Here is a 72,089-nt window from a genome sequence, read left to right as displayed (position 1 = left end):
CGCAGAGGACTCTGGACCGAATGCCTCAGCAAACCTACGCTGCATGGTCTCCCTGATCCTGCAAAGCCTGCGGAAGGATCCTCATATTCGTGGTATCAAGGAGAGGGATCAATACTGGCTGGCAACCCTCCTTGATCCACATTACAAGGGTAAGGTTGCGGACCTTATCTTGCCGTCGCAGAGGGAGCAGAGGATGAAACATCCTCGGGAGGCCTTGCAGAAAGGTCTGTGCAACGCATTCCCAGAGATTGGGAGGTTACAAACTCCTGTTCCTGGACAACGTGTTGCTGAGGCTTCGGTCAGTCAAAGAAGGAGCGGTGGAGAAGGTGGCCGTCTGACCGATGCATTCAGACAATTTTTTGGTCCACAGCCCCAAGGTATGATCGGTTCCAGCAACCAACTCCAGCGTCTGTTTTACATGGTGTAGGAATACCTAGGGGCAAGATCTGGCTTGGACACCTTTCCCACCGAAAATCCTCTGGGTTACTGGGTCTTAAGGATGGATCACTGGCCAGAGCTTGCACAGTATGCAATTGAGCTACTGGCCTGTCCTGCATCCAGCGTTCTTTCGGAATGCACATTCAGTGCTGCTGGAGGTTTTGTAACCGATCACAGGGTGCGCCTGTCCACCGACTCAGTCGATCGACTGACCTTCATAAAAATGAATCAGTCTTGGATCACCACCAGATACCAAGCACCTGATGCTGATATAACCGAATAATTTTTTTTGAAATGTCAGATCCCTTCAAGACTGCCTATGCTGATGCTGAGTGACTATCCTGTTATGCTGAGTGACTATCCTCTTCCTCCTCAATGATCATGCTGATAGCTTGTAAGAATATTTTTGGTTCTAGGCGCCGCCACCAGTGTCTAAGGCCCAATTTTTCAGCCCCTGTTTAACAGGGGCGTTGTCATGAACAGGTGTGACCAGAACCGTGTGATCTGCGACAGAGAACACCAAAACGTATATAAGTGAAAATATAATAATTTATTAAAATAAGTGAATAATATAGTACAACCACCTCCAATATGGCAATAACCAACCAACAGACAGAGACCCACAAATAACAACAGACAGATAAGTACAATAAATTGCAAATACCAGGATCATAAACAATAGCCAGGCCAGGGTCATACACAGCAGATCAGCAGATGGACAGGGGATGTTCCAGAGACATAAACGTAAGCCAGGCCAAGGTCATACACAGGGAGATCAGCAGATGGGGTCAGGAACACAGGACAGGGAGAGGATGGATGGATGGATCAGACTGCAGGCAGGGATGCAAGGTAACAGGTGGGACAGGATAGGGATCGGGACAGGCAGACAGGATCAGATACATGGGTCACAGGTAGGGATGAGCTTCGAGTTCGAGTCGAACTCATGTTCGACTCGAACATTGGCTGTTCGCAAGTTCACCGAACAGCGAACAATTTGGGGTGTTCGCGGCAAATTCGAATGCCGCGGAACACCCTTTAAAAGTCTATGGGAGAAATCAAAAGTGCTAATTTTAAAGGCTAATATGCAAGTTATTGTCATAAAAAGTGTTTGGGGACCTGGGTCCTGCCCCAGGGGACATGGATCAATGCAAAAAAAAGTTTTAAAAACGGCCGTTTTTTCAGGAGCAGTGATTTTAATAATACTTAAAGTCAATCAATAAAAGTGTAATATCCCTTTAAATTTCGTACCTGGGGGGTGTCTATAGTGTGCCTGTAAAGGGGCGCATGTTTCCTGTGTTTAGAACAGTCTGACAGCAAAATGACATTTTGAAGGAAAAAACTCATTTAAAACTACCCGCGGCTATTGCATTGCCGACAATACACATAGAAGTTCATTGATAAAAACGGCATGGGAATTCCCCAAAGGGGAACCCCGAGCCAAAATTAAAAAAGAAAAATGACGTGGGGGTCCCCCTAAATTCCATACCAGGCCCTTCAGGTCTGGTATGGATATTAAGGGGAACCCCGGCCAAAATTAAAAAAAAAAAACGACGTGGGGTTCCCCCTAAATTCCATACCAGACCCTTATCCGAGCACGCAACCTGGCAGGCCGCAGGAAAAGAGGGGGGGACGAGAGTGCGGCCCCCCCTCCCTCCTGAACCGTACCAGGCCACATGCCCTCAACATTGGGAGGGTGCTTTGGGGTAGCCCCCCAAAACACCTTGTCCCCATGTTGATGAGGACAAGGGCCTCATCCCCACAACCCTGGCCGGTGGTTGTGGGGGTCTGCGGGCGGGGGGCTTATCGGAATCTGGAAGCCCCCTTTAACAAGGTGACCCCCAGATCCCGGCCCCCCCCCTGTGTGAAATGGTAAGGGGGTACATAAGTACCCCTACCATTTCACGAAAAAAGTGTCAAAAATGTTAAAAATGACAAGAGACAGTTTTTGACAATTCCTTTATTTAAATGCTTCTTCTTTCTTCCTTCATCTTCTGGTTCTTCTGGCTCTTCTGGTTCTTCTGGTTCTTCCTCCGGCGTTCTCGTCCAGCATCTCCTCCGCAGCGTCTTCTGTCTTCTTCTCCTCGGGCCGCTCCGCACCCATGGCATGGGGGGGAGGCTCCCGCTCTTCTCTTCTTCTCTTCTTCTTTTCTTCTTTTCTTCTTTTCTTCTCTTCTTCTCTTCTTCTTCATTTTCTTCTCCGGGCCGCTCCGCAATCCATGCTGGCATGGAGGGAGGCTCCCGCTGTGTGACGGCGCTCCTCGTCTGACAGTTCTTAAATAACGGGGGGGACGGGGCCACCCGGTGACCCCGCCCCCTCTGACGCACGGTGACTTGACGAGACTTCCCTGTGGCATTCCCCGTGACGTCACAGGGAAGTCCCGTCAAGTCACCGTGCGTCAGAGGGGGGCGGGGTCACCGGGTGGCCCCGCCCCCCCGTTATTTAAGAACTGTCAGACGAGGAGCGCCGTCACACAGCGGGAGCCTCCCTCCATGCCAGCATGGATTGCGGAGCGGCCCGGAGAAGAAAATGAAGAAGAAGAGAAGAAGAGAAGAAAAGAAGAAAAGAAGAAAAGAAGAAGAGAAGAAGAGAAGAGCGGGAGCCTCCCCCCCATGCCATGGGTGCGGAGCGGCCCGAGGAGAAGAAGACAGAAGACGCCGCGGAGGAGATGCTGGACGAGAACGCCGGAGGAAGAACCAGAAGAACCAGAAGAGCCAGAAGAACCAGAAGATGAAGGAAGATAGAAGAAAGAAGAAGCATTTAAATAAAGGAATTGTCAAAAACTGTCTCTTGTCATTTTTAACATTTTTGACACTTTTTTCGTGAAATGGTAGGGGTACTTATGTACCCCCTTACCATTTCACACAGGGGGGGGCCGGGATCTGGGGGTCACCTTGTTAAAGGGGGCTTCCAGATTCCGATAAGCCCCCCGCCCGCAGACCCCCACAACCACCGGCCAGGGTTGTGGGGATGAGGCCCTTGTCCTCATCAACATGGGGACAAGGTGTTTTGGGGGGCTACCCCAAAGCACCCTCCCAATGTTGAGGGCATGTGGCCTGGTACGGTTCAGGAGGGAGGGGGGGCCGCACTCTCGCCCCCCCTCTTTTCCTGCGGCCTGCCAGGTTGCGTGCTCGGATAAGGGTCTGGTATGGATTTTTGGGGGGACCCCACGCCGTTTTTTTTTTTTTTTTTGGCGCGGGGTTCCCCTTAAAATCCATACCAGACCTGAAGGGTCTGGTATGGAATTTAGGGGGAACCCCACGTCATTTTTTTTTTTTAATTTTGGCCGGGGTTCCCCTTAATATCCATACCAGACCTGAAGGGCCTGGTATGGAATTTAGGGGGACCCCCACGTCATTTTTTTTTTTTAATTTTGGTTCGGGGTTCCCCTTTGGGGAATTCCCATGCCGTTTTTATCAATGAACTTCTATGTGTATTGTCGGCAATGCAATAGCCGCGGGTAGTTTTAAATGAGTTTTTTCCTTCAAAATGTCATTTTGCTGTCAGACTGTTCTAAACACAGGAAACATGCGCCCCTTTACAGGCACACTATAGACACCCCCCAGGTACGAAATTTAAAGGGATATTACACTTTTATTGTTTGACTTTAAGCATTATTAAAATCACTGCTCCTGAAAAAACGGCCGTTTTTAAAACTTTTTTTTGCATTGATCCATGTCCCCTGGGGCAGGACCCAGGTCCCCAAACACTTTTTATGACAATAACTTGCATATAAGCCTTGAAAATTAGCACTTTTGATTATTCATGTTCGTGTCCCATAGACTTTAACGGTGTTCGCATGTTCGAACGAACTTTTTTCCTGTTCGCATGTTCTGGTGCGAACCGAACAGGGGGGTGTTCGGCTCATCCCTAGTCACAGGTTCAGGGCACAGGAACAGGTTCAGAATCAGGATCAGATCACAAGCTAGCAGGTCAGGGCACAAGGAAGAAACCAAGGCAAACATGTGATTGCTTGTCGGGTATTTATAGGCCTGTGATTGGCCTCAAGTGACACCTGATTGTAGGAGGTACTGTCTGCTCCATACTGCCAGGATCCATCCGCTGGTGGAGGCCAGTACTGCGGCCCAAAGATGACATAACTTCAGCAGGGTAAAGCTCTCCTGACAGTTCCAAACTGCCAGGAGACACCTGCTGGTGGACCTCAGTACTGCATGCCAAATGACAGATGTTACTAGCGGATGGAACATTTCCTGACAGTACCCCCCCTCAAAGGAGCAGCCTCTGGACGCTCCAACTGGTTGTAACTGTCCATGGCATCAAGCAGAACAACAGATGGTGGTACGTCAGGCTAGGCAACAGGCACTTCAGGCTGGGCATCAGGCACATCAGGACAGACAGCGGGCACATCAGAGCAGACAGCGGGCACATCAGAGCAGACAGTGGGCTCTGGGTCGTCGAGCTGGGCAGCAGGCTCCAGGTCGTCGAGCTGGGCAGCAGGCTCTGGGTTGTCAAGCTGGGCAGCAGGCTCTGGAACATTAGGTCGAAAAGCAAGCACCGTAAGGGCAGGCTGGATCACAGGCACCGGCTCAGCAAGCTGGGTAACGGGCCCCGGCCCAGTGGGCTGGGTAACGGGCCCCTGCTCAGTGAACTGGACACCGGGCACTGGTCCGGCAAGCCGAGTAACGGGTACTGGCTTAACAGGCCGAGTGATGGACTCCGGTTTAGCAGACTGGATAATGGGCACCGGTTCAGCAGACAGGGTAATGGGCACCAGTTAAGCAGACAGGGAAACGGGCACTGGTTCAACAGACTGGGTAATGGGCACCGGTTCAACAGACTGGGTAATGGGCACCGAAACTTCAGGCTGAGACACGGCACCGAAACTTCAGGCTGAGACACGGGCACCAAAACTTCAGGCTGAGACACGGGCACCGAAACTTCAGGCTGAGACATGGGCGCCGAAACTTCAGGCTGAGACATGGGCACCGAAACTTCAGGCTGAGATACTAATTTCAAGACATCAGGCTGAAAGGCAGGCAAAGAGACACCAGGCTGGAAAGCAAGCACCAAGACATCAGGCTGGAAGGTGGGCACATTAGAACGGGAAGTGGGCACATCAGGCTGAACAGCAGGTACTGGCACAACAGGCTGAACAACAGGTACATCGGACTGGGCAGTAGTCACTGAAGCGTCAGACTGGAACATGGACACTGGGATGTCAGGCTGAGCAGCAGGCACTGGGACCTCAAACTGGAGAGCGGGCACAGGCATTGGTACAACAGGCTGAGTAGCAGACACTGGCACATCAGGCTGGGCAGCAGACAGGAGCACATCAGGCTGGGCAGCGGACGGTGGCACATCAGGCTGGGCAGCAGACGGTGGCACATCAGGCTGGGCAGCAAACAGGAACACATCAGGCTGGGCAGCAGACAGGAACACATCAGGCTGGGACACTGGCTGGATAGCAGGCATAGATTTGGCAGAATCAGATGGATTATCAGGTTCAGCTGGCATGCAAGCAGACTGGAGCAGGTTGGTTGGTGTGGAGCCAGGTTGGGTTACTGGCAGGTTCGTGTGGGTTGGAAAGAACTTCAGTTTCTTCTTTGGCTTAACTGCTGGAGATCTGTAGGTGACTGCAGGACTGTAGGTAGGAGGTGAGGCATACTGAAGAGAAGGTCTGGGATATGGCAAGGAAGAGGGAACAGCGGCCAGAGGAAGTTCTTGTGGGGAAGTTGTAGGTAGCAGAGAAGAGGCAGGCGAGTTAAAGGCAGGATAAGTGCAGCGGGTAGAGACAAGGTATTGAAATTTGGTGGGAAGCAGGGTATATTGGGCTGAAATGGAGGTTGCCATGGGTGAAGGGGAAAAAGACTCTTGGGCAGGCAGGTGTCTAATAGCAGGTCCGGGTTGTGAAGAGCTGACCGAGGCTGGAAATAATAAGTCTGACCATGCCTGTTGTACAGGTTGAACAAACGTGGGTTCACATACTGCCTGTCTAACCAGGGACTACACTGAATCTATACAATCCACTAGCACCTGTTTAGGACAAGCTGAATAATGCTCCAGAAAGTATACAGCATCATCCTCCAACAGCCATACCAGAGACTCCACCTGATCACTACTGAAGGGGGGAGAAATATCGTCACTTCCCTTAGGACTGCTAGACAATGGGCCAGACGGATACACTCCAGGAGCTGATCCTTGGTCCACTCTTTCAATACCAGACCACAGTAATTGTTATCCTCAAACACCAGTGATGCAAGGAGAACAGCTGTTTCTGATTTCATTTTAGTAGCAGTAACAGCACTACAATGGTTCCTCTGAGCAGTCACTTCTGGTCACAGATGGTCTTGGTTTACTGTCATGAACAGGTGTGACCAGAACCGTGTGATCTGCGACAGAGGACACCAAAACGTATATAAGTGAAAATATAATAATTTATTAAAGTAAGAGAATAATATAGTATAACCACCTCCAATATGACACAGTGCAATAACCAACCAACAGACAGAGACCCACAAATAACAACAGACAGATAAGTACAATAAATTGCAAATACCAGGATCATAAACAATAGCCAGGCCAGGGTCATACACAGCAGATCAGCAGATGTTCCAGAGACATAAAAGTAAGCCAGGCCAAGGTCATACACAGGGAGATCAGCAGATGGGGTTAGGAACACAGGACAGGGAGAGGATGGATGGATCAGACTGCAGGCAAAGATGCAAGGTAACAGGTGGGACAGGATTGGGATCGGGACAGGGAGACAGGATCAGATACACGGGTCACAGGTTCAGGAACAGGTTCAGAATCAGAATCAGATCACAAGCTAGCAGGTCAGGGCACAAGGAAGAAACCAAGGCAAACATGTGATTGCTTGTCGGGTATTTATAGGCCTGTGATTGGCCTCAAGTGACACCTGATTGTAGGAGGTACTGTCTGCTCCATACTGCCAGGATCCATCCGCTGGTGGAGGCCAGTACTGCGGCCCAAAGATGACATAACTTCAACAGGGAAAAGCTCTCCTGACAGTTCCAAACTGCCAGGAGACACCTGCTGGTGGACCTCAGTACTGCATGCCAAATGACAGATATTACCAGCGGATGGAACATTTCCTGACAGGCGTGTAATACAATTTTTGATGCAATACTTTGCAGCAGGGCTCGTTCCTGCGCTCCAACTAGAGTATCTGTGAGGGGTTGCAGTGTTGTGGCACCAGTGCCTAAGGCCCAATTTTTCTGCCCCTGTTCAACAGGGACATGTAATTACAATTCTTGATCTAATACTTCACAGCAGGGCTTGTTTCTGTGCCCACCAAGAGTAACTGTGAAGACTTACAGTGTTGTGGCACCACCATCACCAAAGGCCCAATTTTTCTGCCCCTGTTCAACAGGTGCATGTAATTATAATTCTTCATCTAATATTTCACAGCAGGGCCCGTTTCTGCGCCCACAAAGAGTAACTGTGAGGACTTACAGTGTTGTGGCACCACCACCACCAAAGGCCCAATTTTTCTGCCCCTGTTCAACAGGTGCATGTAATTACAATTCTTGATTTAATATTTCACAGCAGGGCCCGTTTCTTCGCCCACCAAGAGTAACTGTGAGGACTTACAGTGTTGTGGCACCAGCACCACCACCACCAAAGGCCCACTTTTTCTGACCCTGTTCAACAGGGGAATGTAATTACAATTCTTGATCTAATATTTCACAGCAGAGCCCGTTCCTGCGGCAACCAAGAGTAAATGTGAGGGCTTACAGTGTTGTGGCAACACCAACACCTAAGGCCCCAATTTCTGTAGAGTATATAGGGCAGGCCCCTACTTTCAAACATCCAACTTACAAACGACTCCTACTTGAAAACAGAAGGAGACAACAGGAAGTGAGATTAAATCTACCCCTAGGAAGGGAAATTCTCTCCTGTAAGAGTTAATATGGGAAAAATGTGTCTCCTTTCCACTGATGCTTTATCACCAATCCTTGTTTCACTAAAAACCCCAAATTGTCAAAAAAAATTGTCATTGGGACAGAAAGTGAGGTAAAATCTTCTGAAGAGGTGAACAGACAGCAAAACAAATGTCACAGGGGTGATAACCCTTCCCTATGTTTTCCAAAAAGCTTAAAAATAGATTTTTTGGCTGGAGCTACACTTTAAAAATGTACCAGTTCAAAATTACAAACAGATTCTACTTAACAACAAACCTACAGTCCCATTCTTGTTTGCACTGCCTGTATACTGCTGTTCAGAGGGCCTGGGGCCCCACGCCTTTCCTTTTTTAATTTGGGTTGCGGGGTTACCCTTAATATCCATACAAAATCCAAAGGGCCTGGTAATGGACTGGGGGGTACCCATGCCATTTGTCTCACTGATTTTCATCCATATTACCGGGACCGGACATAACATTAAAGCCGTAAGCAGTTTTAAATGACTTTTATTACTGTATTTATCGGCGTATAACACGCACCGGCGTATAACACGCACCTCAAGTTTAGGAGGGAATTTTAAGGAAAAAAACTTTTAGGAGGGAAGTTTAAAGGAAAAAAACTTACATTTAAATGCCCATCAATGCAGCCTTGTCAGTGTCATTGAAGCCTTGTCAGTGCAGCCTTGTCAGTGCAGCCTTGCCCCAGTGCAGCCTTGCAGCCATGTCAGTGCAGCCTTGTTAGTGCAGCCTTCCCCAGTGTCCATTGCAGCCTTGCCCCAGTGCAGCCTTGCAGCCATGTCAGTGCAGCCTTGTTAGTGCAGCCTTCCCCAGTGTCCATTGCAGCCTTGCCCCAGTGCAGCCTTGCAGCCATGTCAGTGCAACCTTGTTAGTGTAGCCTTCCCCAGTGTCCATTGCAGCCTTGCCCCAGTGCAGCCTTGCAGCCATGTCAGTGCAGCCTTGTTAGTGCAGCCTTCCCCAGTGTCCATTGCATCCTTGTCCCAGTGCAGCCTTGCAGCCTTGTCCCAGTGCAGCCTTGCAGCCTTGTCCCAGTGCAGCCTTGAAGCCTTGTCCCAGTGCAGCCTTGTTAGTGCAGCCTTGCAATCCCCGCCGATCTCCGCTGATTGTTTGCGATCGCGCCGACATACACATCCGAGTGTACAGATTTAAATATGGCGCCACGGAGGGACTCGGTGGAGCAGAGATACACATAGCCGAATGCACTCGGCTCTTTTCGGCTCAGTTCACAGTCACGCCCAGTGGCAGGACTGGGCGGGACGGTGAGCGGAGCTGAAAAGAGCTGAGTACACTCAGCTTTGCGTATCTTGGCTCCGCACTTCACCGAGTCCGCCGGCGCAATATTTAAATCTGTACACTCGGATGTGTATGTCGGCGCGATCGCAAAAAATCAGCGGAGATTGGCGGGGATCGGCGTATAACACGCACCCATGATTTTCCCCTGATTTTAGGGGGAAAAAAGTGCGTGTTATATGCCGATAAATACGGTACTTTAAAAATGTCATTTTGTGCAGGGACTGTTCTAAGCACGGGAAACACGTGCCACTTTACAGGCATATTATAGACACCCCCCAGGTACGATATTTAAAGGAATATTTCACTTTTTTTTTCACTTTAAGCATCATTAAAATCACTGCTCCCGAAAAAACGTCCGTTTTTAAAACCTTTTTTTTGCATTGATACATGTCCCCTGGGGCAGGACCCGGGTCCCCAAACCCTTTTTAGGTCAATACCATGCAAATTAGCCTTTAAAATTAGCACTTTTGATCTCAAACGTTCGAGTCCCATAGACTTCAATGGGGTTCTAACGTTTGTGCAAATTTTCTGTCCGTTCGCAGGTTCTGCTCCCTAGTATTGATTATAGGGGTCTCAATCGTTTCACAATTAAGAATACCTATCCAATTCCGTTGATTACAGAGTTATTTGACCGCCTCAAGGGAGCAACGGTTTTCACGAAGCTTGATTTGAGAGGGGCATGCAATCTCGTGAGGATAAAGGAGGGCAACGAGTGGAAAACTGCGTTTAATACCAGAACAGGCCATTATGAGTACCTCGTAATGCCTTTTGGCCTTTGTAGCGCCCCGGCAGTTTTCCAGGAATTCATTAACGATGTCCTCCGAGATTTGATGCAGTTATGTGTGGTGGTATATCTCGATGATATCCTCATATTTTCCAAGTCCCTGGAGAGCCACCACACAGATGTCTGTCATGTGCTTCAGAAAACAACAGAGAACAATCTCTATTGTAAATTAAAGAAGTGCGAGTTCCGTCATGAACAGGTTAAATTCCTGGGTTATGTCATTTCCACTGCTGGTTTTTCGATGGACCCAGAGAAACTTTCGGCGGTCCTACTGTGGCCTCGACCCATGGTTTATTTCCTCTGCAGTGTTTCCTGGGCTTTGCCAACTATTATCGGAAGTTTATTCGTAACTTCTCATTTCTGGTCAAGCCCCTGACTGATATGACCGGAGTCCGTTAAGGCCTTTGAGAGTCTCAAGGCTGCCTTTGTTTCTGCTCCTTTATTGGCACATCCTTCCTGATCCTACGTTACCTTTTATCCTTGAGATTGATGCTTCTGAGACTGGTGTTGGCGCCCTTCTGTCTCAACATCCTACCTCTGAGAGCACCTTGCATCCTTGTGGCTACTTTTCCAAGAAATTTTCACCTGTGCAATTACAAGATTGGTGACATAGAGCTGTTGGCGATCATTTTATCCCTGAAATAATGCAGACATCTCTTTGAAGGTACCACTGTGCCGGTTCTCATTCTTACTGACCATAAGAATCTCACGTTCTAAATGCCTCTCTCCCAGAAGGGCACGATGGCCTCTTTTCTTGTCAAGCTTCAATTACATTGTCTTATTCTTACCCGGTACTAAGAATGTAAGGGCTGATACCTTGTCACGACAGTTTTCCTCCACTTCCAAGTTGGGGTCGGTTTCGGTTCCTGTGATTCCTCCTGATCGTATTCTGGTTACGGTTTGCACCAGTCTCACTTCTCCTTTGGGTGACAAGATTATTGCTGCTTGGGTCCATGCTCCTCCTAAGAAACCTTGTGATCGCTGCTTTGTCCCAGAGAGTCTCCGTACTGCCGTGCTCCAGACTTACCATTCTCCCTAGGCTGCTGGCCACCCTGGGAAGAATGAATTCTTTTGGGCCATTTCCCAAAAATTCTAGTGGCCTCGTCTACGTGCTGATATAACCTTCTTCATAGCTGCCTGTTCCGTGTGTGCTCAGAGTAAGACTCCATGACACCTGGTTGACAACCATGAGGAGTATGAAGTACAGTCCATTCTTGACTCCCATAGGTTCCGTGGGGGCATACAATACCTGGTGCATTGGAAAGGGAACGCTTTTGGGTCTCATGCCCCTGTCCTCCTCTGTGATTTCCATAGACGTTTTCCCATCAAGCCTGGTAGTCCTCTGAGGGGGAGAGGTCATTGAGGAGGGGTACTGTCAGGGCTGGGCTCAGCCCTTCCTTCTCTGAGCTGGCTGCTCAGCTGTTGGCTAATTGTCAGCTCCTATCTCTCCACAGTTACTCAGCTGTTGATGATATCCTGCTCGTCAGTCCTGCTTACTTAAGCCATCCAGCCCAGGGGATCTCTGCCTTCTCCTTAGTCATTATCACAGAGACACTCTCCTGCATTCCTGTTAAAAGACTTGCTTGGCTGACATCCCTTCTGGCTCCAGATCCTGCTTGCTGTTTTACTACGCTCATCTCCGGCTCCCTGACGTTTGGCTTATCTGACTATCTGTTCCAGTTCCTGAACTCTGACTACGTTTTGACTACATTTGTTCTATTTATTTTATTATTAAAGAAGTGTGATTTAACTGTACTCCTGTCTTGGTCTGATTTCATGGTTTCTGACAGTAAGCCTTCATTTTTATGTATGGAGTGCAGTTACATTTTTTCCCCACTGGGTGGCAGCACCATAAAGGCACATAAAAAGGCTGTTTACAGCCTATTCTCATTAGCTTGACAAAGGCGCACGCACTGCTAACATCTCCCCAGTGCGCACACTTCGAAACGCGTTGCGATGACGTCCGTGATGCCATCCCGCCATACGCTGCATTCCCACAATCTTCTGTGATCCACCAGCTGCGTTCCAGACCTCGTTCTGGATCCCACCTGAGCGGCGAGAGACTTCTGCTGGCCAGGACGCCGACCCCACACAGATCAACAGGAAGAGATCACTGCAGACAGCTGAGATGGAGATTGTGCGGTTTAACTTGACTCTACTGTGCCTGTTTAAAGATACTACAATGTGAGTTTTTTAATAAGTTTTGTCTATTAAACACTACAGTCATACTCAGAGGCGCCTGTTTCCTGTTTTCTCGTCACATGTTTGGAGTGTGCTTCAACTCTTCCTGCAAGGCTGCCCTGATACTACAGACTGTCTTCTCACACAGAGCTAGAGAGCTCAAAGGACTCTTGTATGGACTCATCAGAGGCAGCCAGGGAGAGATGCCGACTGCCATGCAAAGTATAGCTCATGGCGTGCGGGAACCATGACACCTTTCACACTCCGCGGCCATTCTGGGACTCAGCCCAAATTTGCCGGGACCCTGAGACTCGGTTCAAATTCTGGGACGGTCCCGGTGAATCAGGGACGGTTGGGAGGTATGATATGGGGGTTATAGAAAAAAAGTTGGCGACTACTAGATCACTTTTTCAGCCTTTGCTTGTTCTGTCAATGGGAGGTCTTGGAATTTGCATCAAGGCCACAAGATTTATACCTCTAGAAAAGATCAGTTCATGCAGAAAGACTGGTGAGTTACCGAGGACAGACAGGAAATGTACAAAAAGTTCTGGACAGCCGCACACCAGGAGAAATTTCATGTGTCTTTATTAAAGGAACTGGATCATGAAGTACACAGGACACCACAGCGAGAAAGTACAGGAAAACAGCTGACGCGTTTCACACTTATGCTAAGTGCTTACTTGTAGCTCTTACCGAGGACAGAGTGGGTAAATAGAAATTAGGGTTAAAAGTAAATTTCTGCACTGCTGCCCCTCCCTTACCAGGCAGACATCCACTTTCCACAGAACTGCTCCCTATTAGTGCACTGACTATACTGACAGCTCTCCTGTTACCTTTCTATTTCATATTGTGAAGATCAGTGACTGTGTCACTGCCAGATGCCACTTTGTTTTTATTTGGGGTACCATCAAAATTGGTCTGTGAGCCTTGTGTTCTGTAGTTCCACTCAACAACCAGCTCAATCTGCATGTAATCAATTTTGTTCAATTTTGTTTAAAGGTCAAGGCAAAGATGTAAAGACCATTTGTGGCAATTCTGTTCCTTTGGTCAAACCCTAATGTTTGCAAAACCTACTTTGAGCTCCTGTTTCAAAATCCAGAACTCCTAGCCTCCTTACAAAGGGCAACGGTCTAAAAACAAATCAACAACATTATTGATTGAACTAGATGGACTTCTTTTATCAGCCTGACTAACTAATCATTTTATGTAACTTGATAATTCAAATAAAAGACTTTTCCCTACAGTATTATCACCCAGACTAATTTCTTCATGTGCGTTAACTACTTCCCGCCCGCACACGTCACATGACGTCCTGGGCTTTGGGCAGGTATATCTGAATGATGCCTGTAGTTACAAACATCATTCAGATATTGCCGGTTTCAGCCGGCGAATCTCTACACCATAGGAATGATCATAGCGGCCGTTCCACCGCTTGATCGTTCCTATGGGAGGCGAGAGGGGACACCCCACCCCCTCCCGCCGCCCTCCGGTGCTTGCTCCGACTCACCGTTACGATCGGTGAGGCAGAGAGCGGATGCTCCGGTGCCGGATGTAGATCATAGAGATTTCCGGTGGACCAGATGGTCGCCGGAGTCTCTATGATCATTGGAGGCCGAGCGCAATGTTATGACGTCACGCCCGGCCTCTCCGTTCAAAAAAACGGTGCCGCTTTGGCTGGGAAGCGGTGATCTTTTATTTTATTTTTTTTTATTTCAGGCTTCCCAGCCTAGTGGTGAGATATGGGGTCTTATTGACCCCATATCTCACTATTAAGAGGACCTGCCATGTTATATTCCTATTACAAGGGATGTTTACATTCCTTGTAATAGGAATAAAAGTGATCAAAAATGTTTTTTTTTCAAAAAAGTGTCAAAATAAAAAAAACAAAATATAATTATCAATAAAATAAATAAATAAATAAAGCGCCGCTGTCCCCGTGTGCTCGCACGCAGAAGCGAATGCATATGTAAGTCCCGCCCACATATGAAAACGGTGTTCAAACCATACATGTGAGGTATCGCCACGAACGTTGGAGCGAGAGCAATCATTTTGTCACTAGGCCTCCTCTGTAACTCAAAACATGTAACCAGTAAAAAAATTTCAAGCTTCGCCTATGGGGATTTTTAAGTACCGAACATTGGTGCCATTCTACGAGCGTGTGCAATTTTGAAGCGTGACATGTTAGATATCTATTTACTCGGCGTAACTTCATCTTTCACAATATGCAAAAACATTGGGCTAACTTTACTGTTTTGTTTTTTTTTTAAACACAAAACTGTTTTTTTCCCCAAAAAAAAACGCGTTCGAAAAATTCCTGCGCAAATACCGTGTGAGATAAAAAGTTGTAACAACCGCCATTGTATTTTATAGGGTCTTTGCTAAAAAAAATATATATTGTTTGGGGGTTCTATGTAATTTTCTAGCAAAAAAATTATGATTTTTACATGTAGGAGAGAAATGTCAGAATTGGCCTGGTAAGGAAGTGGTTAAAGTAAATAAAGGTGTATTGGTAGGAATTTCATTTTATCAAAATGTTTTGAGGCTTTGATTACCTGTCAACACACACTGCCTAAAGCACACATTTGGGCAAACAAAAGCAACTTATTATGCGTTAGACTGAAATCATATTTGGTCTTAAGAAAGGGTATGACTTCTGATACAAATAATAGGTGAGAATAATAAACCACTTGGTGTAATTTTAAAACCAACCTGTGCTACGAAATATGGGGTCTTTTGTTGCTGACCTATTTCTGAAAGTGTTGGTGGACTGGCTGCCTGAAACAAGCAAAATGACTAGAATTTTCCTTAAGAACGTTCAACTTACACAATTATCTCATTCCACATTTTCAGTAATCAATGCTACTAATCACATGACCTGGATGACCTACCATTTCCACCTTTTAGATTGGCTCACAGCAATCTCTTCGATCTTATCCCTGCTGCTCTTTAGGATTCCTAAAATCCCGGGGCCATCTGGCATTCCAAAAAGAACCACAGCTTTTATAACTCTGGCCTACTTCTTCTGGCTTTCTGATTTGTTATATTAGACACAAGCTGGCTTTACTGGCCAAGAGGAGACATACCAAAGCCTAACCATGAAAACTGTGCTCATGATTTGTTCCCCTGAGATTAAAGCCATATCAAACTCCAATGGAAAATTTAAGAAAAATTCTCATCAGTGCTTGCTGTAGTGAGAGTGCTCTGCTATAGGATAAAAGTGTGGTAATAGTCCACTCCAACAACAGATAAAGTATGCAGCCCACTTCCGACTGGGGATGTTAATAACAAAAAACAATAAAAAGGGTTCCAAGCATTGTTCATTATGTTTAAAAAAGTTTGTGAAAATATGTAAATATAAAAAAAAGGCAATAGACCTCAAGGGGTGTAGAGACTCCAAAAGTGTCAATAGATACAAAATTTGAGTGCTCCACGATGACCTGGACCTCTCACACTAGCAAACAGACTAGCTAATGAACTTTGATGGCAAACCCCTCTTGCCCAGAGCTTAGTTTGCATGCCTGTATGTTTCATGCATAAATAGACATATTTTTTGCTTTGAGTCTACAAACTATGATATATATATTTGAAAATTGATCAGTCCTGATGTACTGACAACCTATTTCATTTATTGAGGTCCTAAAATGCCAGGACAGTACAAATACCCCACAATTGACTGCTTTTTGGAAAGTAGACAGTCCAAAGTCTTTAGTAAGAGGTATGGCAAGTTTTTTTTTTTATTTAAATTTTTTTTAAATTGTTAAAGTTAAATCAAATATGGGATTTTTTCTTACATACTGTCACCAGTGCAGTACAGTGTCATCATGTGACTGGTGTGGCAGTGATCAGGGACACTGACTGGTGACTGGTGTAAGGAAAAAAAAAAAAAAAAAAAGCAAATAATATTTTATTACATTTTTTGTACAATGTTATTGCTTATAATATTGATAATTACAGTTAAAAGCAATAGTTAACTGTCATGAATGACCTTCCATTTATGACAGCTTGCTTACTGTTGACATGCTGTAATTAGCTACAGCTAATCACTCGGTACAGGGTGCCAGGTATCCTGTAATAGCTGTGGGGCAATCACAGCATCACAGCAGTACGCAAGCTGTTCATGAATCAAAGCCATTCATGATAGTTTGCTTTATAATATCATGTAATCGCTATGATTAGTCGTAGTAATCACATGATACCCTGGCTGGGTACTGAGCCCTGTGATGCGCTGTGTTCACCCATTTGCACATGTGCAATAGCACTCAGTCCCATGACTGCTGAGCTAAGGGATCATTCTGATGCGCATGTGTACTGCTGTGTCTGCAGGAAATGTACTGTGTGCAGGTGGCAAGCAGTTAATGTACTTTACTGGACAAAAATGTTGTACATACAAACTACTAACATTAGTAGGAACACAATACAAGACATGAAGTGAATGCGCATGTACAATATGAATACAATAAAAGTCACTAAGCTCAGGTTATAGCAGCTTCACAAACTTTATAGGCAACAAGGGTTTCCAGCTATATGAGCAATTGCAGAAATGAATCTCTCTCACTGGGTACTGTAGCTTTAGTGTCATTCCCAGGTGCAGTTCCTTCTTTGGTCATCTTGTGGTTATAGAGCCCGCCTGGTGCAGACCTTCCTTGTCATTATGGAGCCCTCCTTTCAGCTTATGTTGCTTACCTTTTATTTAGAAAGTATAAGTAGTCATTTCTACAAGGGCGTATCATTTTCTAAATCAGTTTTATGAGTGAAACATTTCCCAGTTCAAACGCTAGATGGTATTGTTGTATTATATATGCCATAGGTCAAGTATATCAAAAGGTCAGGCTATTGTTGACTATAGATGGACCAAACACCCCTCGGTTTGGTTCTCGCCAGAACTCTTGAACATTGCAAAAGTTCAGACCCGAACACCGAACCACATTGAAGTCTATGGGACCTGAACAGGAAAAAATCAAAAGTCTCCATTTTGAAGGCTATATGCAAGTTATTAGCCAAAAAAGAGTATAGGGGCCCGTGTACTGCCCTGGGGGACATGTACCAATGCAAAAAAAAAGTTTAAAAAACATTGTTTTTAAGAGAGCAGTGATTTTAACCACTTCAGCCCCACTAGGATTTGCCTCCATACTGACCAGAGCATTTTTTGCAATACGGCACTGCGTCGCTTTAACTGACAATTGCGTGGTTGTACAACGTTGTACCCAAACAAAAATTGACATCCTTTTTTCCCACAAATAGAGCTTTCTTTTGGTGGTATTTGATCAGCTCTGCGATTTTTATTGCTTGTGCTATAAACAAAAAAAGATTGACAATTTTGGAAAAAAAGCTATATTTTTTACTATAATAAATTTATAATATATAATAAATATCCCCAAAAATATATAAAAAAAAACACATTTCTTCCTCAGTTTAGGCTGATATATATTCTTCTACATATTTTTGGTAAAAAAAAAAAAATAGTAAGCAATTAGCGTATATTGATTGGTTTGTACACAAGTTAAAGCGTCTACAAAATAGGGGATAGATTTATGGCATTTTCATTATTAATTTTTTTTTTTTACTGCTAATGGGGGTGATCTGCGATTTTAAGTGGGACTTCAACATTGAGGCAGACAGATCAGACACTTCTGACACTATTTTGGGACCACTGACATTTATACAGCGATTAGAGCTAAAAATAGCCACTGATTACTGTATAAATGTCACTGGCAGGGAAGGGGTTAAACACTCGGGGCGATCAAGGGGTTAACTCTGTTCCCTCAGTGTGTTCTAACGGTAGGGGGGATGGGCTACCTAGAACATGACAGAGATCATTGCTCCCGACGACGGGGAACAGTAGATCCCTGTCATGTCACTAGGCAGAATGGGGAAATGCCTTGTTTACATTTTATTATTATTATTATTTCATTTAATTTCATTGCATTTCCCCGTTCTGCCTCGTGGGCAACCAGCGGACATCGAGTCCGCGGAACCCGCTGGTATGCTCCCACGGCGGGTGCGCGCCCGCTAGGCGGCTTACATGGAGGGACGTATGGGTACGCCCTTTTGCCCACCCGTGCCATTGTGCCGAAGTATATTGGCATGCAGCGGTTGGGAAGGGGTTAATGATGTTTAAATTGAAGCAATAAAAATTAAAAATTCATTTAAACATAGTGCCTCAGTGGTCCACTTATGCCCTGTACACACGACCGGTTTTGCCGTCCAAATAAACTACGAAGGTTTCTCTGACGGAACTCCGACGGAATTCTGCTCAAGCGGTCTTGCCTACACACAGTCACACCAAAGTCCGACTGTCCAGAGCGCGGTGACGTACAACGCGTACGACAGTACTAGAAAAAGGAAGTGCAATAGCCAGTAGCCAATAGCTTCCGTCTCGTACTTGCTTCAGGGCATGCGTCATTTTTGGTCCATTGGAACAGCATACAGAAGAGCAGGTTTCCCGATAGAGATTGGTTCCGTTGAAAATATTTAGAACATGTTCCATTGCTAGGTCCGTCAGAATTTGTGAAAAACAAAGTCCGATGAGGCATACACACGATCGAAATAGACGATGAAAAGCTTTCTTCTGACTTTTTTTTCTGTTGGACATTCCGCTCGTGTGTACGCGGCATTAGTCTACCTGTAAAGTGATGCATCTGTAGCGCGTAAATAACCTGATGAGAAAAACTGACATTAAGACGGCTTTCACACCGAGCCGCGGGGGGGCGTCGGCAGTAAAGCGGCGCTATTTTTAGCACCGCTTTACCGTTGTTGCCACTAGCAGGGCGGTTTTAATCCCCCGCTAGTGGCCGAAAAGGGGTTAAATCCGCCCCCAAAACGCCCCCCCCGAAGTAGCGTTTTGCCGGCTGTATCGCAGCACTGCCCCATTGATTTCAATGGGGAGCAGTGGTGGAGGAGCAGTGAGTTCGTTGCTCCTTCACCGCTCAAAAGAAGCTGCTGGCAGGACTTTTTGTGATGCCCTGCCAGCGCACCGCTCCAGTTAGCCATCTCTTAAGGTTTGACATATGCCTTCTTCTGCTTCAATGCCTCCAAAACTGCCAGAGTCCTCAGCCTCCCTCTATTTTTAGTGTGTTCTGTGGCGTCGCAAGAATGGTGTTTGCATAAAGCGGGCCTTGAGAGGAAAGGAAGTCCTCCTCTTCCCCTGCAGCTCTGCCTCGAGTGCCCTGTCCATAATGGCATGCATAGTTTGCTTCAGCAGGAACACAGGAGGGATTGTGTCACTAATTGGCAAAGTTGCGTTCCACCTGGTGGGCATGTCACAAATCAGGCAGTTTACAGGCAGGTGGAATTCCCATAGAATGTCAGCCAACTGAACAATGGCTGTGTATGACCGCCTAAAATGGCTACAGACTCTTCTGGCCTGCTTTAGAAGATCTTGCAAACCTGGGTACCTGTTTAAGAAATGCTGCACCACCAAATTGGGGACATGTGCCAAGCATGGCATGTGTGCCAACTATCCCTGTCAAACGGCAGACAGAAGGTTTTTGCCATTATCGCACACCACCATTCCTGACTCAAGCTTCCATGGCGTGAACCACCTCTGGGCTTGCCCCTGCCAAGCTAGGAGAATCTTTGCTCCGGTGTGGCTCTTGTCCCCTAGACAGACCAGCTACTGCATGGTAGTTTTAAGCCTGACTCATTGATTGGACCCTTGAACGCTTAGGGGGTACTTGAGGTTCATGGGACAATCCAGTAGAGGAGGGCATGAAGGAGGAGGAGGTTGGAGCTGACAGATCTTGCATCATCACCACCAGTTGTATGGAGAAGTGGTCGCAAAACAAGCTCCAGCACTGAGACCTGTCCTGCATCCTTACTAGTTGCAAGCAGAGTTACCCAGTGTGCTGTGAACAAAATATATCGTCCCTGACCATGCTTGCTTGACCACAAGTCTGCAATAAGGAGGACTTTGCAGCTGACTGCCTTGCCCAATTGTGCCAAAACATTGCCCTTCACGTGATGGTACAGAGCTGTAATGGCTTTCCATGAAAATAAATAATAACTGGGAACCTGCCATTGTGGTACAGCACATTCTGCAAATTCACGAAATTGGGCAGAATTTTCCCAGGTGGAAAGCAGGAGTTGTAAAGCCAGCAATTTGGACAAGCTAGAATTTAGATGCTGGGAATGTGGGTGGCAGGGAGTGTATTTTTTTTGCGCTGCATCAGCTGGGGCAGAGAAATTTGCCTGCTATACTCTACAGATAGTGGTGTGCTGCTGTTGTAAGGACCTGGGACACCTTTTGCTATACCATCATCCCTGTCAGTGGAGGCTGATGAGAGGTCATCAGATATAGCAGGGTAAGACATGAGAGGTGAGGAGTCAGGAGGAGAAGAATTGTGCCCCTTGTGTGTGCCTTTCAAGTGCTCTTGTCAATGGGCTGAGTGGCGGGAGGTTAAATGCCTTGTCAAGCATGTGGTACCCAAATGGCTGGTGTTTTTGCCATGCTTGATCTGCTTGCAGCAGAAATTGCAAAGTGCAACAGTGCGATCAGCTGCACATGTGCTAAAAAAGGCCCACATAGCTGAACTGTTGGAAATGGGTAGGGAAATAACAGCTCCGAAATCTGATAGAATAGGCTGGCTGCTCTCTACTCTTCCATGATGCCTGCCTCTGGAGGACATACTACCTAGTTGGGGTTGTGCCTCCCTCTCACTGTCCTCCTCTGCTCTGTCTGGCACCCAAGTCATGTCAGTGACATAATCATCATCATCATTCACCCCAACCTCATCATCACTGAAGTCAACTTGGCAATACTCTGCAGCTGGGGGAACATGACTGCCAATTTGTTGTTTATGTGCTCTCCTCTCTCTGTAGGCTCATGTTACTCCCTTCCTCTACCTCAGAACCAACATCAGAATCAAGTAATGTCTGTGCATCCTCAAGAAGCAAGTGGCTGACACTGTGTTCAAATAATTCAGCTGACTCCTCCATGCAGGATGCTGCGGCTATGGCAGGAGGAACTGTGGACAAGGGGGCAGAATAAGCCACTCTGGCAGCTGCAGTGGACTACGCACTAGTGCCAGCTTGGGTCATAGAGGATGAGGAGGATTAGGATGATTTAGTAAACCAGTCCACCACCTCCTCTGTATGCTGTGGGTGGATGGCATGGGCAACGTCACTAAACAGAGACAAAGGTGCCCTGCTCGAGAATGGAGCATATCCATCATTGCCTGTGGACACAGATGCTGCTGGCCCCCTCATAGTGGCAAGGGAACATCTGCCTCTCCTTGTTGGCCTCCCAGACATGATGGGGGAGGCTTATTATGCAAATTTTATAGATACTGGGAAATGTGTAATTGGATGCACTTTATTCAATGATAAGTGATGTTTGGTGCACTTTAAATTGAGGACTGATGCTGACAGAATTGTAAATACTATAAAAAAAATTAAAAAGGTGGACACCAGCGTCACAGTCAGAAAAACTGCAGCTGACAATTTAAAAAAAATGGGGGCAGGCACAGGACAAAAGAATATATAAAAATAAACGTGCAGCGCTAACCAAAAAGCAAAAATAAAACTACAACAATAATAAAAATGAATACAGTGAAAAAGCTCAACACAATATACACCTGTGAGGTATAGCAAAAAGTCCAAAGTGAATACACTAAGTACAAAAAGTGTCCAGAAAAATTCAAACGTATTAAAGCCCAGAAAAACAGTGTTAATAGGTGTGCATGGAAGGAGTCTTCTCAGACGAGAGAAATACTGGAAAATAAGATGTTGACTGAAGACTGGATATCACATCAATCAGAAGTAAAACGGCATACACTTGTAGAGTAAACACTCTTACCAGATCACGTGGGACATATCTGCCATACGGCAGTACATCTATCCGAGCTTGTGGGAATGGTCTCCCATGTATTCTCCCCGGAGGTTCTCCCTGGGTCGCGATCTCCAGTGGGAGAAGTTGGCCTGAGTCACAGTCACCGATAGCCAGGGCAGTCGCCGGTGGAGGTGATCAGCTCACTCGCACACTCTCCCGCTCTCGGCAGATTCAAAGGGTCAAAAACGCCCCATCATAAAAGTATTCATGGAAGAAAAAGAAAAAAAGGAGGCTCCACATGGCGTAGGTCAAAAAAATGTTTAAAGGGATTTATTGGATAAAAACCTTACAAATAAAAGTGATCACTGAATAAAAATCAATGGCAATGTGGGAAGCTCAAACGCCCTACGCGTTCCGACTCAAAAGCCTTCAACAGGGGCAGGACAAAAGAAAAAAGAAAAAAAAAACACGCAGCAACCCACCCCCCCACAAAAAAAAAAAGATATACAGCACTGTACGCAGCACTAAATGTTATGTAAAGCTGTGTTAACCACTTGCCGACCGTGTCACACAGATATACTGCGGTACAATGGCTCTCCTGCGTGAAATCCCGTACGGGTACGTCCTACCCTTTTTCAGCCACCAGAGGGCGCGCGTGCTGCTGCACAGTGGGGGACCTGATGTCCCCAATCACGTGCACGAGCGACAGCAGAGGGACTTGTGTGTGTAAACACACAAATCCCTCTGCTGTCAAAGGAGAGGAGCAATATCGTTTCTTCCTACGAAGCAGGAAAAACGAGATGGCTCCTCTCCTAGTCACTCACATCCTCATACAGTTAGAACATGCTGAGGGAACACACATTTAACATCTTGATCGCCCCCTAGTGTTAACCCCTTCCCTGCCAGTGACATTTATGCCCTGTACACACGGTCTGACTTTCCGACGGAATATGTGCGATCGGAGCTTGTTGTCAGAAATTCCGACCGTGTGTGGGCTCCATCGGACTTTTTCCATCGGAATTTCCGACACACAAAGTTTGAGAGCAGGCTATAAAATTTTCCGACAACAAAATCCGTTTGCGTAAATTTCGACCGTGTGTGGACAATTCCGACGCACAAAGTGCCACGCATGCTCAGAATAAATTAAGAGATGAAAGCTATTGACTACTGCCCCGTTTATAGTCCCGATGTATGTGTTTTACGTCACCGCGTTCAGAAAGATTGGATTTTCCGACAACTTTATGCGACCGTGTGTATGCAAAAGAAGTTTGAGCCAACATCCGTTGGAAAAAATCCATGGATTTTGTTGTCGGAATGTCCGATCAATGTCTGATCATGTGTACAGGGCATTACATTATAAAGATGCACTGATCGCTGTATAAAAGCCAATGGTCCCCAAAAAGTGTCAAAAGTCTCCAATCTGTCCGTCACAATGTCACAGTACTGCTAAAAATCACAGATCATCGCCATTATTAGTAAAAAAAAAATAAAATAATAAAAAATGCCATAAAAATGCCATAAATCTTTCCTATAGTTTGCAGACGCTATAACCTTTGCGCAAACCAATCAATATACGCTTTTTGCATTTTTTTTTCACCAAAAATATGTAGAAGAATATACATTGGCCTAAACTGATGAAGAAATTTGTTTTTTAAAAAAACTTTTGGGGATATTTATTATAGCAAAAAGTAAAAAACATTGTTTTTTTTTTTTCAAAATTGTCGCTATTTTTTTGTTTATAGCGCAGAAAATAAAAACTGCAGAGGTGATCAAATAACACCAAAAGAACGCTCTATTTGTGGGGTAAAAGCGACGCAAATTTTGTTCGGGTACAGCGTCGAACGACTGCGCAATTGTTAGTTAAAGTGACGCAGTGCCAAATTGTAAAAAGTGCTCTAGTCAGGAAGGGGGTAAAATCTTCCGGAGCTGAAGTGGTTAAACACTACAATGCATTAACACACTACACTCACACACTATTCTCACACACTATACTAATGTGACACTAAAGCCCCATACACATGATAGGACTTTGTACAAACTTTCCCTTGGATTTTTGTACAAAGGGCGTTGGCCAGAAGTTTGTCTTGCATACAGACGGGAGGACTTTTTCAGCCAACTTTCACCAAATCACGTGGTTTTTCAGCTCTTTACCACCACCCTTTGGTCAACTTCTGTATTGTTATCTGATATTGTGTCAATCTCGCCACTTTTATTGGCGAGATTGACACATTGCAAGCCGGGTTCACACTGGTGCGGGGGTCCGACTTGGATCCCCGCCAATGCCAGGCACTGTGTTTGGTATGAATCATGAGGGGAACTCCACGCCAAATTTTAAATAAGAAAAACGGCATGGGTTCCCCTCCAGGGGCACACCGGGCCCTTTGATCTGGTCTGGCTTTTAAGGGGAACCCCCATGCCAAAAAAACAGCGTGGGGGTCCCCCCAAAGTCCATACTAGACCCTTATCCGAGCACGCATCCCGGCCGGTCAAGAAAGGGGGTGGGAACGAGCGAGCGCCATCCCCTCCTGAGCCGTACCAGGCCAGGGTTGTCGGGAAGAGGCCCTTGTCCTCATCAACATGGGGACAAGGTGCTTTGGGGTGGGGGGGCCGCAGGGCGCCCCCTCCCCCAAAGCACCCACCCCCCATGTTGAGGGCATGTGGCCTGGTACGGCTCAGGAGGGGGGGGCGCTCGCTCGTCTCCACCCCCTTTCCTGACAGGCTGGGCTGCGTGCTCGGCTAAGGGTCTGGCATGGATTTGGGGGGCCTCCACGCTGTTTTTTTGGCATAGGGGGTTCCCCTTAAAATCTATACCAGACCTAAGGGCCTGGCATGCTCCCAGAGGGGAATTCCCACTCGCACTCACCGCAATAGGAAAATGTGTTTTTCCTATTGCAGCCAGCTCAACATGTACAGTTCCCTGTCGCCGAGTACCAGCGCGATGGGATCGCGCTGGAAACATTCTCACAGCCGTGTACTGTAGTTTGTACAAAAGTCCGATGGATTTGTGTACACACGATCGGACTTTGCTCCATCGGACTTTTGTTGCCGGAAAGTTTGTCCGTTCGCACAGCCAACAAAAGTCCAATGGCAACAGAAAAAGCTTGTCCGATGGAGCGTACACACGGTCGGATGTTGCTCTAAAACAGCTAATTTGCATGTTTGTTGTCAAAAAGTCCGATCGTGAGTACGGGCCTTAACACTCTACACTCAGAGTCAAATGTTAGGTACAGTAAAGCTGTGTTAAACACTGCACTACTGTACACTAACACACCACACTGACACACTATTCTCACACACTATACTAATACTACATTTACACTCTACACTAACTTTTGCTCAAACTGTTCACCCATCTCTATTGTTAACCCTTACTGACATAGTTACATAGTTAGTCTGGTTGAAAAAAGACACAAGTCCATCCAGTTCAAACAATAGAAGGGGAAAAACATTACAGTCCTGTATACAGTCCCCAATTCTTCCCCATCCCGATGCTCGGTTTGAATTTCAGCAAGTCGTCTTCACTACGCTTAGATGCCTAAATGTATCGAGTTGCGGCCATGTGATTGGCTGATTAGCAATTTGTGTTATCAAGCAATTGAACAGGTGTACCTAATAAAGTGGCCGGTGAGTGTATAAAGCAAAGCAAAAATATGGGCTGGAATTCCTCTAATGCCGCGTACACACGAGCGGACTTTACGGCAGAGTTTGTCTGGCGGAGTTTTCGACAGACTTTACGACGAACTTTCCAAATGAACGGACTTGCCTACACACGATCAACCAAAGTCCGACGGATTCGTACGTGATGATGTACGACCGGACTAAAACAAGGAAGTTCATAGCCAGTAGCCAATAGCTGCCCTAGCGTCGGTTTTTGTCCGTCGGACTAGCATACAGACGAGCGGACTTTTCGACCGAGTCCGTCGGACAGATTTGAAAAATGTTTCAAATCTAAGTCCGTCAAACTTTTGAGAAAAAAAAGTCAGCTGGAGCCCACACACGATTGAATTGTCCGACGGACACAGGTTCGCCGGACCAAGTATGCCGTAAAGTCCGATCGTGTGTATTAAATTGCTTTTACATTAAAACTTTCTAAATAACAGATCAGGAGATAACTGCTGACTGGGTGCTGATATTTGTCCCACCTGGAGGCTAGAAGGTAAATATTTGAATCAATCCATGTGGTAAAATGTTTGTGAGAAAAGAAAGATGTGACTTCTAAATTAAACTTTAATTCAAATTTCTGTGTACTCAGCTTCTTTGTCTTTTATTATATAAGCCAACTCCGTTCTTTGTAGGGTAGACCTTCACTGAAGTCCAGTCTACTCCACTTCCAGCCTTCTTCATTCTCAGCACCAACTGAATTACCCGGTAAGGATAATCTTGAAATATCGTTATCATAATATTATTCTTAATATAATTATTGATAAGGAAAGATACCTTGGTATTCAGATTTCAGATAAAGTTTAAATGACTCCTCTGTTTTATTTGTATTTTAAATGATAGCAAGGTTCCTCATATTACTTTTACGATAATGGATTTTTTTTCACAATGAATGTTTTCGGTAAAATTTGCATTTGATATGTAAAAGAGGAATCCATTGTTTTAGGTATAATGGTTGCTATAGGGGCAGGGCCAGATCTAGCCTGTCAGATGTGGGGTTGCAATAAAAAATGTAAGGGGACAGAGGATGGGAGGTCAGCAGGGAAAAGTACAGGGGTCAGCAGTGCAAAGGATAGGATCAGCAGCTTGTAGGCCAGTGTACTGGGGCTATTCGTTTTTAGGACAGCATACAGGGGTCAGCTGGACAGTGTATAGTGAGTCGGTAAGGGAGAGCACAGGAGCTAGTAAGGCAGTGTACTGGGAATCAGTAGGGCAGAGGACGGGGTCACTGCTGGCAGCAAAGAGGGCAGGGGTCACTGCTGGCAGGAGAGAGGACAGGGGTCACTTCTGGCAGGAAAGAGGACAGGGGTCACTGCTGTCAGGAGAGAAGACAGGGGTCACTGCTGGTAGGTAAGGATGAGCTTCGTGTTCGAGTCGAACCCATGTTCGACTCGAACAACGTGTGTTCGGTCGTTCGTCGAATTACGAACGATATGGGCCGTTCGCGCCAAATTTGAGTGGCGCGTCATGGCCCATAATTCACTGCAGCATCGCAGTGCATTGCTGGCTGATAATTGGCCAAGCATGCACTATGACCCGCATGCTTGGCCAATCACAGCGCTGTGTGTACAGAGAGCCGTAATTGTCTCCGAATCTCTCAGCTCTTCCGCTGGCAAATATCTACACCATGTCCCAGATACATTCCCCTTTAATCTCTCACCCGTTCCTGATGTGGACTCCTCAGGATCCAGTTCGGGTAGTCTCTGGGGTAGGCCTTGACCACGGCCATGGGAAGCCTTCACATATCCCACCTTCCTCTGGACAGGTACAACGGGGATAGGCGTAGTGGACGCGGAAATCAAAGTAATGTCCGCTGATGAGTTAGTTACCGCAGTATCTCTCTCAGGAACACTTTCGGTGACAACAGGCGAAATCACGGCCTGACGTTCTTTTTCAGCAGTAGTAGCAGCTTCCACTGTGGCAATACCTGTAGCCCAGTCCATGCGATAAGCACGGGGCGACATGGTGGGTTGCTCCACTACAAACAAATATTCTCCACATTGCAAGCAGCGAACAAATGGACGGAGATGTATGGCCGGTCCCTCATACTTGTGGCAAAGCATGCCCAGCCCTTCAGTATCTCCGACTGTATAGAGAACAAACCCCTGCGGCTTCAGATGAATGCCATTATCTGTAAGCAAGGTTCTGGTCAGCATAGCACTCGCAGCGGTGCCGGTAGGGAACATCTTAGGTCCCATAGTTGGTTGCATCACCGAAAAAGACATGGCCGCACTCTGATCTTCTCAGCACGATCACGAGGCCTCTCTTCTTCTCTGGCGCCAACACAGATACACATGTCCCACGGTATCAAGTAGGCTAGGCTCCTCCCACTTGTTCCTCTGATCACGTAGCTCCCAGGCTTTTACTGGCGCCCACCGCCTACGCAGTCAGAAATAAAGTCCTGCAACTTTAACCTCTTCTTCTCCTGAGAAATTGACAAAGTCCAGCCTTTACAGTAAACTCCCAGTGAAACACTTCTCTAGGTTGCGGGAAGTTGATGGCCAACAAATCCCGGACAATGCCCCCACATATAGCACTAACTCTCAGTGGAGCTGCTGGTTTAAAACGGCCTGATGCCTTCACTTTCGCCACCTCTATTTCACGGGCACCGGGTCTAGGGTCCCATTGAGTTTACCTCTGGACAATGTAGGCACCAGACACTTGAGTATCTTTTCCAATGCTTTAATGAACGGGTAATAAAGGAAGTAGCAGGAAAGAGGCAGAAGGAAAATTGCAGGAAAGCTCAAATACCTTTTCTTAGTATTCTTTGGTACATCATTAGGTTTTGAACGCTTGTAACTGAATATACTCCCCTTGTGGGATTCAATCTTTGCCTGCCTGGATAGGTTTCTCTCACTCGCCTAGCAGCCAGTACGTAGCACGAACAAAAGTCTCTGCCACAGACTTGTTTGGAGCAAAACCCGTACAATCCTCTGCCACAGGATGTAATGGTTTATGGTGAATATCAGACACAGCACTTGAACCTTTAAGCCAACCCGGCAGTACTATGCAGTAAGATTACTTCAGGATACGTCCTCCAACTGAGTCACCAGGCCCTTCTCCAGACCAGCACTCTGCATGATCCTTCCATGACGGGTCCTCCCCTGGGATCTCCTCAGTTGTCCAGCTTCTTCACACAGGATAGACAGCCCAGGACCATTCCTCTGCCGCTGTGGTATGCCCCAGACAGGCTTCTGGGCCCACCCACATGCCGCAGCAACGTGGGACTCCGGATCAGAGGACCACGAGGTGGTACTCCTAATGAATACCTGTCGGCCAGGAGGGCCAGCAGGTGGCTGAAAATGAACCCCTAAACATGGCGTCTGCCCTATAAATACCCTCTCCCAGAATGCAACTCGGAGGACCACCTCCACCGAGTTGTCTCCGGGACAGAAGAGCACTCATACGCTTCAACACGCTTGCCTTTCCAACACTGGCCCATGGTGACAACGACACCCACCGGCGCAGTATGGAACTACACGCAACTCAGCCAAGCTGGAACAGAGGCAAATCTAACTTCACCTAACAAGTAACCCACTAGATTTACCTATCAGCAGTAGATTAGAAATCTACCAGCGCTACATACATATATATATATATATATATATATATATATATATATTTTAGAGAGATATAGAAATATATCTATATCTATCTATCTATCTATCTATCTATCTATCTATCTATCTATCTATCTATCTATCTATCTATCTATGTATACTGAATTCAGTTTAGCTGCTTAGCTAGATCCTGTTCTTCTCTTCCTAATATACTGACAGGCAGGCAGGTAGTTTTACAGTATTTCCAGTTACTGTACTGTGTACCTCGCAAGTCTCACCTACAGTATAGCTACCTGCAGCCAGGTGCTTGTGTAGGCTTTTGAAGTGTTTCCAGTTACTGTACTGTGTACCCCGCACAGTCTCACCTACAGTATAGCTACCTGCAGCCAGGTGCTTGTGTAGGCTCTTTAAAGTATTTCCAGTTACTGTACTGTGTACCCTGCACAGTCTCACCTACTGTATAGTTACCTGCAGCCAGGTGCTTGTGTAGGCTCTTTGAAGTATTTCCAGTTACTGTACTGTGTACCCCGCACAGTCTCACCTACAGTTTGGCTACCTGCAGCCAGGTGCTTGTGTAGGCTCTTGACATATTTCCAGTTACTGTACTGTGTACCCCGCACAGTTGCACCTACAGTATAGCTACCTGCAGCCAGGTGCTTGTGTAGGCTCTTGAAGTATTTCCAGTTACTGTACTGTGTACCCCGCACAGTCGCACCTACAGTATAGCTACCTGCAGCCAGGTGCTTGTTTAGGCTCTTGATGTATTTCCATTCACTGTACTGTGTACCCCGCACAGTTGCACCTACAGTATAGCTACCTGCAGCCAGGTGCTTGTGTAGGCTCTTTGAAGTATTTCCAGTTACTGTACTGTGTACCCCGCACAGTCTCACCTACAGTATAGCTACCTGCAGCCAGGTGCTTGTGTAGGCTCTTTGAAGTATTTCAAGTTGCTGTACTGTGTACCCTGCACAGTTACACCTACAGTATAGCTACCTGAAGACGAGTGCAGGTGTTATCATACTAATAATACTACAGGCAGGCAGTTGATTCTCCTAGCTGCAGTATAATCTGTATATATATATATATATATATATATATATATATATATATATATATATATATATATATATATATATATATATATACACATCCCAGTTTTGTGCAGCTCACTGCAGGTCAATAGTATGTCTGGAAGGCCAACAAGGAGAGGCAGACAGTCACAAGCCAATAAAAGAGGGCAAGCAGGCTCTGTGTCTAGAGGCAACAGTGCTGGTCGTGGATATGGTACATCCTCATCATGATGACCAAGCCGTCCTCATCCTACTCATCCTCTCTCACCCAGGCTCAGAGTACTTTGTCTAGCAAAGCAGCTGCCAAAGCGGCCTCTTCCCTCAGCTCAATGGCATCAGTGACTCCTTCCCTAGCCCCACCATGTCCTCCTGAGGAGTCCCTCGAACTGTTTGAACACAGTGTTGGGTACATGCTCCAGGAGGATGCCCAGTGTTTTGAAGGTTCTGATGATGGTAATCAGCTAGATGAAGGCAGTAACGTGAGCCCGGACAGAGGGGGTGCCCAAGAAGGACAGCAATCTGGCAGTCATGTTCGCCCTGCTGCAGCATACTGCCAGGTTTGCTCCAGTGATGAGGAGGGAGGGGATGATGAGGTCACTGACTCCATGTGGGTGCCTGATAGGAGAGAGGAGGAGGAGGAGGCACATCACCAACGAGGCAGGATGCCCTCCAGGGGCCAGTCTAATGGCAGCACACTGACTGCATCACACCGCAGAGCTCCGCATGTGCAAGGTGCTGCTGTCTCTGCGCATTATTCCAAAAGTTCTTTGGTGTGGGCCCTTTTTGAGACGAGTGCATCAGATCGCACCGCTGATATTTGCAACATATGTCTCAAGCGTATCTCGCGTGGCCAAAACATCTCCCGCTTGGGCACCACATGCTTGACCACAAATGTGTTGACCTGCCATGCAGTTCGTTGGCAAGCGTACCTAAAAGACCCACACCAAAGAGGACCTCTCCTTGCTCCTCATCAGCTGGGATCTCCAACCCCACTATACCTTCAGTCCTCTCTGAGACCTGCACTGAGAGGAATGAAGGTGTAGAATTAGGTGTGTCACAGCCAAGTACTTGCAGGCAATCTGCTATTGGTACACCGACGTCAGATTGTACCAGGCAAATTTCCCTGCCCCAGCTGATGCACCACAGAAAGAAGTTCGCTCCCAGCCATCCACATGCCCAGCAGTTGAATGCTAGCTTGGCAAAATTGCTAGCACTTCAACTGCTACCTTTTCAGTTGGTAGACTCTGCCCCCTTCCGTGAGTTTCTGGAATGTGTGGTTCCTCAGTAACAGGTTCCCAAACGCCACTTTTTCTCACAGAAGGTGATTCTGGCTCTCTACCAGCATGTGGAAGGCAATGTCTTGGCCTCGCTGGACAGGGCGGTCAGGGGTAAGGTACATATTACCTCCGATTCATGGTCCAGCAGGCATGGACAGGGATGTTACCTAAGTTTCACGGTGCATTGGGTGACTCTGCCGGCAGCTGGGAAGGATGCAGGACAAGGTGCAGTAGTGTTGGAGGTAGTTCCGCCACCACACCTCCAAAATGCCACTACTGGTGATTCTGACACACCTCTCTCCTCCACCCCCTCCTCTTCTTCTCCCTCCATGGCCTCTTCCAGTGCTTTGTCCTAGGAGCCAGCAGTGCTCCGTAGGCGTTCAAGGGGCTACGCAAGTACGCAGGCCAAAAGATGCCATGTGGTGCTTGAGCTGGTGTGCTTGGGGGACAGGAGCCACACTGGGGCAGAGATTCTGTCAGCTCTGCAGGGGCAGGTTCAGAGGTGGTTGACACCACGCCAACTTAAGGCAGGAATGGTGGTTTGCGACAACAATGGCACCAACCTCTCCGCCCTCCGACAGGGACAACTGACCCATGTGCCCTGTTTGGCTCACGTCCTTAACTTGGTGGTGCAGTGGTTCTTGGGCAGGTACCTGGGCTTACAGGTTGTCCTGAGGCAGGCCAGGAAAGTCTGTATGCATTTCCGCCGGTCATATAATGCCAGTGCTTGGCTGGCAGACCTCCAAAAGGAATTTAACCTGCCCAAGAACCGCCTAATCTGTGACAAGCTCACCTGGTGGAACTCAATGTTGGCCATGCTGCAGCGGCTGTACATGCAGCAGAGGGCCATCAATAGTACCTGTGCGACTATGGCACCAGGACAGGGTCAGGGGAGCTTGTTTTTTTTCCACACACCAGTGGGCCATGATCAGGGATGCATGCACTGTCCTGTCACCATTTGAGGAGGCCACGAGGATGGTGAGCAGTGACGGTGCATGCATCAGTGACACTGTCCCCCTTGTCCACCTGTTGGAGCACACGCTGCATGGAATAATGGACAGGGCACTTGAGGCAGAATGGAGGCAGGAAGAGGAGGACTTCCTTAGCTCTCAAGGCCCCCTTTATCCAGACAGTGTTCCTGCGTGCCCGCTGATCACATAGGAAGAGGAGGAGGAGGAGGAAGAGGAGGATTGTGTCAGCATGGAGGTGGAGCCTGGCACTCAGCATCAGCAGCAGTCTTTAAGGGATCATTTACAGTCCCAAGAAACCCATAGACTTGTACGTGGCTGGGAGGAAGTGGCTGCGGATCATGTCGTCCTTAGTGACAACACAAGGAGAGGAGGCGCCTCTAAGTGCAGTATTTAAAACCAAATTTAATAAAAAACACTCTGTGCAGAACACTCACATTTGGTAGAATAAAATAAAGCGTATAATGTAGTTAAATTCCAGGAAGAGGGGAGTCCGTCAGATCCATCACAACATCGCTGTTTCCTGCTGTGCATACGGCTGTGCTTGAAACACCGCTAGAGCCGGCCGCGGTGATGAAGTAATCCAAAGCGAGGCCTGGGACGCTGGTGGAAAGCAGGCGCGGGGCTGTGACGTCACTGGAATGCGACGCGTTTCATGAGCGTACGGGCTACGATGTCACGGTAGCCGCGCTCCTTCATCAAAGCTACAAGTGGATCGTGGGAATGGCTTAAAAAGAGAATGGGGGCGGGAATAAGAGGAAAAAGGGGAGGAAAGAGAGAACGGAGTGACAAGAGAAAGGGGAGAGGGGGGGGGGAGGACGGGAGGGGATGGCCATATATGTAAATGATTCTATACAGGTAAAAGGGTGCATATCAATAAATGCATATCAAGGGATAGTCTCAATGGATAGCGGAAACTGACAATTAATCAATATGTGTACAAATATATATATAAAAGGGCAAACGGAAGGGAAATAGAAGGGACACGTCAGAATGATTATAAAAATGATTATAAAAACACAATCAAAAAATAATAATAAATAAAATTAAGAAACTGAGAGAATTGATTTATCATGAGATAATGATTTGGAAAAATAATAATAAAATATATGATATATGTGAGAAGAATGAATAGTTTCTCACGGTCATTGGAAACTACTAATTGACCCAAAAAGAGTTGGAAGTTGGTAATTAAATTGAGTTAAAAAATCCTTTTACCTGTATAGAATAATTTACATATATGGCCATCCCCTCCCGTCCTCCCCCCCCCCCCCCTCTCCCCTTTCTCTTGTCACTCCGTTCTCTCTTTCCTCCCCTTTTTCCTCTTATTCCCGCCCCCATTCTCTTTTTAAGCCATTCCCACGATCCACTTGTAGCTTTGATGAAGGAGCGCGGCTACCGTGACATCGTAGCCCGTACGCTCATGAAACACGCGCATTCCAGTGATGTCACAGCCCCGCGCCTGCTTTCCACCAGCATCCCAGGCCTCGCTTTGGATTACTTCATCACCGCGGCCGGCTCTAGCGGTGTTTCAAGCACAGCCGTATGCACAGCAGGAAACAGCGATGTTGTGATGGATCTGACGGACTCCCCTCTTCCTGGAATTTAACTACATTATACGCTTTATTTTATTCTACCAAATGTGAGTGTTCTGCACAGAGTGTTTTTTTATTAAATTTGGTTTTAAATACTGCACTTAGAGGCGCCTCCTCTCCTTGTGTTTTTTCTGCAGATTTTTGGGGCTTAGTTTCAGCTCTTCCTGGAAGGCAGCCATCTGTGTGGACTTTGAACTTTTAAATTGAGTTTGTTTGCCTATATAGACTTTTTATGGACTTTATTAGTCATAATTACCTTCTGTCACCTACATGATGGTAATATAGGGATGTCTAGTTTTTTGCGCCTTTACTTGCTTATCGTCCTTAGTGACCCAGAAGACTCTGCATCGAATGCCTCAGCAAACCTACGCTGCATGGCCTCCCTGATCCTGCAAAGCCTGCGGAAGGATCCTCGTATTCGTGGTATCAAGGAGAGGGATCAATACTGGCTGGCAACCCTCCTTGATCCACATTACAAGGGTAAGGTTGCGGACCTTATCTTGCTGTCACAGAGGGAGCAGAGGATGAAACACCTTCGGGTGGCCTTGCAGAAAGGTCTGTGCAACGCCTTCCCAGAGACTGGGAGGTTACAAATTCCTGTTCCTGGACAACATGTTGCTAAGGCTTCGGTCAGTCAAAGAAGGAGTGGTGGAGAAGGTGGCCGTCTGACCGATGCGTTCAGACAATTTTTAAGGTATGATCGGTTCCAGCAACCATCGCCAGCGTTTTTTTTACATGGTGCAGAAATACCTAGGGGCAAATTCTGACTTGGACACCTTTCCCACCGAAAATCCTCTGGGTTACTGGGTCTTGAGGATGGATCACTGGCTTGCACAGTATGCAATTGAGCTACTGGCCTGTCCTGCATCCAGCATTCTTTCGGAACGTACAATCAGTGCTGCCCATTTTTTCAGCCCCTGTCCAACAGGGACATGTAATTACAGTTCTTGATCTAATATTTCACAGCAGGGCCCGTTTCTGCACCCACCAAGAGTAACTGTGAGGACTTACAGTGTTGTGGCACCAGCACCACCACCACCGAAGGCCCAATTTTTCTGCCCCTGTTCAACAGGTGCATGTAATTACAATTCTTGATCTAATATTTCACAGCAGGGCCCGTTCCAGCGCCCACCAAGAGTAACTGTGAGGACTTACAGTGTTGTGGCACCAGCACCACCACCACCAAAGGCCCATTTTTTCTTACCCTGTTCAACAGGAGCATGTAATTAAGATTCTTGATCTAATATTTCACAGCAGAGCCCGTTCCTGCGCCCACCAAGAGTAACTGTGAGGGCTTACAGTGTTGAGGCAACACCAACACCTAAGGCCCCAATTTCTGCAGAGTATATAGGGCAGGCCCCTACTTTCAAACATCCAACTTACAATCGACTCCTACTTGCAAACGGAAGGAGACAACAGAAAGTGAGATGAAATCTACCCCTAGGAAGGGAAATTCTCTCCTGTAAGAGTTAATATGGGAAAAACGTGTCTCCTCTCCACTGATGCTTTATCACCAATCCTTGTTTCACTAAAAACCCCAAATTGTCAAAAAACATTTGTCATTGGGACAGAAAGTGAGGTAAAATCTTCTGAAGAGGTGCACAGACAGCAAAACCAATATCACAGGGGTGATAACCCCTCCCTATGTTTTCCAAAAAGCTTAAAAATAGATTTTTTGGCTGGAGCTACACTTTAAAAATGTACCAGTTCAAAATTACAAACAGATTCTACTTAACAACAAACCTACAGTCCCTGCCTTGTTTGCACCACCTGTATACTGCTGTTCAGAGGACCTGGGGCCCCACGCCTTTCCTTTTTTAAATTTGGGTGCGGGGTTCCCCTTAATATCCATACAAGACCCAAAGGCCCTGGTAATGGACTGGGGGGGGGGTACCCATGCCATTTGCCTCACTGATTTTCACCCATATTACCGGGACCGGACATTACATTAAAGCCGTAAGCAGTTTTAAATGACTTTTATTACTTTAAAAATGTCTTTTGGTGCAGGGACTGTTCTAAGCATGGGAAACACGCGCCACTTTACAGGCATACTATAGACACACCCTGGGTACGATATTTAAAGGAATATTTCACTTTTTTTTTTCACTTTAAGCATCATTAAAATCACTGCTCCCGAAAAAACATTGCATTGATACATGTCCCCTGAGGCAGGACCCGGGTCCACAAACCCTTTTTAGGACAATACCATGCAAATTAGCCTTTAAAATTAACACTTTTGATTGTGAACGTTCGAGTCCCATAGACTTCAATGGGGTTCTAACGTTAATGCGAATTTTCGGTCCGTCCGCAGGTTCTGGTGCGAACCGATCCGGGGGGTGTTCGGCTCATCCCTAGTGGTGATAGGCATAAGCTGCAGAGGTATTGTGTGCTATCTTCATATACCAGGAAACTGCTATGAATCCAATATGGTTGTCACAGGTTTATAAAGGTGTCTCATAAACAGTAGTCTGGGTCCAGCCTGCTAGTGATTGGATCAGCTGACCCTTTGTAGGTTTAAGCAGCTGATTGATCTTCAGCTAAACTACTGGAGTATTCCCACACAGCCTGTCATTGCATTAGTAGTGCAGTACTCTATACAGCCATCACAAAGACCTTCCACTGACAGAGTCCTAACCTAATGCAAGAGAAAGCAACAACCACACAACATGTCCATAAAGCCTGTAGCTTCTCATCTTCAACATGTATATGAACTGTGCTGCACCGGATATGGTCAGGGGGTAACAGCCTGCAGCTAGGGTGACCACATTTCCAAACTGCCATTCAGGGACACCCCCCCCCCCCCCCGCACCCGCGCCCCCCCCAAAAAAAATCAATGGGGCAGCGCTGCTATACCGCCGGCAAAATGCCGCTGCGGCGGCATTTTGCGGGCGGATTTAACCTATTTTCGGCTCTAGTGGGGGGTTAAAACCGTGCCGCTAGCGACCAAATAGCGCCGCTAAAATGACAGTAAAGCGGTCTGACACCCGGGGCGGCACAGTGTGAAAGGGGTCTAATACCAAGGTGGTCACCCTATTTGGAATAGATAGCCAGACTTTCCGCCACACAGAAATACATATGTGAAAAGAAAAAAAAAAGGAAATTTTATTGTTACGAACATACAGTATCAGATTCTAGAAGGAACATTGTTAAAAGCAATACATTATTCATTGCAAGCATGCATGTTCTCATAGAATAGTATTAGTGAGTGAGTAGTGTAAAAAAACCTGGAAGTTTGGCTGGTGGCTCGGGTCGCGGCCCTCGTGGGCGGGGGGAGGCTCAGGAGAGAAGTTGGGCTGCTGGCCTGGCAATAAGCTGCAGGCAGTGGGAGTAGTCGGCCCCGGGACTGGCACTGGGCACAGGCTGCCGTGGTGGATCCTGGCTTACCAGCAGTGCCATTGGGATGGACAGGGGGACTGTGGGATGGACAGGATGACAGTGGGATGGATAGGGGAACAGTGGGATGGACAGGGGGACAGTGGGATGGACAGGGGGACAGTGGGATGGACAGGGGGGCAGTGGGATGGACAGTGGGACAGAGGGATGGACAGGGGGACAGTGGGATGGACAGGGGGACAGTGAGATGGACAGGGGGACAGTGGGATGGACAGGGGGACAGTGGGATGGACAGGGGGACAGTGGGATGGACAGGGGGACAGTGAGATGGACAGGGGGACAGTGGGATGGACAGGGGGACAGTGGGATGGACAGTGGGATGGACAGGGGGACTGTGGGATGGACAATGGGACAGGATGACAGTGGGATGGATAGGGGAACAGTGGGATGGACAGGGGGACAGTGGGATGGACAGGGGGACAGTGGGATGGACAGGGAGACAGTGGGATGGACAGGGAGACAGGATGACAGTGGGATGGACAGGGGGACTGTGGGATGGACAGGGGGACAGAGGGATGGACAGGGGGACAGAGGGATGGACAGGGGGACAGAGGGATGGACAGGGAGACAGTGGGATGGACAGGGGGACAGTGAGATGGACAGGGGGACTGTGGGATGGACAGGGGGACAGTGGGATGGACAGGGGGACAGTGAGATGGACAGAGGGACAGTGGGATGGACAGGGAGACAGGAATGAACTGTACATACCTCTCTCCTGCTGTCCCGTTCTGTAAGCTGTGGGTTGCACTTGCTCCCTGCACACTGGCTCCTCCTTCTTCTGGGCTCCTGCACGAGTTCTGCATTGACAGGGGCGAGGGGGTCAGGGGTCAGTATCCCCCGCAGGCCAGGAACTCTGCCAGCAGCCGCCATACGCACGTCTGCATCGAGCACCGCCCCTCCCCTTCACACACACGGGCTGCCTGTGGGCGGCACGTACCTGAGGAATCATGGGGGACAGGGCAGGCTGGACCACTGGAGTCCCTGGACGGGGGGAGACCTGGGTGCTGAGGAGTGTCTGCCTCGTTGCTGGTGTATGGTGATTATAGGGGCTGGAGCCTGGAAGAAGTCACTTGGGCTGCCCACCCCCACGCTACACCACTGGGCTGGCCCGGCCGGATGACATCATTGACATTCGGCAGTCAATTGATAATCACGAACGGCTGCACCATATTCATTCTGGGACACTGTATGGTCCCGGAATGGAGGTGCCCGGGACCCGGGACAGACCTGCTGATTGCGGGAATGTCCCGGGCAATCCGGGACACGTGGGCACCCTACCTGCAGCTACATATGTAGCTCAAGGGAAGCATGCAGATGCTGGACATAAACAATGTTCATATAAAACAGGGATACATTGTAGGGAGGGATGGAGGAGGTCACTCTCCTGCTCTGGGTACTCTGAGGGGGTCACTCTCCTGCTCTGGGTACACTTAGGGAGTCACTCTCCTGCTCTGGGTACTGTGATGGGGTCACTCTCCTGCTCTGGGAACACTTAGGGGGTCACTCTCCTGCTCTGGAAACTCCCTATCCCCGCCAGAATCCTGGAGAGGGATGGATGGTGCTGGGTGGGGACGGGGATATATTGTAGGGAAGGATGGAGGGGGTCACTTTACTGCTCTGGGCACTCTGAGGGGGTCACTCTCCTACTCTGGGTACACTTAGGGGGTCACTCTCTTGCTCTGGGTACACTTAGGGGTCACTGTCTTGCTTTGGGAACTCTGAGGGGGTCACTCTCCTGCTCTGGGAACTCTGAGGGGGTCACTCTCCTTCTCTGGGTACATTTAGGGGGTCACTCTCCTGCTCTGGGTACACGTAGGGGGTCACTCTCCTGCTCTGGGTACACTTAGGGGCTCACTCTCCTGCTCTGGGTACACTTAGGGAGTCACTCTCCTGCTCTGGGTACACTTAGGGAGTCACTCTCCTGCTCTGGGCACTCTGAGGTGATCACTCTCCTGCTCTGGGTACACTTAGGGGGTCACTCTCCTGCTCTGGGTACACTTAGGGGGTCACTCTCCTGCTCTGGGTACTCTGAGGGGGTCGTTCTCCTGCTCTGGGTACACTTAGGGAGTCGCTCTCCTGCTGCTCTGGGTACACTTAGGGGGTCACTCTCCCATGCTGTGGGCAGGACGCTGTCGGTGTGAGCTGCCGCTATATACTTTATCCGAGATCCACCTGGTCTACACCTATTATCAGTTGGTGCTCTTTTTCGAACTCTGTACAGTAGGCCTATCAGGACCCGCATTTGGCCTCAGTGTGATTCCAGATCCAAAATAGTTGTATGCCCCGGATTGATGGTCTCTTCTTCCTATCATAAGGAAGTAAAACTACCCTATATATCCATACCCAGCTACTTCCATCTTGACAGAGGTTACATGAATACTTTGGGCACACTAAACAAAGTCTTACACACCACGATTGGACAGTATGTGTCTGCACCGTTGTTTTTAAACCTTTCTGGAATGCGCAGCCAATATTTATATATACCAATAAATCTTTGTTAAAGCTTACAACCACCCCTGAAGAAGGAGACTAAAACAACTCCGAAACACGTCGGTTGCAAGCGTATTGGTATCAATAGCTATAAATATATGAAATCGCATTCCCTTTTATTTATGTCATTTGTTTGATGTCTTTTTGTAATTAATAAATTGTTGTCTACTTAAAATACTCTCTTACACATTTTTTTATATGTGCCCTTAAAGTCCACTAGGGGAATTATCTCTGTTTAATTTCGCAATTTATTGAATATACAGATATAAATGTCCACTTACATGTGGTAAAGAAGAGTTGAGCACAAATAATCCTCAAATAGTGGCGTCTGCCCAGCGTTGTAAGCCTGTGCGAAAAATCCATCCATAGGAAAGAATAGGGTCCCGTCCAGCAGGATATCTTTATTCTGTCTCAGGGGTTGAAACCTAGGCTTGGCTCTGGTTAGCTGTGGAGTACAGGCATCCGGCGCGGTGACGTCACTAGTGGTGCGACAACGTTTCAGTGCATGCGCACTGTGTTAAACAGGCGCGCGCCTTACTCAAGCAAGAAAGTTCAACTCTTCTTTACCACATGTAAGTGGACATTTATATCTGTATATTCAATAAATTTAACTCATCCTGATCCGGAGGTGCTGTTTTCTGTTTGTTCTTTTGCATGTACTTGGAGCCTGCTACATGCTTCCCTGAAGGCCTGCCCTGGAGTACGGACTGTTAGCCAGTATATACAAGGTTTTTTTGCCCACTTGCTTTTTATTCTTATTACACCGTGATTTCCCACTATATGACTAACCTCCTGTGGACATTTATACCATATCTATCTCAATCCAGCAACAGCACTACTAACCATTGTTTTTGCCCCAATACTTTTGACAATATAGTGTATCATTTACGTGTATGTGTATACACGTGTATGTATTTACGGCTGTGCTGTTAGTCTGTTCCTGCTGATGCCTCCATCATGTACTCTCTGCGGCATTGCATTGCAATACCACGAGAGTTCAGCCCCATGCAGAGCTTCCTGATACACCCCAAGTGACTTGCCATGTCACATGGGGGTGTAAACATGTATAAATATTCATGCTGCTCATCTGTCTTGCTCCACACCTACGTTCTAGAGAGATCTACAGTTCTCCAGAAAACAAAAGGAAGCAATCAAACCTGCAGCAGCTGAAACACTGAACAGAACTAACTAATCACATGCAACTGCACTGATTACAGTGAGCACAACTAAATTAACTGAACAACAAAACAACTCCACTGGATACAGTAGGGTTGCCACCTGTCCGGGATTCACCCGGACAGTACGGGTTTTGAAAAATGTGTCCGGGTCTCTAACCGCCTAAGACCCAGGCACATTATTCAGACCCGCTGGTGGCAGCGGCTCCCTGTGCAGCGTGTCTTGCCTACACAGGTGGCCCTCAGGATAATGGAATGTCCGCAGCTTGTGCGGGGTATCTTCATTCGCACACGCCGCCCGTGAGCTACAATTTTTATGGCAAGGCAGACCTGATATTTCTCCCCGCTGTCCCCAGCTGCAGGACACATACACAGTGCAGAGAGAGTGCTGTGGAGTGACCTGAACCCGCCCCTCCTCCTGCTGTGTTGTTTTCCTGTGTACACAGAGGAGGAGGAGGGGAAGAGAAGGCTCACCACGCTGTTAGCAACTCTGCTGGACTGAGATCATCTATCACAGCTAATCCAAAGGGAGTCTTCCAGAGGTGGGGGGCATGAACAAGAGGGTGAGGAGGGAACTAGCCTACAGTTCACTTTGAGTAATTTGGGGGATATCTTCTAGGGGGTACTTAAGGTACCTGTGCTACAAGGGGGCTTGGATATGAAATCCACCCCCCTTAGCACATATCCTCTCCCCCCAATATTAAAGAGATGATGTCTGCCACAGAGGGGGTGGCCCTTGGCACCCCACAAGAGATGTGGAAAATTGCTCCAGGTGCCCATACTAGTGCCACACTTCCAGGCAAGTTAGTGGAGGAAAGTGTGGGTTCCAGGTCACAAGGCAGGTTCACACTATGAAAACACAGGAACACGCTGTGCGTTCTGTACGATTCACATGTGACCCGGGGTCCAATTTCAGCCCAATTATGTCTGCAGTCTCTGACCATCTCATGTACCATGTCTGCAGTGTCTGACCATCTTCTGTAGTATGTCTACAGTCTCTGACCATCTCCTGTACCATGTCCTGCGGAGTTCCTCAGGGCTCACCCCTGTCACCAGTGCTATTTAACATCTACATCCGATCCGCCCACTTCTCAATATCATCAGGAAAACGGACCTCTGTTTCCACTCATACGCTGATGACACCCAACTCTACTTTCGCATCACCGGACAAAAAAAACATCATCAACAATTAGAGGAATGCCTCAGTTTAATTGATGACTGGATGACCATCAGCTCCCTCAAAGTTAACGGTTCTAAAACAGAACTTCTTCTCCTACACGCCAACAAAAATTCCAAAATTAAGACCCCGTGGACACCTCCCACCATCCTCGGACAGACCATTGTTCCAAGCATCAAAACCAAGAGTCTCTGAGTCATCTTTGACTCAGGAATGACAATGGATGCACAAATAGGATCAGTGGTGAGCGGATCCCACCATCTCCTCCGCCTCCTACGTAGACTCATCCCCTTCATCCCAGAAGAAGACAAAGCGGCAGTTGTGGGAACAATCATCAATTCCCGACTCGACTACACAAATTCGCTCTACATAGGACTACCCCAATATCAGCTTGCGCACTTACAACTCATTCAAAACACGGCGGCAAGACTGTTAACAGGAAAAAAACCCTGGGAATCTATTTCACCATCCCTAAAATGCCTACACTGGCTAACCGTAAAGAATCGGATCAAATTCAAGACCCTCTGCCCAGTGGCGTCACTAGGGTTGGTGTCACCTGGTGCCGAAAAAATTGGTGTCACCCCCCTCCACCAACTACCTCAGTACAGACCCCCCTCCACCAACTACAGACCCCACTCCATCAATATAGCCCCCCTCCCTCAGTACAGACCCCCTTCCATCAATATAGACCCCCACTAAGTACAGACTCCCTGCCCTCAGTACAGACCCCCTCCATCAGTACAGACTCCCGCTCAGTGCAGACCCCCTTTCCTCAGTATAGACCCCACACTAAGCACTGACCCCCTCCCTCAGTACAGAAACCCTCCCTCAGTGCAGAGTCTGCAGACCCCCTTCCATCAGTATCAACCTCCCACCTCAGTGCAGACCGCCCCATCAGTACATACACCCCCCTCAGTGCTGACCCCCATCAGTATAGAATCCCCACTCAGTGCAGAGCCCCCATTAGAATAGAATCCCCCCAGTGCAGAGCCCCCATTACTAATCCCCCCAGTACAGAGCCCCCATTAGTATAGAATCCCCCTCAGTGCAGAGCCCCCCATTAGTATAGAATCCCCCCAGTGCAGAGCCCCCATTAGTATAGAATCCCCCCAGTGTAGAGCCCCCATTAGTATAGAATCCCCCCAGTGCAGAGCCCCCATTAGTATAGAATCCCCCCAGTGCAGAGCCCCCCATTAGTATAGAATCCCCCTCAGTGCAGAGCCCCCATTAGTATAGAATCCCCCCAGTGCAGAGCCCCCCATTAGTATAGAATCCCCCTCAGTGCAGAGCCCCCATTAGTATAGAATCCCCCCAGTGCAGAGCCCCCATTAGTATAGAATCCCCCCCAGTGCAGAGCCCCCATTAGTACAGAATCCCCCCAGTGCAGAGCCCCCATTAGTATAGAATCCCCCCAGTGCAGAGCCCCCATTAGTATAGAATCCCCCCAGTGTAGAGCCCCCATTAGTATAGAATCCCCCCAGTGCAGAGCCCCCATTAGTATAGAATCCCCCCAGTGCAGAGCCCCCATTAGTATAGAATCCCCCCAGTGCAGAGCCCCCATTAGTATAGAATCCCCCCAGTGCAGAGCCCCCATTAGTATAGAATCCCCCCAGTGCAGAGCCCCCATTAGTATAGAATTCCCCCAGTGCAGAGCCCTCATTAGTATAGAATCCCCCCAGTGCAGAGCCCCCATTAGTATAGAATCCCCCCAGTGCAGAGCCCCCATTAGTATAGAATCCCCCCAGTGCAGAGCCCCCATTAGTATAGAATCCCCCCAGTGCAGAGCCCCCATTAGTATAGAATCCCCCCAGTGCAGAGCCCCCATTAGTATAGAATCCCCCCAGTGCAGAGCCCCCATTAGTATAGAATCCCCCTCAGTGCAGAGCCCCCATTAGTATAGAATCCCCCCAGTGCAGAGCCCTCATTAGTATAGAATCCCCCCAGTGCAGAGCCCCCATTAGTATAGAATCCCCCCAGTGCAGAGCCCCCATTAGTATAGAATCCCCCTGCACATGTCCACCCACATACTGTATACATGAAGTTTACAGACCTCAGAACAGCGCGGACAGATGCACACAGCCGTGTGTGTCCCTCAGGCTCCTCCTCCTCCTGTGTGAATGTAAACAGAGAGGAGGGGGAGGCGGCTTCAGACCGCTGTGCTGAGGGACACAGCGCAAGTCCCGTGGTGCAGATCAGGGCAGCGGGCAGTGTTAGCGGTGCGTGCCGCTACCTACGGGTGTCACCCCTCTGGCGGGTGTCACCCGGGTGCGGCCCGCACCCCCCGCACCCACCTAACAACGCCACTGCCTCTGCCTCACCCACAAATGCATACAAGGAAACGCTCCGCTATATCTCCAGGAGAGGATAAAACACTACACACCCAATCGCAGCCTTCGATCAGCTAACCAAAACCTCCTCATCATTCCCAAATATCGCTACAAAGCAAAGGGAGAAAGAAGATTCGCAGTCCAAGGACCTCGACTATGGAACGCTCTTCTGACCCACATCCGCATGGAAGAAAACCATCAGGCCTTCAGGAAAAAACTAAAGACCTTCCTTTTCTAAGAAGCTGGCAACAGAGAACGCATTCTAGCTCCTTGAGGCGATTCAGTTCGCATTTGCAGCGCTCTACAAATCCTTCATTCATTCATTCATTCATTCATTCATTCATGTCCACACACTCTCTGACCATCTCCTGTACTATGTCTGCAGTCTATGACCATCTCCTGTACCATGTCTGCACACTCTCTGACCATCTTCTGTATCATGTATGCAGTCTCTGACCATCTCCTGTACCATGTCCACACACTCTCTGACGATCTCCTGTATGCAGTTTCTGACCATCTCCTGTACTTTGTCTGCACTCTCTGACCATCTCCTGTATCATGTCTGCAGTCACTGACCATCTCCTGTAGTACAGTCAGGTCCATAAATATTGGGACATTGACACAATTCTAATCTTTTTGGCTCTATACACCACCACAATGGATTTGAAATGAAATTAACAAGATGTGCTTTAACTGCAGACTTTTAGCTTTAATTTGAAGGTATTTACATCCAAATCAGGTGAACGGTGTAGGAATTACAACAGTTTGTATATGTGCCTCCCACTTTTTAAGGGACCAAAAGTAATGGGACAGATTAACAACCATCCATCAAACTTTCACTTTTTAATACTTGGTTGCAAATCCTTTGCAGTCAATTACAGCCTGAAGTCTGGAATGCATAGACATCACCAGACGCTGGGTTTGATCCCTTGTGATTCTCTGACAGGCCTCTACTGCAGCTGTCTTCAGTTCCTGCTTGTTCTTGGGGCATTTTCCCTTCAGTTTTGTCTTCAGCAAGTGAAATGCATGCTCAATCAGATTCAGGTCAGGTGATTGACTTGGCCATCTGGAAGAAACAACTATAGGACCCTGGTTTAGAGAGAAACTGGCAAAACGCAAACAAAACTGACATACAGAAAAATCGGAATCAGGTAAGTCTTGATCAGATCAACCCTTTCCCTCAAGGAAAGCTGCCAACCTTTCCAGCTTGCCACTTTGGCATTGGCATTCTCCAGCCTGTTCACCCAATTTGCATGACCATAGTCACCTGGGCTGAATTCAATACCTAGAACTCTAATTTTTTGTTGGGGCTCCGGGAAGTCATCCGGGAGAACAAAGCTCTCACCTTCCACGCCCATCCAGAAAGCTTCACACTTGTCCTGGTTGACCTTAGAACCTGATGCCTCTGTATACTGCCTTATCACTGAGACCACCTCCTGCGCCTCCCCAGTCCCAGAGACAAAAACAGAAACATCATCAGCATAGGCCACAACCTTCAAAGGAGGCTCACCAGCAATGCCCAAAGGTACCCCACACAATGGTTCACTCTCTAGCCTTCTAATGAAGGGGTCGATTGCAAACACATATAGCAGAGGACCCAATGGACACCCCTGACGCACACCCGAGCCGACTACGAAGGGCTGCCCGACCCAACCATTAACCAGAGGAAAGCTTTCAGCCCCTTTGTACAAAATCTTGATCCAATCAATGAAACCCCCCTCCAGGCCATATTTGTCAAGAAGGAGCCACAAGTACTCATGATTATCCCGATCAAAGGCCTTAGCCTGATCCAATGTCAGCAAAAAGTTACCCCAACCAACAGCCCTACAATGCTCCAAGGCCTCCCGGACAGCTAACACCGCTGAGAAAGTGCTTCTACCTTGGACTGAGCAGTGCTGGTGGCAGGATAACAAACTGCCTGCCACTGGTGATAAACGCCATAAAAAAATCTTTGCCAGTATCTTTCTATCGACATTAAGAAGGCTAATGGGGCGCCAATTCCCAATCATCGAAGGATCTTTACCCTTTGACAGAAGGATCACTGCAGATTGCCTCATGGAGGGAGGGAGAGAACCCTCATACAAACAGCCATTAAAAACCTTTGCAAGGTAGGGAGCCAGGATCGTCTTAAAACATTTATAAAATTCAGCTGTCAAACCATCTGGCCCTGGCGTTTCTTGATGGCTAGTTTATCAATAGCCTGGATTACCTCATCTGCAGTGATTTCATCTGTTAAATTCATCAAAGGAACATTGCTTTCCAGTCCTGGTGTAGAGTCCAAAAAACCCAACATCCTTGTCCAATCAAGGTTCCTTCCTCCCAGAAGATCAGCATAGTATGACCTGACAACCTCCAGGATCCCTGACCTAGACTTCGTCAGAGAGCCCGTACTTTCCCTCAGGCCACTGACTGTCTTAACTGCTACGCTCTGTTTACAGTTCTGGTAAGGGTCAGGCGAATGTTACTTTCCGTAATCCCTCTCCTGAACCAAAGAGGTCTCCTAAGGAGGAGCTTCACCTCAGAGATTGCCCCAGAATCTCCTCCATTCGAAACAAGGCGGTCAAGTTTCCTCCGCAAACGCTGATAGGTGATATACTTATCTTGCTGCTTCTTTCTTCCTATGGCCTTGAAAAGCCCAACAGTCTGCTGTTTTACAAGCTCCCACCATTCTGACTTGCTGTTGCAAAAGTCTAGGATCGTTACCTGTGCTTGAAAAAAATCCTCAAAGGATTGTCTTACTCTCTCGTCTTCCAGGAGGGCCGAATTCAATTTCCAGATACACCTTCCCCTAGGTGGCATGTCTGAGGCATTCAGAGTCACAGGTAGAATACAGTGATCAGAAAACTCCACTGCCTGACACGCAGGTGCTGAAAAAGCAGAGTCTCCCTTTAGAAAAAAACCTATCTATCCTACTCTGACTACTACCTCGCTGAAAAGTGAACCCTGTGCTGTCTGGGCCGCGCTTAATGTGCACATCTACCAGACCTGCTTCCCTAATTATCACATTGAGAAAAAGGGTGTCATAGCGCAGCTTATCTCTGAAACCTCTCCTGTCTTTAGACCTAGTAATGGTGTTGAAATCACCTCCAAAGATAACCTGCTGGGCCATAAAAAGAAAAGGCTTAATCTTTGTAAAGAGGCATTTCCTGTCCCACTTTGTCTCGGGACCATAGATGTTAATCAAGTGCTCTACATCAATTACTCGCCGGCACGTTACCATACCAGAAAAAAGGACCGCAACCCCACTGTAAGGCTCGGCCGCAAAAGATCAAAATGAGGGACCACGTCTCCACTCCTTCTTTGCCAGATGTATATCGGCCAGACTACTCAGCTGGGTCTCTTGCAAAAACAAAATGTCAGCATCAAACTCGCTGAGCAAAAATAAGGCCATATGACGAGCACTTGCTGATCTTAAGCTGGCAACATTAATGGTTGCCACTTTTAACGGAGTGGGAACTGCCACTAGGGTAGTTGAGGCAGCTGTTTCTTAGCCTGACTATTCCCTCTCCCTGGAGAACCAGCGCGCTTCGTTGCACCCTGGCATTCATCATCCACAGAGGATGCAGAACTCAATGAGTTCCATTCATCCTCATCATCATCTGACAGGACCTTAAACTTATTTTCCAAAGGCAAAACCTCAGGACTTAAGGTAACTGTACCTCTTTTTTTTTTTTCTTCTTTTTGCCCCTCCTCCTTTTATCCTCCAACCACTCCATATCATCCTTGGACAAACCGGAGTCAACAGCCTCCCTACCCTTCACCCCCCACCCTCCCTTCCCTTATCCACCACCAGGCCAGCCTCTTCACCATCCTCCCCACTGCTCTGCACCCCACGATCCTTAACAGGAACCCTGCAGCGTCGAGGGAGGGGGACTGGCACCACACCTGACGTACCAGCCTCAGCACCTGTGCATGTATGTATGCATAAGCACATGCACACGCACACACACATAAGAAAAATACCAATATTGTAGTTAATAAAGCTCAAAATAAAATAAATGTCAATTCCCAATGGTCTAAGGCATAGTGGAAGCAGTCAGAACAAGATTATACATTCTTTTAAACATATAAAGCCAACTAAAAGGCTACAAAATATGGAATCAATAAACAAAACTTAACTCCTAAATTAACATCTGCAGGTTATGACCTATCCAAACCACTAGAGGAATGGCTTGAAACTGATGGACTCATTTAGTCCTGGGAAGGAGGTGGCCAGGGCCGGACTGGCCTATCGGGATACCGGGAAATATCCCGGTAGGCTGGCTGCACAAAGTACCGCTGGGGCCGCTCACTGCCTGTGTCAGCAATCTGAAGAGCAGCAGCGGCGGCCGCCGCTGCTGCACTATGCAGTGGCTGTGTCACTCACTGCTGTCTGTGTCTCCTCCGTTCCGGCGCGCCGCCCACCACACTCATTATGCCTCTGTCTGTGTGCCTGTGTGGGAGGAGCAGGAGAACGCCGTGCTGCTACATTTTTGCCTTCATCACTCGTCCCGTGCGGTGCCAGCCAGCACCGCCCACTATCTGCACAAGGAGAGAATAGAAGTGAATGGCCGGCCGTGCAGCTGCTGCAGCACAAGAACTAAGGTATTAAAAATCTCCCTCCCTCTCCCTCTCCCTCTCCCTCCCTCTCTCTCTCTCTCTCTCCCTCTCTCTCTCTCTCTCTCTCTCTCCCTCCCTCTCTCTCTCTTCCTCCCTCTCTCTCCCCCCTCTCTCTCCCCCCCATCAAATGCAGCCACTGTACCCATAAATTGCTGCCACTGTGCCCCATTAAACGCAGCCACTGTACCCATCAATTGCAGCCACTGTGCCCGTTAAACGCTGCCACTGTACCATCAAACGCAGCCACTGTACCATCAAACGCAGCCACTGTACCCATAAATTGCCACCACTGTGCCCATTAAACGCTGCCACTGTACCATCAAACGCTGCCACTGTACCATCAAACGCAGCCACTGTACCATCAAATGCAGCCACTGTACCCATAAATTGCAGCCACTGTGCCCATTAAACGTTGCCACTGTACCATCAATTGCAGCCACTGTACCATCAAACGCAGCCACTGTACCATCAAATGCAGCCACTGTACCCATCAATTGCAGCCACTGTGCCCATTAAACGCTGCCACTGTACCATCAAACGCAGCCACTGTACCATCAAACGCAGCCACTGTACCCATAAATTGCCACCACTGTGCCCATTAAACACAGCCACTGTGCCCATCAAACGCAGCCACTGTACCATCAAACGCAGCCACTGTACCCATAAATTGCTATGGGGCTGGTATGACATTTTTTCCAGGGCTGGTTTTCATTCCCAGTCCGGCCCTGGAGGTGGCTGCCAGGGTATGAATCCATCTCATTTCTCTCTGTAAGAGAATCTTATCCACGTCACCCCCCCCATCATGAGTAGGCAAAAACTCTAATGCAAAGAATTTCATTTTGGTCAAATCAAACAAGTGATATAAGCCCATATGTCGGCTTATAGGCGTTTCCATTTTTCTCTTTTGAACCAGGCAGGGACATATGATCCCTTATTCTGTGATAGAAGGGTCTCTTAGTCATCCCTACATAGAAGGCATTGCAATCGCACTTCATATAGTAGACAATCCCAATAGATTGACAGTTAGTGAAAAAAATGGGTCTGTAAACAGTTCCATTGGGAAGAGTCAATTCATCTAGAGTTTAAAATGAAACCACAAAATTCACATCTCCCGCAGGGCGCAGTGCCCCTACGGGCTTGTCTCCCAGAGTTAGGTATGAGGTGACTATGGACCAATTGGTCCTTAATAGACCTCGACCTCCTATATGTAATTAGGGTAAAAGGGTTGACATATCTGGAAATGACCCTATCATTTGACAATAAGGTCCAATATTTTTGAATGATCTGACAAACTTTTCTATGTTCACTAGAGTATCTAGTTATTAGTCGCACCTGTTGGTCTGATTTTTGTTCTTTTTTAGAGTGAATTAATTCAGCTCTGCTTGGTTTTTTTGCCCTGTGGTAGGCCTTTTTGAGGATAGAACGACTGTATCCCCTATCTAATAGGCGTAGCTGCAATGCTGAATCCTCATTTTCGAAATCTTGGTCACAACTACAATTCCTCCTTATTCGCAGGTATTGGCTGTATGGGATGCTCTCGACCAAAGGTACATACGTCAAAAAGCACCCAGAAATGGATGGCAATAAAGCGCTGGAGAGTTCTAAAGTGGCTGGAGAGGGGCCCCAGGGCTTCTGCCTACAATAGCTTCATTTTGGATCTGCTTTCTTTCATCCTGACCAATAATATTTTTCTTTTTGACTACTCCCACTACCTCCAGCTGCAGGGTGTTGCGATGGGGACTAAATGTGCCCCATCGTACGCCAATCTGTACCTGGGGGGGGGGGGATGAGAGAATTTTTCCTCAGATGATTACCAAGAATTTTTTGACAATGTTCTGATTTGGCGTTGGTTCATTGACGACATTTTTGTTGTGTGGCCCGGCTCTAGGGATGAACTTTTTTCCTTTCTGGGCAAACTTCAGGACAATTCTTTCAACTTAAAGTTCACTATGACATGTGATCAAAAGGCAATCAATTTTTTGGATATTTCCATTTACTTGAATTCTGATGGCACGATCGGTTCCTCCTTGTTCAGGAAACCCTCAGCAGGAAATACTATTTTACATGCTGCTAGCTCTCACCCGAAACCTTTGATTGAGAGCATCCCATACAGCCAATACCTGCAAATAAGGAGGAATTGTGGTTGTGACCAAGATTTTGAAAATGAGGCTTCAGCACTGCAGCTACACCTATTAGATAGGGGGTACAGTCATTCTATCCTCAAAAGGACCTACCACAGGGCAAAAAAAATGAAGCCAAGCTGAATTAATTCACTCCAAAAAACAAAACAAAAATCAGACCAACAGGTGCAACTAATAACTAGATACTCTAGTGAACATAGAAAAGTTTGTCAGATCATTCAAAAATATTGGCCCTTAGTGTCAATTGATAGGGTCATTTCCAGATATGTTAACCCTTTTCCCCTAATTACATATAGGAGGTCGAGGTCTATTAAGGACCAATTGGTCCATAGTCACCTCATACCTAACTCTGGGAGACAAGCCCGTAGAGGCACTGCGCCCTGCGGGAGATGTGAATTTTGTGGTTTCGTTTTAGACTCAGATGAATTGATTCTTTCCAATGGGACTGTTTACAGACCCAATTTTTTTGCTAACTGTCAATCTATTGGGATCGTCTACTATATGAAGTGCGATTGTAATGCCTTCTATCGCAGAATAAGGGATCATGTGTCCCTGGTTCAAAAGATAAAAATGGAAACGCCTATAAGCCGACATATGGGCTTATATCACTCGTTTGATTTGACCAAAATGAAATTCTTTGCATTAGAGTTTTTGCCTACTCATGACGGGGGGGGTGACGTGGATAAGATTCAGTTACAGAGTGAAACAAGATGGATTCATACCCTGGCAGCCACCTCCTTCCCATGACTAAATGAGTCCATCAGTTTTAAGCCATTCCTCTAGTGGTTTGGATAGGTCATAAGCTGCAGATGTTCATTTAGGAGTAAAGTTTTGTTTGATTCCATATTTTGTAGCTTTTTAGTTGGCTTTATATATGTTTAAAAGAATGTATACTCTTGTTCTGACTGCTTCCACTATGCCTTAGACCATTGGGAACTGAGATTTATTTTATTTTGAGCTTTATTATCTACAATATTGGTATTTTTCTTGTGTGTGTGTGTGCGCGTGTGCTTATGCGTACATACATGCACAGGTATATATAATTCAAATAAGGGGTTTAATTTATAATTTTCAATTGTATATCTGTATTGTGGGGATTTTCTATTCCCCATCCATTTTGTATCCCAAAGAGGCCCCCGCTAGGCTCAGTTGACCATACAGACGCCCAGGGCATCATTCTCAGTTGTGTCATTTTGTTTTGACTCCACTGGGTGGCACCATTGTGTCTTCCTCATAAATCACTGCTTTGGCCTAGTCCAATTGGTGTCTTTTTGGTTGCTAAGCCAAAATCCATCTAGCCCGGTTTAATTTTCCACATCTTGACTCAAATCCAGCTCAAATCGGCATTTTTACATCTTCATTCATCTGTTTGCCTATACTATGTTTTTTTACACTGACTGGTCGATCCGGTCCTAGGATTTGATGCTTTTGCGTCACTTCCGGTGAGCCATCTGATGTCATTTTCGGTGCGCCGTCTGGCGCCGTCTTTGTTTATTTACGTTTTTTTCTGTGTCTAGCGTCACTTCCGATGTGACCATCCATGAGGGTTTTTTTGGCGCAAATTGGGGGAGGTGGAGGGTATATAAGATCACTGGTGGAGACACTAGAAGCTAAGGCCACCATGAAAGGAGGAAAGTTTTGTTGCGGAATCATTTTCTCAGGTATTTTATATTGTGTTTAATCTTTGGGAAATTCCTTATTTCTTTTTCACTTTTCTATATGGATCATTGATCAAATACATTTTGCTGTAGGTTTCTATGCCCTTTTTGGGGGATCCCGAGCTGTATCAAGCTAACTTGGACATGTGAAAGTTCATTTTGTTGAACGTCAGTCCTGGTTATTTAATATAGTACAGGTATATTTTATTTTTTTCATATGGACCTTTGAATATATTTTTTTCTTTATCTTAAATCTTTTTGATTTGTTTATATTTCCATCTCTACCTAGGCCCTTTATCCACCAGTTTCAAGCATATTTGCTTCTTTATATTATACTACCCCCTATGGTCACAAGACAATCCATCTGTGGGGCTCCCCTTTTTTTGACTGCCTGGGCCTTTTCATTAGTCCTACACCATATCAGTCTGGGCTTGTGGTATTAATTATACATTGTGTCTTTGAATTTTTGACTTATTGTGTATTATTGTATTGTTCATATTGTAATTTTTGTGTATTGTTATTCTTAGTGCCTGATAAACATAATTCTCCTGAGGAAGCTACTGGACGTGGTGAAACATGTTGAGGAAATTTTTCAGCTGCACACTCTGAAATTGTATTGTAACTTTGGATGGAATTTTTAATCTATTATGTCTTTTACCAAAAAATCTTTTCTAAATAAATAATCCTTTTTGATATGTCTTGTGTGTTGAATGTTGCACCTTTAAAATCCCAATTTTCTATTTTTCTTGTTTCATTCACAGGAACAGCCACCCTATCTGGTGCAGGCAAAGTTGCTGTAATATCCAATCAGCTCCTCTCTGCGAACTCTTGTTACAGAGTAGGTGAGGTTGAAAAAAGACACAAGTCCATCAAGTCCAACCTATGTGTGTGATTATATGTCAGTATTACATTGTATATCCCTGTATGTTGCAGTTGTTCAGGTGCTTATCTAATAGTTTTTGAAACTATTGATGCCCCCCGCTGAGACCACCGCCTGTGGAAGGGAATTCCACGTCCTTGCCGCTCTTACAGCAAAGAACCCTCTACGTAGTTTAAGGTTAAACCTCTTTTCTTCTAATTTTAATGAGTGGCCACGAGTCTTGTTAAACTGTCTTATGCGAAAAAGTTTTATTCCTATTGTGGGGTCACCAGTACGGTATTTGTATATTGAAATCATATCGCCTCTTAAGCATCTCTTCTCCAGAGACAATAAGTTCAGTGCTTGCAACCTTTCCTCATAACTAATATCCTCCAGACCCTTTATTAGCTTTGTTGCCCTTCTTTGTACTCTCTCCATTTCCAGTACATCCTTCCTGAGGACTGGTGCCCAGAACTGGACAGCATACTCTAGGTGTGGCCGGACCAGAGTCTTGTAGAGCGGGAGAATTATCGTTTTATCTCTGGCGTTGATCCCCTTTTTAATGCATGCCAATATTCTGTTTGGTTTGTTAGCAGCAGCTTGGCATTGCATGCCATTGCTGAGCCTATCATCTACTAGGACCCCCAGGTCCTTTTCCATCCTAGATTCCCCCAGAGCCCCCCCCCCCCCCAGTGTATAGATTGCATTCATATTTTTGCCACCCAAATGCATTATTTAAAATTTTTCTACATTGAACCTCATTTGCCATGTAGTTGCCCACCCCATTATTTGTTCAGATCCTTTTGCAAGGTTTCTACATCCTGCGGAGAAGTTATTGCCCTGCTTTGCTTAGTATCGTCCGCAAATACAGAGATTGAACTGTTTACCCTATCCTCCAGGTCATTTATGAACAAATTAAATAGGATTGGTCCCAGCACAGAACCCTGGGGGACCCCACTACCCACCCCTGACCATTCCGAGTACTCCCCATTTATCACCACCCTCTGAACTCGCCCTTGTAGCCAGTTTTTAATCCATGTACTCACCCTATGGTCCATGCCAATGAACTTTATTTTGTACAGTAAACGTTTATGGGGAACTGTGTCCAATGCTTTTGCAAAATCCAGATACACCACGTCTACGGGCCTTCCTTTATCTAGCTGGCAACTCACCTCCTCATAGAAGGTTAGTAGATTGGTTTGGCAAGAACGATTCTTCATGAATCCATGCTGATTACTGCTAATGATACCGTTATCATTACTAAAATCTTGTATATAGTCCTTATCATCCCCTCCAAGAGTTTACATACTATTGATGTTAGGCTAACTGGTCTGTAATTCTCAGGGATGTATTTTGGGCCCTTTTTAAATATTGGTGCTACATTGGCTTTTCTCCAATCAGCTGGTACCAACCCAGTCAGTAGACTGTCAGTAAAAATTAGGAACAATGGTCTGGCAATTACTTTACTGAGTTCCCTAAGTACCCTTGGGTGCAAGCCATCTGGTCCCGGTGATTTATTAATGTTAAGTTTCTCAAGTCTAATTTTAATTCTGTCCTCTGTTAACCATGGAGGTGCTTCCTGTGATGTGTCCTGAGGATAAACTCTGCAGTTTTGGTTACTGAGTCCCCGCGATTCCCTCGTGAAGACTGAGGAGAAGAGTAAATTCAATACCTTCACCATCTCCCTATCCTTTGTAACCAGATGTCCTTCCTCATTCTTTATGTGGCCAATATGGTCTGTCCTCCCTTTTTTACTGTTTACATACTTAAATAATTTCTTGGGATTTTTTTTGCTCTCCTCCGCTATGTGTCTTTCATGTTCTATCTTAGCCGTCCTTATTGCACCCTTACATTTCTTGTTGCATTCTTTATAAAGTCTGAATGCTGATGATGATCCCTCAACCTTGTATTTTTTGAAGGCCTTCGCCTTTGCTTTTATATGCATTTTTACATTGGAGTTAAGCCATCCAGGACTTTTGGCTCTTTTAAAATTATTACCCAATGGGATGCATTGGCTAATGCCCTTATTTAATATGCTCTTAAAGCAAATCCATCTCTCCTCTGTGTTCTTTGTTAAGATTTTATCCCAATTTATGCCTTCTAGCAAGGTTTGTAATTTAGGGAAGTTGGCTCTTTTGAAATTCAGTGTCTTTGATTTCCCCTTATGTTTCCTATTTGTGTGATTTATACTGAAGCTAATTGACCTGTGATCGCTGTTACCTAAATTGCCCCGTATTTCCACATCTGTGATTAGGTCTGTATTGTTGGTAATCAGTAGATCCAGTAATGCTTTATTTCTAGTTGGTGCGTCTACCATCTGACCCATAAAATTGTCCTGCAAGACATTTAGGAACTGGGGAGCCTTAGATGAATGCACGGTTCCCTCTGCCGAGTCTATGTCTGGATAATTAAAATCCCCCATTATGATAACACTTCCCATCCTTGCTGCTAATCCAAATTGTGATAGGAGATCTGTCTCCCTTTCCTCCCTCAGGTTAGGGGGCCTATAGCATACTCCCAGTATTATTTTCCCCTTAGCTTCATCACTTTGAAACTCTACCCATAAGGATTCCACCTCCTTCCTAGCTCCCTTAGTGATGTCATCTCTCACATTCACTTATACATTATTCTTGATATATAGGCATACCCCTCCCCCTTTTTTACCCTCTCTATCCTTGAAATAAAGAGTATACCCTTGAATGTTTGCCAGCCAATCATGAGAGCTGTTGAACCAGGTCTCTGAAATTCCCACAAAATCCAAGTCCTCCTCGTACAGTATCTCTAGTTCACCCATCTTGTCCGCCAGGCTCCTGGCATTGGTGAACATGCCACGTAGTTTAGACCGGTCGCATATTATCCTCTTATTGGGTGTTCCGAGATTGCAACTAGGACTTGCTACTCTTCCCCCAGAAGCTGACAGTTACTCTCACCAGTTACATTTAAATCTGAGGTTTTATTTCCAGCAGGTGAATCAGACTGTGCATTGTCTATGGGTCTGGGCTGACTGCTTGTAGGACTACAACCCTCAGCGAGCCCATTGTCACTAATTAAGTTCACACCACCATCCTGCACACACACTGCATAGTTGCCAACAGTCCCGATTTTCCCGGGACAATCCCGATTTTGGGACCCTTGTCCCAATCGGAGGCTGTCCCGAATCAGCATTTTGCCCAGGGAAATCGGGAATGTTTGCTTTTTCATTTTTTTCAACATCTGGCTTCAGCAAAATGTCCTCCGGCGCCGCCGCTAGATCGTTCCCCCTTGTGTTCAGTGGAGAGAGGAAGGGGGCTTGATCCGTGCAGTCAATGAATCGGCTTCTCCTCTCACAATACTGAAGCCGGGTTAAGCTGCACGGATCGGCCCCTCCCCTCTCCACTGAACACATGGCGCTTATGTTCCTTCTGCTCTTGACAAATGGACATGTGCTGGGGGGTGTTATGGGAGGGGAAGGTCTGCACTGGCACTGGAACTGATGGAGGGGGTGGGGTCTGCACTGAGGGGGGTCTGCACTGATGGAGGGGGGTCTGCACTGAGGGAGGTCTGCACTGATAGAGGGGGGGTCTGCACTGAGGGGGGTCTGCACTGAGGGGGGTCTGCACTGATGGAGAGGGGTCTGCACTGAGGGGGGTCTGCACTGATGGAGGGGGGTCTGCATTGAGGGGGTCTGCACTGATGGAGGGGGGTCTGCATTGAGGGGGTCTGCACTGATGGAGGGGGTCTGCACTGAGGGGGGTCAGCACTGGGGGGGTCTGCACTGAGGGGGTCTATACTGATAGATGGGGGGACCGCACTGAGGGGGGTCTGTATTGAGGGAGAAGGGTCTGTACTGAGGGGGTCTAAACTGATGGAGCGGGTCTGTACTTAGTGGGGGGTCTGTACTGAGGGAGGAGGATCTATACTGCTGGAGGGGCGGTCTGTACTTAGTGGGGGGGTCTTTACTGAGGGAGGGGGGTCTGTACTGAAGGGGGACCATAGTTGGTGGAGGGGGGGTGACACCAATTTTTTTACGCACCGGGTGACACCAGCTGTAGTGAAGCCATTGGCTCTTGTCTCTGCAGCAATTTAACTTGTACAGGAGGGGGGTTAACTATATACAGGAGGAGGGGGGTTAGCTATATACAGGAGGAGGGGGGTAGCTATATACAGGAGGAGGGGGGTTAACTATATACAAAGGGGGGGGTTAGCTATATACAGGAGGAGGGGGGGTTAGCTATATACAGGAGGAGGGGGGTTAACTATATACAGGAGGGGAGGGTTAACTATATACAGGAGGGTTAACTATATACAGGAGGGGGTTAACTATATACAGGAGGGGGGAGGGTTAACTATGTACAGGAGAGGGGAGGGTTAACTGTGTACAGGAGAGGGGAGGGTTAACTGTGTACAGGAGAGGGGAGGGTTAACTATTTACAGGAGGGAGGGTTAACTATGCACAGGAGGGGTAACTATGCACAGGGGGGTAACTATGTACAGGGGGAGGGGGTAATTATGTACAGGGGGGGTAACTATAGCTCTGCCTGGGACACTGATTTAAGGACTGAGGCTGGGAACATTGGTGTAAAGACTGACTCTGCTGGGGGCACCTGATGCAAGGGCGGACTCTGCTGGGGGCATCTGATGCAAGGACGGACTCTGCTGGGGGCATCTGATGCAAGGACGGACTCTGCTGGGGGCACCTGATGCAAGGACGGACTCTGCTGGGGGCACCTGATGCAAGGACGGACTCTGCTGGGGGCACCTGATGCAAGGACGGACTCTGCTGGGGGCACCTGATGCAAGGACGGACTCTGCTGGGGGCACCTGATGCAAGGACGGACTCTGCTGGGGGCACCTGATGCAAGGACGGACTCTGCTGGGGGCACCTGATGCAAGGACGGACTCTGCTGGAGGCACCTGATGCAAGGACGGACTCTGCTGGGGGCACCTGATGCAAGGACGGACTCTGCTGGGGGCACCTGATGCAAGGACGGACTCTGCTGGTGGCAGGCGACGTGGCTAGTGACACGCTCAGGGATCCCACTGATTCGGCATTATGGTGAGTTTAATGATTGGAGTATCTTTATCTGCTGATTGTTAAACTTTCTAGAATACACATATTTCCATTGTTGTGTAGGATCTAGGGCTGCTGTCCCTTGATTCCTCTCTCCCCCTTTCCCTCTCCATCCCTCATTCATCTCAGACTCTAACCACATCCCCTTTGAGACACGCCCAGTTAAGCCACACCCACTATTTCACATAAACCATGCCCATTTTTTGCCACAGCGCAGTTTTTTTTATTGCTATGCCATGCCTACAAACGCATGCCCCGCCCCCTAATTATTATATGGCCCCACCTACAGCCAAAAAAGTGTCCCACAAATTTTTTTTGCAATGTTGGCAACTATGACACTGTACCTGCTTTCTGTAATGTCACCTCTGCGATTTCATGGCTGACGGTGGGATTAGACTTCCCCTCAGCTGCTGCAGACTCCATGGTGATTCTCTCCACAGGTCCTTCTTCCACAGGGCGAGGAACAGTGTCCATCTCATCACCATCCATTGAAGCCGCATGCGGAGGGGATTCTAGCTTAGTGATGAACTCCAGCATGCCAGTACCTTCAACCTCCTGCTCAGATGTTCCATACTGCTGGGGAGTGAGGGGGACATTGAGGGCTCAGCAGACTCCTGAGGTGTTGAAGAGCTGGGCTCATCCTCCGGGCCCACTTTCTCACTCTCTACTGACTCTGTCGGTACCTGCATCTCCTCACTGGTTGGGTCACCTTCCATACAGGAAGCGGCTCCTCTCCTCATGCGATTAAATCGCTCCTCATTCCTATATTTCTCTTTAAATATTCCGCTTTCTCCTTCAGAGAACTCACCAGTTCCCTCTGCTTCCTCACAGCTTGCTCCAAGTCCTTCAACTCAGGCCTCAGAGCCGGTCTCTTCTTGCTGTACACTTTGGCACAAATCTGTTTTTTCTTTCTGAATTTAGCCATCAAAACCAACAACTTCTCCTCTTCCTTTTCAATCCGCTTCAGCTTGCTGACACCAGCCTAGAGCACACATCAGTCAGGGGAGCCGTATTGATGCCCCCCACCACCTCCAGGCTCAGTGACTGACTCCACCCCTCCAAAATGGTAGCAATCTATAAAAAGGTGGGGTATACATGGGCAGGGCAAAGGGAGTGGAGTCAGGGGTGGAGCCAAAGGGGGCGGCAAAATAAGGTTAAGCCTAGGGTGTCAAAAATCCTTGCACTAGCCCTGCACACATACAATAATTCAGATGGAGGCAAACAACCCTATAAGTGTACAAGGCGAAATGGGAGTTGCTGATGTGAAAGATTCATCTGGGATGTCCTGAGCGATGCATGATATCATTGAGGAGACAATATTTCGTAAGGGCAAGGTTATGGCAGAAAGGGCATAACAATGAAGAGTAAGGGATTAAGCGACTGTAAATGTCTCCGTCCAAAGATGTCTCTGTTTCTCCTTCATCAAGAGTGTAGGCTCCTTTATAAATGAGGTGTGTTACTGGCCAGATCACAAGGACAAAACAGGGGGGCATAAAGCCTAAAAAAATAAACTAATGCAGACACCACTTCTAATGATTGGTAAGCTGCAATATATTACATTTGGGCCATACACTGGAAGAATATATTTAGAATATTTTTATTTTTAAAAGGTTGGTTTGATTTCCTAATGGTTTGTGGGGTCATATCGATGATTGATTTTGACTGTAACAATGAAAATATTTGAGGGAACAGAATAGAAAAAAATTACACATATTGTAATGCGGATCTTCTAAGGCAGTGGTCATCAACCCTGTCCTCAGGGCCCACTAACAGGCCAGGTTTTATGTATTACCTTGGTGAGATGCAGAGTATAATACTGCAATCACTGAGCAGCAAATTATATCACCTGTGATGTATTTCAGTTATCTTGCAAACTTGGCCTGTTAGTGGGCCCTGAGGACAGGGTTGATGACCACGGTTCTAAGGCACAAAAGAAACATTTTTAAATACTTAAGAACTGGACCCAATTTTAAAATTGGGTCCGCTCGTGGAATGGCGACAAACTTTGACCCTTAAAAATCTCCGTAGGCGACATTTAAAAATGTCTACAGGTTACCAGTTTGGAGTTACAGAGGTGGTCTAGTGCTAGAATTATTGCTCTCGCTCTAACGATCGCAGCGATACCTGCGGGGGGCGCAGCGTGGCCATGCCATGTTGCTAGGACACGGCGCGACCCCGCTCTCTGTAAGGAGCCGCATCCGCGGCTCTTTAACCATGTGATCAAACACAGCCGGTAGGGATGAGCTTTATGTTCGGGTCGAACATGAGTTCGACTCGAACATTGGCTGTTCTCCCGTTCGCCGAATAGCGAACAATTTGGTATGGAATTTGGGGGATCCCCCACGCAATTTTTTCTTTCAAATTTTGGTTCGGGGTTCCCCTTAATATTCATACCAGACCCAAAGGGCCTGCTGTTTTTTTCAATGACTTTTATGTGTATTGCCGGGACCGACAACTCATATAGCCGTGAGTACTTTTAAATGACTTTTTTTCCTTTAGAAATGTAATTTTGCTCTCGGACTGTTCTAAACATGGCAAACATGCGCCACTTTACAGGCATACTATAGACACCCCCCAGGTATGAAATTTAAAGGAATATTCCACTTTTATTGTTTCACGTTAAGCATTATTAAAATCACTGCTCCTGAAAAAACATCCGTTGATTCATGTCCCCTGGGGCAGGACCCAGGTCCCCAAACCCTTTTTATAACAATACCATGCATATAAGCCTTTAAAATTAGCACTTTTGATTATTCATGTTCGTGTCCCATAGACTTTAACAGTGTTAATCAGTGCCCACCAGTGCCAGCAATCAGTGCCACCAATCAGTGCCCATTAGTGATGCCAGTCAGTGCTGGCTATCAGTGCTGCCCATCAATGCCCATCACTGCTGTCCATCACTGCTGTCCATCAATGCTCATCAGTGACACCCATCAGTGCTACCCATCAATGCCCATCAGTACCGCCTATCCGTGCCACTTAACAGTGCCCACCAGTGCAGCCTAACAGTGCCCATCAGTGCCACATTTCAATGCTACCTAATCACTGCCCATAAGTGCCGCCTCATTAGTGCCCATAAGTGCCACCTCATCAGTGCCTACCAGTTCAGCCTATCAGTGCCCATCAGTGCCGCCTCATCAGCGCACATCAGTGAAGGAGAAAAATTACTTACAGTAGTTACAAAATTTACTGATAGAAACTAAGTAAAAAAAACGTTTTTTTTCAACATTTTTGGTCTTTCTATTTTTATTTTTGTAAAAAATAAATAACCCAGCAGTGATTAAATACCACCAAAAGAAAGCTCTATTTGTGTGAAGAAAATGTTAAAAATTTAATCTGGGTACAGTGTAGCATAACCGCGCAATTGTCATTCAAAGTGTGACAGTGTTGACAGGGGTTAAAAATCCCCATGTTGCAGCGCTCCAAAGATGCTGCTTGCAGGACTTTCTCTAACGTCCCACAAGTAAAAGCACTCGGGCTTTCACATTTGGGCGGCATCGGAGGACGTTTCCAGGTGCTTTTCAGGCGCTATTTCTAGCATTAAAGTGCCTTAAAACTGCCTCAGTGTGAAGAGGGTCTAAGAGATTCAAGTTTGTGACATCCCGCTGTGCCGTATTCCTTCACCATGTTACTGTGGTCATAGAATAGTAATCAACGTGGCCTAAAAATACACATTTGTGGTCCCAGCGAAATACAGTTTTTGTGTAATAATCAATGTTGGTTGATTTACTGATAACCGTGTCTTATCCCAGGAAAGATGCCCATAAAGAAGAAAAGAGATGATCCAGGAGAAAGGGATGTTGAAGTTGAAAAATGAAGTTTACTGAGTCTTATAAAAATGTTCTCTAAGTTGGGGAGAAAATAACCAAAAATGTTGAAGCTTTGAAAATGGAATTAGAAATCATCTGATGTGGAATATCATTTGGCTAAATGCTCAACAGATGTCTTATTAAAAAATAAATTAATATGTCACATACACTGTGTTTTCTTTTTTTTATCTTCATATGATGAACATACTTTAGTTGGGGAAATAATGTCCTTGGAGCACTTCCCAGGGAACGTAATCATTTATCAGCTTTCAGTTGGATTCAGCCGCCCCCCTGATCCGGATAGATCCTCCACCTTATCCAATATCTGATAAAAGCATACAGAATGGATCAGTCCACACTTAGGTCTCATGCAGGCCTCTTGAACCCATTGGGAAAGAGAGCCCTGACTGATGGGGGTATAACCAGGGCGGAGTATGGTGACTAGGGGTCACGGTGGATTGGTGGGGGGACGGAGTGGGGTTGGGCCTGAGCTCACTAAGGTGATTGCCCCAGGGGATTCTGGGCCTTTTTGGTGAAGAAGATCGGTAAGAGCTGGCTGAACCCCACCCTGTCCCTCCAACCATGGACACCGAGCTCCTTCTGGCCAGGGTCCGAGAGATGGCTCTTTAGGGTCAGGCAGGGTTGCTTTTCTCCCTCCTGACTCCTGGGGATTCTTCTCCTATTCCCACACCTGATCCCCCTCAGGATCCCCCCCCAGGGTTAGAAGGCGGACTCGTCCGCCTTCCCGCCTCAGCCCCAGCCCCTCTAGGGCCTCCTATTGCTCCCCTCCACATCCTTCCTCTCACTCCCCCCCTCCTTTGCCTGTCTCTCCCCTGCCTGCTCCGACGGGGAAGGGCTCTTCCTCTGTCACCCCCCGTAGTCTGCCGGCGCGTCGGAGGTCCCCCGCGCGGGCTAAGGCCTCTTCTCGGGCCTCCTCGCGCTGTCCCTGCTCACGCAGCCCCCGCTCCAGTGTTCGCCCCCCCCTCCCCCCTGCTAGTGTAGGAGGCGGCCGGGCTGGAGCCGCAGCGCTCCCCGCCCCCCCCCCTCGTCCTCTGTGTGATAACGGCGTACCTTTGCTTGCCCGCGCGGATGGCGGGGGGGTCCTGAGTGGCCAATTTGTTCCTCCGCCGGGCAACCCTCAGGCTTGAAAGGGAGCAGGAGGCGGATCCGGCCGCCGCTGCGTCCTCTGCAGCTGTCCTCGGCGCTGGCGATGCTCGCTCCGACGGGGACTTGGAGCAACGCTCCCTGCGCCTGACTGGGCGGGAGATTTGAATCTCCACACACCACAGCTGGATACTAGGCACGTTGGGCAGCACAGCAGTGTGGTGTGTGGAGATGGGAATGATTGGCCACAGCACTGTCCCCCTGCGCCCGCCTGGGCAGGCATGAGATCACTAGTGCAGGATCTATCCTGCGGAGTTCCTTCTGTGCCCGGCAGGGCAGGGGACAGGTTTCTTCCCTCCACGTCCCAGGCTGTGGGGGTTTGCGCAAGGCACATTTCCCCTGCGTCCGACAGGGCGGGCAATGTGCAGTTAACCCCTCCCCCGCTGATACCCCGTACCCACCGGCAGCCTCCTGCGCCCCGCAGGGCGGAGGCCAGCCGGGTGCGTTTGACCTCCACCCCATCGGTGGGGCAACCGCTTCCCTACGTGCCCATCCGGGCTGGGTCCTGATCGGTTGCCCAACCTCATCCCCCTGCGCCCGTCAGGGCGGGGGATCTCGGCTCCAGACCCGGGCTGGCGGCGGCATCCGCCCCGGGTCAAGCAAGAGGAGCTGGCAGGTGTACCTGCCGTTGCTCAGCCTCTGTCCATAGTCAGTCGGATTCGACCGGGTCCGTGGTTGGACCCCCGCCCTTGGACCTTTCCTTGAGTCGGGACAGCCCAGCAGATTACGCAGCCCGCCTACGCTTACAGTCTTCTGGAATCGCCTTGGAGCCGGATTCGCTGCCGGGCCCGGTGGCCGATCGTCCATCACCCGCGATGCCTCTTCGTCCAAGTGAGTATGACTGCGATTTAATTTGGGGTAGAGCTGCTGATGCTTCCGTATCGGGCCCGGAGGACCGCATAGCATCGGTTGTGAAATCGGTTCTCTCTAGTATGGGTGTCTCGGGATCGCCCAACCCCACCTCCGCTTATGGGGGTGCGTTGTGGGTAGTGTCGCCGACGGGTACCCATTTGGCGGAAGAGACGAAAGAAAAGATATGGCGTCGCGAAATCGTCGACTTTCTTACCCTCGTTCCGCCGGATAGGGAGACGATCGACAAATCTCGACGGGTTGACGTATCGGCGCAGGGTGACAACCCCAAACAGCTTCCTAGGACGTTCGGGAACTGGCTGCAGGGGTTTTGTGCCTATGCGGGAGTGCTCAGTGAGCGGTTCCCGGAGTTGGCCACTTCGTTATTTTGCTATTTAGACCTTATTTGAGGTGCATACAAGGTCTATGGGGGTCAGTGCTGGTTCCATTATGACACTCAATTTCGGCAAAAAATGGCAGCACGTCGGGAATTTCGTTTTGATTGTCAGGACGGTAGCCTGTGGTTGCTGCTTATGTGCCCTCACAGGCCTTCGTCCTTTCAGTCCGCGGTCGGCGCCCCTCAGTCCGGAGCGTCGGCCGCTCCAAAGAAGGGTATCTGCTGGCTTTTCAACGAAAGCCACTGCAAGTGGTACTCCGCCTGTCGTTTCAGGCATGAGTGCTCCAGTTGTGGAGGGGCTCACCCCGCCAGTAAGTGTTTTCGAAAGGGAAAACAATCGTTTTCCAGACCCGGCGCCAAGACTGACCTTCTTAAGCCGGAGGACGCCGGTGAACGTCATAAAGATGCTTCCCTGGCTAGACCAGTACCCCCTTCGTAGAGAGGCCCTGATTCTGCGGGACAGTTTGGACCGCAGTTTCTGGATCCCCTTTACCCCGTCGGACGCCCCGACCATGTCTCATAATTTAAAATCGGCGGAAGAATTCGAGTCCGTCGTGGCCGAGAAGCTCCGGAGGGAATTGGAACTGGTAAGAATGGCAGGCCCCTTTGATCTCCCTCCTTTCCACAACCTGAGGGTATCTCCTCTCGGTGTGGTCCCAAAAACGGCGGAGGGAAAATTTCGCCTCATTCATCACCTTTCCTACCCTTCTGGCTCCTCAGTGAACGATGGCATTGACAGGGAGGAATCCAGAGTGCACTATGCGTCCTTTGACAGGGCGCTTCAGCTGGTCAGGGCAGTGGGGCAGTCTGCCCTTCTGGCAAAAGCGGACATTGAGTCCGCATTTCGCCTCCTCCCAGTCCATCCGGACTGTTTCCACCTCCTGGGTTGCTACTTTCAGGGTAGCTATTTTTTCGACATGTGCCTTCCTATGGGTTGTGCTATCTCGTGTTATTTTTTTGAGCTATTTAGTAGCTTCCTTGACGGGGTGGTCATCCAGGAGGCGGGTATTCAGTCCCTTCTGCATTATCTTGATGACTTTCTTTTTGTGGGTCCAGCGGGCAGTGGGCATTGTCTGCGGCTGCTCACTGTTTTTCAGGATACATGCCGGCTTTTCGCCGTCCCACTGTCCGCTGACAAGACGAAGGGACCCGTCACAGTCCTGTCGTTTTTAGGTATTGAGATAGACACGGTGGCGATGGTTTTTAGGTTGCCTAGTGACAAGTTGTCCAGGCTCCTCTCGTTGGTCCGCTTGGCGAAAGGGGCGAAGAAATTACAGCTGAAACAGCTACAGTCGTTGCTGGGTCATCTGGTTTTCGCCTGTAGGGTCATCCGGATGGGGAGGGCCTTCTGTAGGCGACTGTCTTGGGCCACGAAGGGCATAACTGCCTCTCACCACTATGTCAGGATCACCAAGCCTATGAGGGATGACTTGGGGATATGGCTATCATTCTTGCAGACTTACAATGGACAGTCGTGCTGGTTGCGGGAGGAAGTGCCGAACCCACAGCTGGAGCTATATACCGATGCTGCAGGCTCCTGTGGGTTCGGCGCTTTCTTTCAAGGGGAATGGGCTGCTGAACGCTGTCCGGCCTCATGGGCTCACATGGATTTGTTGCGCAACCTCACCCTGCTGGAGCTGTTTCCAATTATTGTTGCTGTTGAGCTCTGGGGTGAAAGGTTGCGCAATCACCAGGTGGTCTTCTGGTCGGATAACATGAGTGTGGTGCAGGTGGTGAACAAACAGTCAGCCAGTTCTCCTCCGGTCGTTTCGTTGCTACGGTTTTTAGTTTTAAAATGTTTACATTTCAACATCTGCGTTAGGGCTAGGCATGTTCCGGGTGCCTCTAATGATATTGCCGATGCTCTTTCTCGTCAACAGTTTTGCCGTTTTCGAACACTGGCTCCGATGGCTTCTTTGGAGGGCCTCCCCTGTCCGGCCCACTTATTGAACCTCGTTTCCGGCGTTTGACTGAGCTCCTTCGGTCGCCGCTTTCTTCACGGACGTGGGCGGCGTACTGCCGAGTTTGGCATGAGTGGGTCCAGGCGTCGGGGGGCGAGTTTAACATTTATTCCCCGGATGACGGTCGTTTAACCTTATTTGCCTATTTAGTATTTCTGTCGGAAAAAGGCGTTTCCGGGTCGACGGTTTCATCCGCGTTGTCGGCCCTGTCATTTTGGTTCCAGCTCTTAGGGTGGGAGGATGTAACTAAAGCTTTCCCTGTCCGGCGGGTTATCCGGGGTTGGAAGCGGGTTACGCACCTCCCGGATACCAGGCGCCCTATTTCTATTCAGATTCTTTTGGGCATCTTGTCTCTTCTTCCGAATGTATGTTCATCAGAATATGAGACCCTTCTTTTCCGGGTAGCCTTTTCTTGGGCTTTCTTTGGTGCCTTTCGAATTGGCGAATTGGTGGCAAAATCAAAATTGTCCCCGGGGGGCATCCTATGGGAGGACGTGTCGTTGTCGCACCGCAGTGTCACGATTTTCTTGCGTTCATCCAAGACTGATTGTTTTGGCAAGGGCCGCCGGGTAGTCTTGCATTATTGCGGTGGCCCCTTTTGTCCGGTGTCCCTGGCCCTCTCTTTCGTGCCTTCGCGCCCCCTGTCTCCTACATTTTTTGTCCATGCTGATGCAACTTCTCTCAGCCGTTTTCATTTTTTGCGCGTTTTTCGTCGTCTGGAGATTTTGGGTTTTCCTGCGAAGGAATTTTCCACCCACTCTTTTCGCATTGGCGCAGCGACCGCCGCGTCGGGTTTGGGTTTCTCCGATACGGAACTTCAGCGTTTAGGTAGATGGGAGTCGTCTCGTTTTTCTCTGTATGTCCGACCACATCTGTTGTGTTGATTTCCAGGTTCCTTTCCGGCACAGATTTGGATCCTCGGGGATTCTTTCATATACTGGGCCGCTCGCCGGGCAGAGATCCGAACTTATGGCAGGAACTTGGGATTCTCATACGATGTGGCGAGGATACGATGGATCGGGTTGCGTGGGTTACGTTGGCCTCAGGTTCTTCAGGAATGTCAGCAACTTCGTGCCCACGTTTCTGGTCCCATCATCCTGGTCATACATGCGGGTGGGAATGACGTTGGATATATGCGATCCGTGGACATCATATCTGCTGTAAAAAGTGACATTGCCCAATGTTGTGCTTTCTTTAATAACCTAACCGTTGTTTGGTCAGAAATCGTGCCTCGCTCGGTATGGGCGCGTGATGTCCCTGGCCCCCTTCTGGAACATTTTCGTAGGAAGGTCAATGCCCAAGTGGCTAAGTTTGTGCGCCAGATAGGGGGCGTAGTGGTCCGCCACAGAGACCTGGAGGGTGATAATCGCGATTTGCTGCGTAGAGATGGAGTTCATCTGAATGACATCTGGCTGGATATTTTTAATCTGGGTCTCCAGAGGGGCGTGGAACAGGCGCTGGCTGCGGTGGGGCGCCAGTCAGTAGCTTACTGACAGGCGGGTGGCGGTTTTTGGTGACCTTGCCAGCAAAACACGGCGGTAAGAGGTACGCCCTTCACGCTAATTGGGAGATAGACGGCAGTCCGGCACTTATGGTAAGGACAGGCCCCTCAGTTATCTCCCTTTCCACCAGTCGGAACTGAGTGCTCACAGTGCTACTGTGACTGGCACTGTGGAATGTTAAATGTATGTTTAAGTTGTTAAAGAGTTGAATTTAATAAAAGCTGTGGCCTTGCCCTTTCCAACATGAATGGTGGTAAGTGGTCTTTATTGGATGGGAAGAAGGGGTAAGGTCTAAGTTGGATGGATCATGGTGTGGACCTGGGTTTATTGCACCTCAGCAGTCATGCAGGCCTCTTGAACCCATTGGGAAAGAGAGCCCTGACTGATGGGGGCATAACCAGGGCGGAGTATGGTGACTAGGGGTCACGGTGGATTGGTGGGGGGACAGAGTGGGGTTGGGCCTGAGCTCACTAAGGTGATTGCCCCAGGGGATTCTGGGCCTTTTTGGTGAAGAAGATCGGTAAGAGCTGCCCACCCTCCCGCCCTATCTATGGTTGGTACGTCACAGCTTGCTGCGGTTTTTGGTGACCTTGCCAGCAAAACACGGCGGTAAGAGGTACGCCCTTCACGCTAATTAGGAGATAGACGTCAGTCCGGCACTTATGGTAAGGACAGGCTCCTCAGTTATCTCGAAACAGAAGAGAGAGGCGCCTCTGGGTGTAGACTAAAAACAAGTTTTATTCATAAAAGGATAATGATGATCAAACTCACATGTTGAAGGTCATCAGTAAAGCATAAAATAGTGAGCAGATACTGAAGAGGACATCATCCATCAGGAATTCAAGTCGGTCAAACAGCTCCTGGCTGGGGGCTCTGCCTGTGTGTGAGGAGAGGTACCGCTGAGATGTATGGCCGGCCGCAGCGGTGACAGGTCACAGTACTAGGCGGAGAGTGTGGAAGAACGTAAACATCCGGCGAGGAGTGATGACGTCATGGATCGAGCGACGCGTTGCAGGGCGTACGGGCTGTGGTGACGTGACAGCCGCGCCCCTTCATCAGGCTGGAGATGGATGGGATAGGGCGGCTTAAAAAGTGGGAGGTGGGAGGGAGAGCCAGAACAGGAAATGTGGTAATTGGTCTGGATAGAAGAAGGGGAGGGACAGGACCGGGACTAAAGGAAATGATCAGAAAAACGATCAGAAGTGTCAGCAGTGAAGTGTATGGCAAGAAAGCATGACAATGATCAGGAGGCAATGCGTCTGTGTGTGCTGTGTGCGTGCGCAATTCTGCGTGCGCATACATGCACACACATATGCAATAATAATAATTTTTATTAATCACCATCCATTTAGTAATAATTAGATCTCTCCTTTAATTAATTGTGTGTTTTTATATAAGGCCTGATTTGTGTGTGACGGAGAGATACATGCCCATTCCCTTCCCTCTCCCCCCCCCCCCCTCCCTCCCCCCCCCCCCCCTCCTTCCCATTACCATATGATATGTATCCATATACTGTTGTCCTCTCTCCAGCTCCATTATAATTATTTTCCATATTATAATTATTCTCCATATGCATGGACATATACACTTATATATATATGTTTGCCTTTTTTTTTTTTCCCCTCCACAGACTCATTATACCCATGTATTCATTTACATTAACTGATATTCATTTTTATATATACTTGCCCTTTTCATTGCACAATTCTATTTTTATATATTCTCATCATTATTATCACTCATACATTCATATTTATTCTCCCATTAGTTTCTTTAGCCATATACCATCTCATATCGATTTATTTATATGTTTTTTATATATATTCATATATTTCAGTCTTTTCCCAGCCACATACCCTCTGTACTAATTGAACTTTTTATTTCACATCAGTTCTTTTTCTTTTCTTTTCTTTTCATACAATTGCCTCCTGATCATTGTCATGCTTTCTTGCCATACACTTCACTGCTGACACTTCTGATCGTTTTTCTGATCATTTCCTTTAGTCCCGGTCCTGTCCCTCCCCTTCTTCTATCCAGACCAATTACCACATTTCCTGTTCTGGCTCTCCCTCCCACCTCCCATTTTTTAAGCCGCTCCCACTATGCAATGGCATGCAATGCCAAGCTGCTGCTAATAAAGCAAACAGAATATTGGCATGCATTAAAAGGGGGATCAACTGCAGAGATAAAACAATAATTCTCCCGCTCTACAAGACTCTGGTCCGGCCGCACCTGGAGTATGCTGTCCAGTTCTGGGCACCAGTCCTCAGGAGGGACGTACTGGAAATGGAGCGAGTACAAAGAAGGGCAACAAAGCTAATAAAGGGTCTGGAGGATCTTAGTTATGAGGAAAGGTTGCGAGCACTGAACTTATTCTCTCTGGAGAAGAGACGCTTGAGAGGGGATATGATTTCAATTTACAAATACCGTACTGGTGACCCCACAATAGGGATAAAACTTTTTCGCAGAAGAGAGTTTAATAAGACTCGTGGCCACTCATTACAATTAGAAGAAAAGAGGTTTAACCTTAAACTACGTAGAGGGTTCTTTACTGTAAGAGCGGCAAGGATGTGGAATTCCCTTCCACAGGCGGTGGTCTCAGCGGGGAGCATTGATAGCTTCAAGAAACTATTAGATAATCACCTGAATGACCGCAATATACAGGGATATGTAATGTAATACTGACACATAATCACACACATAGGTTGGACTTGATGGACTTGTGTCTTTTTTCAACCTCACCTACTATGTAACTATGTAACTATCCCATCCATCTCCAGCCTGATGAAGGGGCGCGGCTGTCACGTCACCACAGCCCGTACGCCTTGCAACGCGTCGCTCGATCCATGACGTCATCACTCCTCGCCGGATGTTTACGTTCTTCCACGCTCTCCGCCTAGTACTGTGACCTGTCACCGCTGCGGCCGGCCATACATCTTAGCGGTACCTCTCCTCACACACAGGCAGAGCCCCCAGCCAGGAGCTGTTTGACCGACTTGAATTCCTGATGGATGATGTCCTCTTCAGTATCTGCTCACTATTTTATGC

At 47.7% G+C, this 72,089-nt stretch overlaps 1 long non-coding RNA gene across 1 annotated transcript; it reads left to right on the top strand.

Annotated features, from left to right (window-relative positions):
- The first annotated feature begins 26,609 nt into the window (after positions 1–26,609).
- Positions 26,610–63,335, top strand: LOC141105407 (uncharacterized). Its single transcript, XR_012235593.1, has 3 exons — positions 26,610–26,728; positions 54,212–54,292; positions 63,112–63,335. It is a non-coding gene; the product is annotated as an uncharacterized lncRNA (long non-coding RNA).
- The last annotated feature ends 8,754 nt before the right edge of the window (positions 63,336–72,089 follow it).

This window comes from Aquarana catesbeiana, linkage group LG08 (genome assembly GCF_042186555.1).
Source record: "Aquarana catesbeiana isolate 2022-GZ linkage group LG08, ASM4218655v1, whole genome shotgun sequence".
Taxonomy (NCBI): domain Eukaryota; kingdom Metazoa; phylum Chordata; class Amphibia; order Anura; family Ranidae; genus Aquarana; species Aquarana catesbeiana.
The sequence above is the reverse complement of the archived record's forward strand: the minus strand, read 5'-3'. Positions and strand labels throughout refer to the sequence as shown.